Source organism: Phyllobates terribilis, unplaced genomic scaffold, assembly GCF_046119375.1.
Source record: "Phyllobates terribilis strain yellow unplaced genomic scaffold, ASM4611937v1 Scaffold_89__1_contigs__length_6337102, whole genome shotgun sequence".
In the NCBI taxonomy this organism is placed as follows: Eukaryota; Metazoa; Chordata; class Amphibia; order Anura; family Dendrobatidae; genus Phyllobates; species Phyllobates terribilis.
The window spans coordinates 750,456-822,544 of record NW_027362849.1 but is presented as its reverse complement, the minus strand read 5'-3'; positions in this window follow the sequence as shown (position 1 = coordinate 822,544).

Sequence of the window (72,089 nt, the reverse complement as noted above, 5' to 3'; positions counted from 1 at the left end):
CCTCCACCTCTCTTCCAAGGGGCATTTAAACCGTCTTATTAAGCTACTGCGACCTGCACATCTCTTCCAAGGGGCATTTAAACCGTCTTATTATGCTACTGCGACCTGCATGTCTCTTCCAAGGGTCATTTAAACTGTCTTGTTAAGCTACAGCGACCTCCACCTCTCTTCCAAGGGGAATTTAAACCGTGTTGTTAAGCTACTGCGACCTGCAAGTCTCTTCCAAGGGGCATTTAAACCGTCTTGTTAAGCTACTGCGACCTGCAAGCCTATTCCAAGGGGCATTTAAACCCTCTTGTTAAGCTGCTGCGACCTGCACGTCTCTTCCAATGGGGATTTAAACCGTCTTGTTAAGCTACTGCGACCTGCATGTCTCTTCCAAGGGGCATTTAAACCGTCTTGTTAAGCTACTGCGACCTGCTCGTCTATTCCAAGGGGCATTTAAACCGTCTTGTTAAGCTACTGCGACCTGCAAGCCTATTCCAAGGGGCATTTAAACCCTCTTGTTAAGCTGCTGCGACCTGCACGTCTCTTCCAATGGGGATTTAAACCGTCTTGTTAAGTTACTGCGACCTGCATGTCTCTTCCAAGGGGCATTTAAACCGTCTTGTTAAGCTACTGCGACCTGCTCGTCTATTCCAAGGGGCATTTAAACCGTCTTGTTAAGCTACTGCGACCTGCACGTCTCTTCCAAGGGGCATTTAAACTGTCTTGTTAAGCTAATGCGACCTCCACCGCTCTTCCAAGGGGCATTTAAACCATCTTGTTAAGCTACTGCGACATGCACCGCTCTTCCAAGGGGTATTTAAACCGTCTTGTTAAGCCTCTGCGACCTGCACGTCTCTTCCAAGTGGCATTTAAACCGTCTTTTTAAGCTGCTGCGTCCTGCATGTCTCTTCCAAGGGGCATTTAAACCATCTTGATAAGCTAGTGCGACCTCCACCGCTCTTCCAAGGGGCATTTAAACCATCTTGTTAAGCTACTGCGACCTACACATCTCTTCCAAGGGGCTTTTAAACCGTCTTGTTAAGCTACTGTAACTTACACGTCTCTTATAAGGGGCATTTAAACCGTCTTGTTAAGCTACTGCGACATGCAAGCCTATTCCAAGGGGGCATTTAAACCGTCTTGTTAAGCTACTGCGACCTGCACGTCTCTTCCAAGGGGCATTTAAACCGTCTTGTTAAGCTACTGCGACCTGCACGTCCCATCCAAGGGGAATTAAATCGTCTTGGTAAGCTACTGCGACCTGCAAGCCTATTCCACGGGGCATTTAAACGTCTCATTCAGCTACTGCAACCTGCACATCTCTTCCATGGGGCATTTAAACTGTCTTCTTAAGCTACTGCGACCTCCACCGCTCTTCCAAGGGGCATTTAAACCATCTTGTTAAGCTACTGCGACCTGCACGTCTCTTCCAAGGGGCATTTAAAATGTCTTTTGTTTAGCTTCTGCCACCTGCACGTCTCTTCTAAGGGGCATTTAAACAGTCTTGTTAAGCTACTGCGACTTGCACATCTCTACCAAGGGGCATTTAGACCGTCTTCTTAAGCTACTGTAAATTCCAGCCCTTTTCCAAGGGGCATTTAAACCATCTTGTTAAGCTACTGCGACCTGCATGTCACTTCCAAGGGCATTTAAACAGTCTTGTTAAGCTACTGGTACCTCCACGTCTCTTCCAAGGGGCATTTAAACCGTCTTGTTAAGCTGCTGCGACCTGCATGTCTCTTCCAAGGGGCATTTAAACCGTCTTGTTAAGCTTCTGTGACCTGCACGTCTCTTCTAAGGGGCATATAAACAGTCTTGTTAAGCTACTGCGACTTGCACTTCTCCTCCAAGGGGCATTTAAACCATCTTCTTAATCTACTGTAACCTCCACGACTTTTCCAAGGGGCATTTATACCGTCTTCTTAAGCTTCTGCGACCTGCATGTCTCTTCCAAGGGGCATTTAAACCGTCTTCTTAAGCTACTGCGACCTCCACGTCTCTTCCAAGGGGCATTTAAACCGTCTTGTTAAGCTCCTGCGACCTGCATGTCTCTTCCAATGGGCATTTAAACAGTCTTGTTAAGCTACTGCGACCTGCACGTCTCTTTCAAGGGGCATTTAAACCGTCTTGTTAAGCTACTGCGACCTCCACCGCTCTTCCAAGGGGCATTTAAACCGTCTTGTTAAGCTACTGCGACTTGCACGTCTCTTCCAAGTGGCATTTAAACCGTCTTGTTAAGCTGCTGCGACCTGCATGTATCTTCCAAGGGGCATTTAAACTGTCTTGTTAAGCTACTGCGACCTCCACCTCTCTTCCAAGGGGCATTTAAACCGTCTTATTAAGCTACTGAGACCTGCACATCTCTTCCAAAGGGCATTTAAACCGTCCTATTAAGCTACTGCGACCTCCACCACTCTTCCAAGGGGCATTTAAAACGTCTTGTTAAGCTACTGCGACCTGCAAGCCTTTTCCAAGGGGCATTTAAACCGTCTTGGTAAGCTACTGCGACCTGCACGTCTCTTTCAAGGGGCATTTAAACCGTCTTGTTAAGCTACTGCGACCTCCACCGCTCTTCCAAGGGGCATTTAAACCCTCTTGTTAAGCTGCTGCGACCTGCACGTCTCTTCTAAGGGGCATATAAACAGTCTTGTTAAGCTACTGCGACTTGCACGTCTCCTCCAAGGGGCATATAAACCGTCTTCTTAATCTACTGTAACCTCCACGACTTTTCCAAGGGGCATTTAAACCGTCTTCTTAAGCATCTGCGACCTGCATGTCTCTTCCAAGGGGCATTTAAACCGTCTTGTTAAGCTACTGCGACCTCCACGTCTCTTCCAAGGGGCATTTAAACCGTCTTGTTAAGCTCCTGCGACCTGCATGTCTTTTCCAATGGGCATTTAAACAGTCTTGTTAAGCTACTGCGACCTGCACATCTCTTCCAAAGGGCATTTAAACCGTCTTATTAAGCTACTGCGACCTCCACCACTCTTCCAAGGGGCATTTAAACCGTCTTGTTAAGCTACTGCGACCTGCAAGCCTTTTCCAAGGGGCATTTAAACCGTCTTGGTAAGCTACTGCGACCTGCAAGCCTATTCCAAGGGGCATTTAAACCCTCTTGTTAAGCTGCTGCGACCTGCACGTCTCTTCCAAGGGGGATTTAAACCATCTTTTTAAGCTACTGCGAACGGCATGTCTCTACCAAGGGACATTTAAAACGTCTTTTAAGCTACTGCGACCTGCACTTCTCTTCCAAGGGTTATTTAAACAGTCTTGTTAAGGTGCTGCGACCTGCATGTCTCTTCCAAGGGGCATTTAAACTGTCTTGTTAAGCTACTGCGAACTCCACCGCTCTTCCAAGGGGCATTTAAACTGTCTTGTTAAGCTATACTGCGAGCTACACGTCTCTTCCAAGGGACATTTAAACCGTCTTGTTAAGCTACTGCGACCTGCAAGCCTCTTCCAAGGGGCATATAAACTGTCTTGTTAAGCTACTGCGACCTGCACGTCTCTTCCAAGGGGCATTTAAATCGTCTTGGTAAGCTACTGCGACCTGCAAGCCTCTTCCAAGGGGCATTTAAACCCTCTTGTTAAGCTACTGCGACCTGCACGTCTCTTCCAAGGGGCATTTAAACTGTCTTCTTTAGCTACTGCGACCTCCACCGCTCTTCCAAGGGGCATTTAAACCATCTTGTTAAGCTACTGCGACATGCACGTCTCTTCCAAGGGGCATTTAAACTGTCTTGTTGAGCTTCTGCGACCTGCACGTCTCTTCCAAGGGGCATTTAAACTGTCTTGTTTAGCTTCTGTGACCTGCACGTCTCTTCTAAGGGGCATTTAAACAGTCTTGTTAAGCTACTGCGACTTGCACGTCTCTTCCAAGGGGCATTTAAACCGTCTTCTTAAGCTACTGTAACCTCCACCACTTTTCCAAGGGGCATTTAAACCGTCTTCTTAAGCTACTGCGACCTGCACGTCTCTTTCAAGGGGAATTTAAAACGCTTTGTTAAGCTACTGCGACCTGCATGTCTCTTCCAAGGGGCATTTAAACCGTCTTGTTAAGCTACTGCGACCTCCACGTCTGTTCCAAGGGTTATTTAAACCGTCTTGTTAAGCTGCAGCGACCTGCATGTCTCTTCTAAGGGGCATTTAAACCGTCTTGTTAAGCTACTGCGACCTCCACCACACTTCCAATGGCCATTTAAACCGTCTTGTTAAGCTTCTGCGACCTGCACGTCTCTTCTAAGGGGCATTTAAACAGTCTTGTTAAGCTACTGCGACCTCCTCCACTCTTCCAAGGGACATTTAAACCGTCTTGTTAAGCTGCTGTGACCTGCACGTCTCTTCCAAGGGGCATTTAAACCGTCTTGTTAAGCGTCTGCGACTTGCACGTCTCTTCCAAGGGGCATTTAAACTGTCTTGTTAAGATACTGCGACCTCCTCCACTCTTCCAAGGGACATTTAAACCGTCTTGTTAAGCTACTGCGACCTGCACGTCTCTTCCAAGTGGCATTTAAACCGTCTTGTTAAGCGTCTGCGACTTGCACGTCTCTTCCAAGGGGCATTTAAACTGTCTTGTTAAGCTACTGCGACCTCCACCTCCCTTCCAATGGGCATTTAAACCATCTTGTTAAGCTACTGCGACCTGCACGTCTCTTCCAAGGGGCAATTAAACCGTCTTGGTAAGCTACTGCGACCTGCAAGCCTATTCCAAGGGGCATTTAAAACCTCTTGTTAAACTGCTGCGACCTGCACGTCTCTTCCAAGGGGGATTTAAACCGTCTTGTTAAGCTACTGCGACCTGCACGTCTCTTTCAAAGGGCATTTAAACCGTATTGTTAAGCTACTGCGACCTGCTCTTCTATTCCAAGGGGCATTTAAACCATCTTGTTAAGCTACTGCGACCTGCACGTCTCTTCCAAGGCGCGTTTAAACCTTCTTTTTAAGCTACTGCGACTTGCATGTCTCTTCCAAGGGGCATTTAAACTGTCTTGTTAAGCTACTGCGACATGCATGTCTCTTCCAAGGGGCATTTAAACCATCTTGTTAAGCCACTGCTACCTGCACGTCTCTTCCAAGGGGCATTTAAACCATCTTGTTAAGCTGCTGCGACCTGCATGTCTCTTCCAAGGGCCATTTAAACCGTCTTGTTAAGCTACTGCGACATCCACCGCACTTCCAAGGGGCATTTAAACGGTCTTGTTAAGCTACTGCGGCCTGCACGTCTCTTTCAAGGGGCATTTAAGCTGTCTTCTTAAGCTACTGCGACCTCCACCGCTCTTCCAAGGGGCATTTAAACCGTCTTTTTAAGCTACTGCGACTTGCACGTCTCTTCCAAGGGGCATTTAAACCGTTTTGTTAAGCTACTGTAACCTCCACCACTTTTACAAGGGGCATTTAAACAGTCTTGTTAAGCTACTGCTACCTGCACGTCTCTTCCAAGGGGCATTTAAACCATCTTGTTAAGCTACTGCGACATGCACGTCTCTTCCAAGGGGCATTTAAACTGTCTTGTTGAGCTTCTGCGACCTGCACGTCTCTTCCAAGGGGCATTTAAACTGTCTTGTTTAGCTTCTGTGACCTGCACGTCTCTTCTAAGGGGCATTTAAACAGTCTTGTTAAGCTACTGCGACTTGCACGTCTCTTCCAAGGGGCATTTAAACCGTCTTCTTAAGCTACTGTAACCTCCACCACTTTTCCAAGGGGCATTTAAACCGTCTTCTTAAGCTACTGCGACCTGCACGTCTCTTTCAAGGGGAATTTAAAACGCTTTGTTAAGCTACTGCGACCTGCATGTCTCTTCCAAGGGGCATTTAAACCGTCTTGTTAAGCTACTGCGACCTCCACGTCTGTTCCAAGGGTTATTTAAACCGTCTTGTTAAGCTGCTGCGACCTGCATGTCTCTTCTAAGGGGCATTTAAACCGTCTTGTTAAGCTACTGCGACCTCCACCACACTTCCAATGGCCATTTAAACCGTCTTGTTAAGCTTCTGCGACCTGCACGTCTCTTCTAAGGGGCATTTAAACAGTCTTGTTAAGCTACTGCGACCTCCTCCACTCTTCCAAGGGACATTTAAACCGTCTTGTTAAGCTGCTGTGACCTGCACGTCTCTTCCAAGGGGCATTTAAACCGTCTTGTTAAGCGTCTGCGACTTGCACGTCTCTTCCAAGGGGCATTTAAACTGTCTTGTTAAGATACTGCGACCTCCTCCACTCTTCCAAGGGACATTTAAACCGTCTTGTTAAGCTACTGCGACCTGCACGTCTCTTCCAAGTGGCATTTAAACCGTCTTGTTAAGCGTCTGCGACTTGCACGTCTCTTCCAAGGGGCATTTAAACTGTCTTGTTAAGCTACTGCGACCTCCACCTCCCTTCCAATGGGCATTTAAACCATCTTGTTAAGCTACTGCGACCTGCACGTCTCTTCCAAGGGGCAATTAAACCGTCTTGGTAAGCTACTGCGACCTGCAAGCCTATTCCAAGGGGCATTTAAAACCTCTTGTTAAGCTGCTGCGACCTGCACGTCTCTTCCAAGGGGGATTTAAACCGTCTTGTTAAGCTACTGCGACCTGCACGTCTCTTTCAAAGGGCATTTAAACCGTATTGTTAAGCTACTGCGACCTGCTCTTCTATTCCAAGGGGCATTTAAACCATCTTGTTAAGCTACTGCGACCTGCACGTCTCTTCCAAGGCGCGTTTAAACCTTCTTTTTAAGCTACTGCGACTTGCATGTCTCTTCCAAGGGGCATTTAAACTGTCTTGTTAAGCTACTGCGACATGCATGTCTCTTCCAAGGGGCATTTAAACCATCTTGTTAAGCCACTGCTACCTGCACGTCTCTTCCAAGGGGCATTTAAACCATCTTGTTAAGCTGCTGCGACCTGCATGTCTCTTCCAAGGGCCATTTAAACCGTCTTGTTAAGCTACTGCGACATCCACCGCACTTCCAAGGGGCATTTAAACGGTCTTGTTAAGCTACTGCGGCCTGCACGTCTCTTTCAAGGGGCCTTTAAGCTGTCTTCTTAAGCTACTGCGACCTCCACCGCTCTTCCAAGGGGCATTTAAACCATCTTGTTAAGCTACTGAGACCTGCACATCTCTTCCAAGGCGCATTTAAACCGTCTTTTTAAGCTACTGCGACTTGCACGTCTCTTCCAAGGGGCATTTAAACTGTCTTGTTAAGCCACTGCTACCTGCACGTCTCTTCCAAGGGGCATTTAAACCATCTTGTTAAGCTGCTGCGACCTGCATGTCTCTTCCAAGGGCCATTTAAACCGTCTTGTTAAGCTACTGCGACATCCACCGCACTTCCAAGGGGCATTTAAACGGTCTTGTTAAGCTACTGCGGCCTGCACGTCTCTTTCAAGGGGCCTTTAAGCTGTCTTCTTAAGCTACTGCGACCTCCACCGCTCTTCCAAGGGGCATTTAAACCATCTTGTTAAGCTACTGAGACCTGCACATCTCTTCCAAGGCGCATTTAAACCGTCTTTTTAAGCTACTGCGACTTGCACGTCTCTTCCAAGGGGCATTTAAACCGTTTTGTTAAGCTACTGTAACCTCCACCACTTTTACAAGGGGCATTTAAACAGTCTTGTTAAGCTACTGCTACCTGCACGTCTCTTCCAAGGGGCATTTAAACCATCTTGTTAAGCTACTGCGACCTGCATGTCTCTTCCAAGGGGCATTTAAACCGTCTTGTTAAGCCACTGCGACCTGCACGTCTCTTCCAAAGGGCATTTAAACTGTCTTTTTAAGCTGCTGCGAACTGCATGTCTCTTCCAACGGGCATTTAAACCATCTTGTTAAGCTACTGCGACCTCCATCGCTCTTCCAAGGGGCATTTAAACCAACTTGTTAAGCTACTGCGACCAGCACGTCTCTTCCAAGGGGCATTTAAACCGTCTTGGTAAGCTACTGCGACCTGCAAGCCTCTTCCAAGGGGCATTTAAACCGTCTTTTTAAGCTGCTGCGAACTGCTTGTCTCTTCCAAGGGGCATTTAAACCATCTTTTTAAGCTACTGCGACCTCCACCGCTCTTCCAAGGGGCATTTAAACCATCTTGTTAAGCTACTGCGACCTGCACGTCTCTTCCAAGGGGCATTTAAGCTGTCTTGTTAAGCTACTGCGACCTCCAACGCTCTTCCAAGGGGCATTTAAACCATCTTGTTAATCTACTGCGACTTGCACGTCTCTTCCATGGGGGATTTAAACTGTCTTGTTAAGCTACTGCGACCTGCACGTCTCTTCCAAGGGGCATTTAAACCGTCTTGTTAAGCTACTGTGACCTGCTCGTCTTTCCCAAGGTGCATTTAAACTATCTTGTTAAGCTTCTGCGACTTGCACGTCTCTTCCATGGCACATTTAAACCGTTTTTTAAGCTACTGCGACTGGCACGGCTCTTCCAAGGGGCATTTAAACCATCTTGTTAAGCTACTGCGACCTGCACATCTCTTCCAAGGGGCATTTAAACCGTCTTGTTAAGCTACTGTAACTTGCACTTCTCTTCCAAGGGGCATTTAAACTGTCTTGTTAAGCCTCTGCGACCTGCACGTCTTTTACTAGGGGCATTTAAACACTCTTGTTAAGCTGCTTCGACCTGCATGTTTCTTCCAAGTGGCATTTAAACTGTCTTGTTAAGCTACTGCGACCTCCACCGTTCTTCCAAGGGGCAGTTAAACTGTCTTGTTAAGCTACTGCGACCTGCACGTCTCTTCCAAGGGTCATTTAAATCGTCTTGGTAAGCTACTGCGACCTGCACGTCTCTTCCAAGGGGCATTTAAACCCTCTTGTTAAGCTACTGCGACCTGCATGTCTCTTCCAAGGGGCATTTAAACTGTCTTCTTTAGCTACTGCGACCTCCACCGCTCTTCCAAGGGGCATTTAAACCATCTTTTTAAGCTACTGCGACCTGCACGTCTCTTCCAAGGGGCATTTAAACTGTCTTGTTTAGCTTCTGCGACCTGCATGTCTCTTCCAAGGGGCATTTAAACCGTCTTGTTAAGCTACTGCGACCTCCACGTCTCTTCCAAGGGGCATTTAAACCGTCTTGTTAAGCTGATGTGACCTGCATGTCTCTTCCAAGGGGCATTTCAACCGTCTTGTTAAGCTACTGCGACCTCCACCGCACTTCCATGGGGCATTTAAACAGTCTTGTTAAGCTACTGCGACTTGCACATCTCTTCCATGGGGCATTTAAACCGTCTTCTTAAGCTACTGTAACCTCCACCACTTTTCCAAGGGGCATTTAAACCATCTTGTTAAGCTACTGCGACCTGCATGTCTCTTTCCAGGGGGCATTTAAACCGTCTTATTAAGCTACTGCGACCTCCACGTCTCTTCCAAGGGGCATTTAAACCGTCTTGTTAAGCTGCTGTGACCTGCATGTCTATTACAAGGGGCATTTAAACCGTCTTGTTAAACTACTGCGACCTCCACCGCACTTCCAAGGGGCATTTAAACCGTCTTGTTAAGCTACTGCGACCTGCACGTCTTTTTCAAGAGGCATTTAAACTGTCTTGTTAAGCTACTGCGACCTTCACGTCTCTTCCAAGGGGCATTTAAACCGTCTTGTTAAGCTGCTGTGACCTGCATGTCTATTAAAAGGGGCATTTAAACCGTCTTGTTAAGCTACTGCGACCTGCACGTCTCTTTCAAGAGGCATTTAAACTGTCTTTTTAAGCTACTGCGACCTGCACGTCTCTTCCAAGTGGCATTTAAAGCGTTTTGTTAAGCTACTGCGACCTGCACGTCTCTTTCAAGGGGCATTTAAACTGTCTTGTTAAGCTACTGCGACCTCCACCGCTCTTCCAAGGGTCATTTAAACCGTCTTGTTAAGCTACTGCGACCTCCACGTCTCTTCCAAGGGGCATTTAAACCGTCTTGTTAAGCGGCTGTGACCTGCATGTCTATTCCAAGGGGCATTTAAACCGTCTTGTTAAGCTACTGCGACCTGCACGTCTCTTCCAAGGGGCATGTAAATTGTCTTGTTAAGCTACTGCGTCCTCCACCTCTCTTCCAAGGGGCATTTAAACCGTCTTATTAAGCTACTGCGACCTGCACATCTCTTCCAAGGGGCATTTAAACCGTCTTATTATGCTACTGCGACCTGCATGTCTCTTCCAAGGGTCATTTAAACTGTCTTGTTAAGCTACTGCGACCTCCACCTCTCTTCCAAGGGGAATTTAAACCGTGTTGTTAAGCTACTGCGACCTGCAAGTCTCTTCCAAGGGGCATTTAAACCGTCTTGTTAAGCTACTGCGACCTGCAAGCCTATTCCAAGGGGCATTTAAACCCTCTTGTTAAGCTGCTGCGACCTGCACGTCTCTTCCAATGGGGATTTAAACCGTCTTGTTAAGCTACTGCGACCTGTACGTCTCTTCCAAGGGGCATTTAAACCGTCTTGTTAAGCTACTGCGACCTGCTCGTCTATTCCAAGCGGCATTTAAACCGTCTTGATAAGCTACTGCGACCTGCACGTCTCTTCCAAGGGGCATTTAAACTGTCTTGTTAAGCTAATGCGACCTCCACCGTTCTTCCAAGGGGCATTTAAACCATCTTGTTAAGCTACTGCGACATGCACCGCTCTTCCAAGGGGCATTTAAACCGTCTTGTTAAGCCTCTGCGACCTGCACGTCTCTTCCAAGTGGCATTTAAACCGTCTTTTTAAGCTGCTGCGTCCTGCATGTCTCTTCCAAGGGGCATTTAAACCATCTTTATAAGCTACGGCGACCTCCACCGCTCTTCCAAGGGGCATTTAAACCATCTTGTTAAGCTCCTGCGACCTACACATCTCTTCCAAGGGGCTTTTAAACCGTCATGTTAAGCTACTGTAACTTGCACGTCTCTTATAAGGGGCATTTAATCCGTCTTGTTAAGCTACTGCGACATGCAAGCCTATTCCAAGGGGGCATTTAAACCGTCTTGTTAAGCTACTGCGACCTGCACGTCTCTTCCAAGGGGCATTTAAACCGTCTTGTTAAGCTACTGCGACCTGCACGTCCCATCCAAGGGGAATTAAATTGTCTTGGTAAGCTACTGCGACCTGCAAGCCTATTCCACGGGGCATTTAAACGTCTTATTCAGCTACTGCAACCTGCACATCTCTTCCATGGGGCATTTAAACTGTCTTCTTAAGCTACTGCGACCTCCACCGCTCTTCCAAGGGGCATTTAAACCATCTTGTTAAGCTACAGCGACCTGCACGTCTCTTCCAAGGGGCATTTAAAATGTCTTTTGTTTAGCTTCTGCCACCTGCACGTCTCTTCTAAGGGGCATTTAAACAGTCTTGTTAAGCTACTGCGACTTGCACATCTCTACCAAGGGGCATTTAAACCGTCTTCTTAAGCTACTGTAAATTCCAGCACTTTTCCAAGGGGCATTTAAACCATCTTGTTAAGCTACTGCGACCTGCATGTCTCTTCCAAAGGCATTTAAACAGTCTTGTTAAGCTACTGCGACCTCCACGTCTCTTCCAAGGGGCATTTAAACCGTCTTGTTAAGCTGCTGCGACCTGCATGTCTCTTCCAAGGGGTATTTAAACCGTCTTGTTAAGCTTCTGTGACCTGCACGTCTCTTCTAAGGGGCATTTAAACAGTCTTGTTAAGCTACTGCGACTTGCACGTCTCCTCCAAGGGGCATTTAAACCGTCTTCTTAATCTACTGTAACCTCCACGACTTTTCCAAGGGGCATTTAAACCGTCTTCTTAAGCTTCTGCGACCTGCATGTCTCTTCCAAGGGGCATTTAAACCGTCTTGTTAAGCTACTGCGACCTCCTCCACTCTTCCAAGGGACATTTAAACCGTCTTGTTAAGCTGCTGTGACCTGCACGTCTCTTCCAAGGGGCATTTAAACCGTCTTGTTAAGCGTCTGCGACTTGCACGTCTCTTCCAAGGGGCATTTAAACTGTCTTGTTAAGCTACTGCGACCTCCTCCACTCTTCCAAGGGACATTTAAACCGTCTTGTTAAGCTACTGCGACCTGCACGTCTCTTCCAAGTGGCATTTAAACCGTCTTTTTAAGCGTCTGCGACTTGCACGTCTCTTCCAAGGGGCATTTAAACTGTCTTGTTAAGCTACTGCGACCTCCACCTCTCTTCCAATGGGCATTTAAACCGTCTTGTTAAGCTACTGCGACCTGCACCTCTCTTCCAAGGGGCAATTAAACCGTCTTGGTAAGCTACTGCGACCTGCAAGCCTATTACAAGGGGCATTTAAACCCTCTTGTTAAGCTGCTGCGACCTGCACGTCTCTTCCAAGGGGGATTTAAACCGTCTTGTTAAGCTACTGCGACCTGCACGTCTCTTTCAAAGGGCATTTAAACCGTCTTGTTAAGCTACTGCGACCTGCTCTTCTATTCCAAGGGGCATTTAAACCATCTTGTTAAGCTACTGCGACCTGCACGTCTCTTCCAAGGCGCATTTAAACCTTCTTTTTAAGCTACTGCGACTTGCATGTCTCTTCCAAGGGGCATTTAAACTGTCTTGTTAAGCTACTGCGACATGCATGTCTCTTCCAAGGGGCATTTAAACCATCTTGTTAAGCCACTGCTACCTGCACGTCTCTTCCAAGGGGCATTTAAACCATCTTGTTAAGCTGCTGCGACCTGCATGTCTCTTCCAAGGGGCATTTAAACCGTCTTGTTAAGCTACTGCGACATCCACCGCACTTCCAAGGGGCATTTAAACGGTCTTGTTAAGCTACTGCGGCCTGCATGTCTCTTTCAAGGGGCATTTAAGCTGTCTTCTTAAGCTACTGCGACCTCCACCGCTCTTCCAAGGGGCATTTAAACCGTCTTGTTAAGCTACTGAGACCTGCACGTCTCTTCCAAGGCGCATTTAAACCGTCTTTTTAAGCTACTGCGACTTGCACGTCTCTTCCAAGGGGCATTTAAACCGTTTTGTTAAGCTACTGTAACCTCCACCACTTTTACAAGGGGCATTTAAACAGTCTTGTTAAGCTACTGCTACCTGCACGTCTCTTCCAAGGGGCATTTAAACCATCTTGTTAAGCTACTGCGACCTGCATGTCTCTTCCAAGGGGCATTTAAACCGTCTTGTTAAGCCACTGCGACCTGCACGTCTCTTCCAAGGGGCATTTAAACCGTCTTTTTAAGCTGCTGCGAACTGCATGTCTCTTCCAAGGGGCATTTAAACCATCTTGTTAAGCTACTGCGACCTCCATCGCTCTTCCAAGGGGCATTTAAACCAACTTGTTACGCTACTGCGACCTGCACGTCTCTTCCAAGGGGAATTTAAACCGTCTTGGTAAGCTACTGCGACCTGCAAGCCTCTTCCAAGGGGCATTTAAACCGTCTTTTTAAGCTGCTGCGAACTGCTTGTCTCTTCCAAGGGGCATTTAAACCATCTTTTTAAGCTACTGCGACCTCCACCGCTCTTCCAAGGGGCATTTAAACCATCTTGTTAAGCTACTGCGACCTGCACGTCTCTTCCAAGGGGCATTTAAACTGTCTTGTTAAGCTACTGCGACCTCCAACGCTCTTCCAAGGGGCATTTAAACCATCTTGTTAAGCTTCTGCGACTTGCACGTCTCTTCCATGGGGGATTTAAACTGTCTTGTTAAGCTACTGCGACCTGCACGTCTCTTCCAAGGGGCATTTAAACCGTCTTGTTAAGCTACTGCGACCTGCTCGTCTTTCCCAAGGTGCATTTAAACTATCTTGTTAAGCTTCTGCGACTTGCACGTCTCTTCCATGGCGCATTTAAACCGTTTTTTAAGCTACTGCGACTGGCACGTCTCTTCCAAGGGACATTGAAACCGTCTTGTTAAACTACTGCGACCTGCATGTCTCTACCAAGGGACATTTAAACCGTCTTGTTAAGCTATTGCGACCTGCATGTCTCTTCCAAGGGGCATTTAAACAATCTTGTTAAGATGCTGTGACCTGCATGTCTCTTCCAAGGGGCATTTAAACTGTCTTATTAAGCTACTGCGACCTCCAACGCTCTTCCAAGGGGCATTTCATCTGTCTTGTAAAGCTACTGCGACCTCCACCGCACTTCGAAGGGGCATTTAAACCGTCTTGTTAAGCTACTGCGACCTGCACATCTCTTTCAAGGGGCATTTAAACCGTCTTGTTAAGCTACTGCGACCTCCACCGCTCTTCCAAGGGGCATTTAAACCATCTTGTTAAGCTACTGCGACCTGCACGTCTCTTCCAAGTGGCATTTAAACCATCTTGTTAAGCTACTGCGACCTGCATGTCTCTTCCAAGGGGCATTGAAACTGTCTTGTTAAGCTACTGCGACCTCCACAACTCTTCCAAGGGGCATTTAAACCGTCTTGTTAAGCTACTGCGACCTGCAAGCCTCTTCGAAGGGGCATTTAAACCGTCTTGGTAAGCTACTGCGACCTGCAAGCCTATTCCAAGGGGCATTTAAACCCTCTTGTTAAGCTGCTGCGACCTGCACGTCTCTTCCAAGGGGGATTTAAGCCATCTTGTTAAGCTACTGCGACCTGCATGTCTCTACAAAGGGACATTTAAAACGTCTTTTAAGCTACTGCGACCTGCACGTGTCTTCCAAGGGATATTTAAACAGTCTTGTTAAGGTGCTGCGACCTGCATGTGTCTTCCAAGGGGCATTTAAACTGTCTTGTTAAGCTACTGCGACCTCCACCTCTCTTCCAAGGGGCATTTAAACTGTCTTGTTAAGCTACTGCGAGCTGCACGTCTCTTCCAAGGGACATTTAAATCATCTTGGTAAGCTACTGCGACCTGCAAGCCTCTTCCAAGGGGCATTTAAACCGTCTTGTTAATCTACTGCGACCTGCAAGCCTCTTCCAAGGGGCATTTAAACTGTCTTGTTAAGCTATTGCGACCTGCACGTCTCTTCCAAGGGGCATTTAAGTCGTCTTGGTAAGCTACTGCGACCTGCAAGCCTCTTCCAAGGGGCATTTAAACCCTCTTGTTAAGCTACTGCGACCTGCACGTCTCTTCCAATGGGCATTTAAACAGTCCTTTTAAGCTACTGCGACCTCCACCGCTCTTCCAAGGGGCATTTAAACCATCTTGTTAAGCTACTGCGTCCTGCACGTGTCTTCCAAGGGGCATTTAAACCGTCTTGGTAAGCTACTGCGACCTGCAAGCCTCTTCCAAGGGGCATTTAAACCGTCTTTATAAGCTGCTGCGAACTGCATGTCTCTTCCAAGGGGCATTTAAACCATCTTGTTAAGCTACTGCGACCTCCACCGCTCTTCCAAGGGGCATTTAAACCATCTTGTTAAGCTACTGCGACCTGCACGTCTCTTCCAAGGGGCATTTAAACCGTCTTGTTTAGCTACTGCGACCTGCACTTCTCTTCCAAGGGGCATTTAAACTGTCTTGTTAAGCTACTGCGACCTGCACGTCTCTTCCAAGGGGCATTTAAACCGTCTTGTTAAGCTACTGCGACCTGCACGTCTCTTCCAAGGAGCATTTAAACTGTCTTGTTAAGCTACTGCGACTTGCACGTCTCTTCCAAGGCGCATTTAAACCGTCTTTTTAAGCTTCTGCGACTTGCACGTCTCTTCCAAGGGTCATTTAAACCGTTTTGTTAAGCTACTGCGACCTGCACGTCTCTTCCATGGGGCATTTAAACCGTCTTGTTAAGCTACTGCGACCTGCATGTCTCTAGCAAGGGACATTTAAACCGTCTTGTTAAGCGACTGCGACCTGCACGTCTCTTCCAAGGGGCATTTAAACAATCTTGTTAAGCTACTGCGACCTCCACCGCTCTTACAATGGGCATTTCAACTGTCTTGTTAAGCTACTGCGACCTGCATGTCTCTTCCAAGGGGCATTTAAACCATCTTGTTAAGCTACTGCAACCTGCATGTCTCTTCCAAGAGGCATTTAAACCATCTTGTTAAGCTACTGCGGCCTGCACGTCTTTTCCAAGGGGCATTTACACCGTCTTGTTAAGCTACTGCGACCTGCACGTCTTTTCCAAGGGGCATTTACACCGTCTTGTTAAGCTACTGCGACTTGCACGTCTCTTCTAAGGCGCATTTAAACCGTTTTTTAAGCTACTGCGACTGGCACGTCTCTTCCAAGGGACATTTAAACCGTCTTGTTAAGCTACTGCGACCTGCATGTCTCTACCAAGGGACATTTAAACCGTCTTGTTAAGCTATTGCGACCTGCACGTCTCTTCCAAGTGGCATTTAAACAATCTTGTTAAGATGCTGTGACCTGCATTTCTCTTCCAAGGGGCATTTAAACTGTCTTATTAAGCTACTGCGACCTCCAACGCTCTTCCAAGGGGCATTTCATCTGTCTTGTAAAGCTACTGCGACCTCCACCGCACTTCCAAAGGGCATTTAAATCATCTTGTTAAGCTACTGCGACCTGCACGTCTCTTCCAAGTGGCATTTAAACCGTCTTGTTAAGCTACTGCGACCTGCACGTCTCTTCCAAGGGGCATTTAAACTGTCTTGCTAAGCTACTGCGACCTCCACCTCTCTTCCAAGGGGCATTTAAATCGTCTTATTAAGCTACTGCGACCTGCACATCTCTTCCAAGGGGCATTTAAACCGTCTTATTAAGCTACTGCGAACTGCATGTCTTTTCCAAGGGGCATTGAAACTGTCTTGTTAAGATACTGCGACCTCCACCACTCTTCCAAGGGGCATTTAAACCGTCTTGTTAAGCTACTGCGACCTGCAAGCCTATTCCAAGGGGCATTTAAACTCTCTTGTTAAGCTGCTGCGACCTGCACGTTTCTTCCAAGGGGGATTTAAGCCATCTTGTTAAGCTACTGCGACTTGCATGTCTCTACCAAGGGACATTTAAACCGTCTTCTTAAGCTACCGCGACCTGCATGTCTCTTCCAAGGGGCATTTAAACCATCTTTTTAAGCCACTGCTACCTGCACGTCTCTTCCAAGGGGCATTTAAACCATCTTGTTAAGCTGCTGCGACCTGCATGTCTCTTCCAAGGGGCATTTAAACCGTTTTGTTAAGCTACTGCGACATCCACCGCACTTCCAAGGGGCAATTAAACGGTCTTGTTAAGCTACTGCGACCTGCACGTCTCTTTTAAGGGGCATTTAAACTGTCTTCTTAAGCTACTGCGACCTCCACCGCTCTTCCAAGGGGCATTTAAACAGTCTTGTTAAGCTACTGAGACCTGCACGTCTCTTCCAAGGCGCATTTAAACCATCTTTTTAAGCTACTACGACTTGCACGTCTCTTCCAAGGGGCATTTAAACCGTCTTGTTAAGCTACTGTAACCTCCACCACTTTTACAACGGGCATTTAATCAGTCTTGTTAAGCTACTGCGACCTGCATGTCTCTTCGAAGGGGCATTTAAACCGTCTTGTTAAGCCACTGCGACCTGCACGTCTCTTCCAAGAGGCATTTAAACCATCTTTTTAAGCTCCTGCGAACTGCATGTCTCTTCCAAGGTGCATTTAAACCATCTTGTTAAGCTACTGCGACCTCCACCGCTCTTCCAAGGGGCATTTAAACCATCTTGTTAAGCTACTGCGACCTGCACGTCTCTTCCAAGGGGATTTTAAACCGTCTTGGTAAGCTACTGCGACCTGCAAGCCTCTTCCAAGGGGCATTTAAACCGTCTTTTTAAGCTGCTGCGAACTGCATGTCTCTTCCAAGGGGCATTTAAACCATCTTTTTAAGCTACTGCGACCTCCACCGCTCTTCCAAGGGGCATTTAAACCATCTTGTTAAGCTACTGCGACCTGCACGTCTCTTCCAAGGGGCATTTAAACCATCTTGTTAAGCTACTGCGACCTGCACGTCTCTTCCAAGGGGCATTTAAACTGTCTTGTTAAGCTACTGCGACCTCCACCGCTCTTCCAAGGGGCATTTAAACCATCTTGTTAAGCTACTGCGACTTGCACGTCTCTTCCATGGGGGATTTAAACTGTCTTGTTAAGCTACTGCGACCTGCATGTCTCTTCCAAGGGGCATTTAAACCGTCTTGTTAAGCTACTGCGACCTGCTCGTCTTTCCCAAGCGGCATTTAAACTGTCTTGTTAAGCTACTGCGACTTGCACGTCTCTTCCAAGGCGCAATTAAACCGTTTTTTAAGCTACTGCGACTGGCACGTCTTTTCCAAGGGGCATTTAAACAATCTTGTTAAGATGCTGTGACCTGCATGTCTCTTCCAAGGTGCATTTAAACTGTCTTATTAAGCTACTGCGACCTCCAACGCTCTTCCAAGGGGCATTTCATCTGTCTTGTAAAGCTACTGCGACGTCCACCGCACTTCGAAGGGGCATTTAAACCGTATTGTTAAGCTACTGCGACCTGCACGTCTCTTTCAAGGGGCATTTAAACCGTCTTGTTAAGCTACTGCGACCTTCATGTCTCTTCCAAGGGGCATTTAAACCATCTTGTTAAGCTACTGCAACCTCCACCGCACCTCGAAGGGGCATTTAAACCGTCTTGTTAAGCTACTGCGACTTGCACGTCTCTTTCAAGGGGCATTTAAACCGTCTTTTTAAGCTACTGCGACCTCCACCGCTCTTCCAAGGGGCATTTAAACCGTCTTGTTAAGCTACTGCGACTTGCACGTCTCTTCCAAGTGGCATTTAAACCGTCTTGTTAAGCTACTGCGACCTGCACGTCTCTATCAAGGGGCATTTAAACTGTCTTGTTAAGCTACTGCGACCTCCACCTCTCTTCCAAGGGGCATTTAAACCGTCTTATTAAGCTACTGCGACTTGCACATCTCTTCCAAGGGGCATTTAAACCGTCTTATTAAGCTACTGCGAACTGCATGTCTCTTCCAAGGGGCATTTAAACTGTCTTGTTAAGCTACTGCGACCTCCACCACTCTTCCAAGGGGCATTTAAACCGTCTTGTTAAGCTACTGCGACCTGCAAGCCTTTTCCAAGGGGCATTTAAACCGTCTTGGTAAGCTACTGCGACCTGCAAGCCTATTCCAAGGGGCATTTAAACCCTCTTGTTAAGCTTCTGCGACCTGCACGTCTTTTCCAAGGGGGATTTAAACCATTTTTTTAAGCTACTGCGACCTGCATGTCTCTACCAAGGGACATTTAAAACGTCTTTTAAGCTACTGCCACCTGCACGTCTCTTCCAAGGGGGATTTAAACCATCTTGTTAAGGTTCTGCAACCTGCATGTCTCTTCCAAGGGGCATTTAAACTGTCTTGTTAAGCTACTGCGAACTCCACCGCTCTTCCAATGGGCATTTAAACTGTCTTGTTAAGATACTGCGACCTGCTAACCTCTTCCAAGGGGCATTTAAACCCTCTTGTTAATCTACTGCGACCTGCACGTCTCTTCCAAGGGGCATTTAAACTGTCTTCTTAAGCTACTGCGACCTCCACCCCTCTTCCAAGGGGCATTTAAACCATCTTGTTAAGCTACTGTGACATGCACGTCTCTTCCAAGGTGCATTTAAACTGTCTTGTTTAGCTTCTGCGACCTGCACGTCTCTTCTAAGGGGCATTTAAACAGTCTTGTTAAGCTACTGCGACTTGCACGTCTCTTCCAAGGGGCATTTAAACCGTCTTCTTAAGTTACTGTAACCTCCAACACTTTTCCAAGGGGCATTTAAACCGTCTTCTTAAGCTACTGCGACCTGCACGTCTCTTTCAAGGGGAATTTAAAACGCTTTGTTAAGCTACTGCGACCTGCATGTCTCTTCCAATGGGCATTTAAACCATCTTGTTAAGCTACTGCGACCTCCACGTCTGTTCCAAGGGTTATTTAAACCGTCTTGATAAGCTGCTGCGACCTGCATTTCTCTTCCAAGGGGCATTTAAACCGTGTTGTTAAGCTACTGCGACCTCCACCACACTTCCAATGGGCATTTAAACCGTCTTGTTAAGCTTCTGCGACCTGCACGTCTCTTCTAAGGGGCATTTAAACAGTCTTGTTAAGCTATTGCGCCTTGCACGTCTCTTCCAAGGGGCATTTAAACTGTCTTGTTAAGCTACTGCGACCTCCTCCGCTCTTCTAAGGGACATTTAAACGCCTTGTTAAGCTACTGTGACCTGCATGTCTCTTCCAAGTGGCATTTAAACCGTCTTGTTAAGCGTCTGCGACTTGCATGTCTCTTCCAAGGGGCATTTAAACTGTCTTGTTAAGCTACTGCGACCTCCACCTCTCTTCCAAGGGGCATTTAAACCGTCTTATTAAGGTACTGCGACCTGCACGTCTCTTCCAATGGGCATTTAAACCGTCTTGTTAAGCTAATGCGACCTCCACCGCTCTTCCAAGGGGCATTTAAACCAACTTGTTAAGCTACTGTGACCTGCACATCTCTTCCAAGGGGGATTTAAACCATCTTGTTAAGGTTCTGCGACCTGCATGTCTCTTCCAAGGGGCATTTAAACTGTCTTGTTAAGCTACTGCGAACTCCACCGCTCTTCCAAGGGGCATTTAAACTGTCTTGTTAAGCTACTGCGACCTGCTATCCTCTTCCAAGGGGCATTTAAACCCTCTTGTTAATCTACTGCGACCTGCACGTCTCTTCCAAAGGGCATTTAAACTGTCTTCTTAAGCTACTGCGACCTCCACCCCTCTTCCAAGGGGCATTTAAACCATCTTGTTAAGCTACTGCGACATGCACGTCTCTTCCAAGGTGCATTTAAACTGTCTTGTTTATCTTCTGCGACCTGCACGTCTCTTCTAAGGGGCATTTAAAAAGTCTTCTTAAGCTACTGCGACCTGCACGTCTCTTTCAAGGGGAATTTAAAACACTTTGTTAAGCTACTGCGACCTGCATGTCTCTTCCAATGGGCATTTAAACCATCTTGTTAAGCTACTGCGACCTCCACGTCTGTTCCAAGGGTTATTTAAACCGTCTTGATAAGCTGCTGCGACCTGCATGTCTCTTCCAAGGGGCATTTGAACCGTGTTGTTAAGCTACTGCGACCTCCACCACACTCCAAATGTGCATTTAAACCGTCTTGTTAAGCTTCTGCGACCTGCACGTCTCTTCTAAGGGGCATTTAAACAGTCTTGTTAAGCTATTGCGCCTTGCACGTATCTTCCAAGGGGCATTTAAACTGTCTTGTTAAGCTACTGCGACCTCCTCCGCTCTTCTAAGGGACATTTAAACCGGCTTGTTAAGCTACTGTGACCTGCATGTCTCTTCCAAGTGGCATTTAAACCGTCTTGTTAAGCGTCTGTGACTTGCACGTCTCTTCCAAGGGGCATTTAAACTGTCATGTTAAGCTACTGCGACCTCCACCTCTCTTCCAAGGGGCATTTAAACCGTCTTATTAAGCTACTGCGACCTGCTCGTCTCTTCCAATGGGCATTTAAACCGTCTTGTTAAGCTAATGTGACCTCCACCGCTCTTCCAAGGGGCATTTAAACCATCTTGTTAAGCTACTGCGACCTGCACATCTCTTCCAAGGGGGATTTAAACCATCTTGTTAAGGTTCTGCGACCTGCATGTCTCTTCCAAGGGGCATTTAAACTGTCTTGTTAAGCTACTGCGAACTCCACCGCTCTTCCAAGGGGCATTTAAACTGTCTTGTTAAGCTACTGCGACCTGCTAACCTCTTCCAAGGGGCATTTAAACCCTCTTGTTAATCTACTGCCACCTGCACGTCTCTTCCAAGGGGCATTTAAACTCTCTTCTTAAGCTACTGCGACCTCCAACCCTCTTCCAAGGGGCATTTAAACCATCTTGTTAAGCTACTGCGACATGCACGTCTCTTCCAAGGTGCATTTAAACTGTCTTGTTTAGCTTCTGCGACCTGCACGTCTCTTCTAAGGGGCATTTAAACAGTCTTGTTAAGCTACTGCGACTTGCACGTCTCTTCCAAGGGGCATTTAAACCGTCTTCTTAAGCTACTGTAACCTCCACCACTTTTCCAAGGGGCATTTAAACTGTCTTCTTAACCTACTGCGACCTGCACGTCTCTTTCAAGGGGAATTTAAAACGCTTTGTTAAGCTACTGCGACCTGCATGTATCTTCCAATGGGCATTTAAACCATCTTGTTAAGCTACTGCGACCTCCACGTCTGTTCCAAGGGTTATTTAAACCGTCTTGATAAGCTGCTGCGACCTGCATGTCTCTTCCAAGGGGCATTTAAACAGTGTTGTTAAGCGTCTGCGACTTGCACGTCTCTTCCAAGGGGCATTTAAACTGTCTTGTTAAGCTACTGCGACCTCCACCTCTCTTCCAAGGGGCATTTAAACCTTCTTATTAAGCTACTGCGACCTGCACGTCTCTTCCAATGGTCATTTAAACCGTCTTGTTAAGTTAATGTGACCTCCACCGCTCTTCCAAGGGGCGTTTAAACCATCTTGTTAAGCTACTGCGACCTGCACATCTCTTCCAAGGGGCATTTAAACCGTCTTGTTAAGCTGCTGCGGCCTGCATGTCTCTTCCAAGGGGCATTTAAACCGTCTTGTTAAGCTACTGCGACCTCCACCACACTTCCAATGGGAATTTAAACCGTCTTGTTAAGCTTCTGCGACCTGCACGTCTCTTCTAAGAGGCATTTAAACAGTCTTGTTAAGCTACTGCGCCTTGCACGTCTCTACCAAGGGGCATTTAAACTGTCTTGTTAAGCTACTGCGACCTCCTCCGCTCTTCTAAGGAACATTTAAACCGCCTTGTTAAGCTACTGTGACCTGCATGTCTCTTCCAAGTGGCATTTAAACCGACTTGTTAAGCTTCTGCCACTTGCACGTCTCTTCCAAGGGGCATTTAAACTGTGTTGTTAAGCTACTGCGACCTCCACCTCTCTTCCAAGGGGCATTTAAACCGTCTTATTAAGCTACTGCGACCTGCACGTCTCTTTCAATGGGCATTTAAACCGTCTTGTTAAGCTAATGCGACCTCCACCGCTCTTCCAAGGGGCATTTAAACCATCTTGTTAAGCTACTGCGACCTGCACATCTCTTCCAAGGGGCATTTAAACCGTCTTGTTAAGCTGCTGCGACCTGCATGTCTCTTCCAAGGGGCATTTAAACCGTCTTGTTAAGCTACTGCGACCTCCACCACACTTCCAATGGGCATTTAAACTGTCTTGTTAAGCTTCTGCGACCTGCACGTCTCTTCTAAGGGGCATTTAAACAGTCTTGTTAAGCTACTGCGCCTTGCACGTCTCTTCCAAGGGGCATTTAAACCGTCTTGTTAAGCTACTGCGACCTGCACGTCTCTTTCAAGGGGCATTTAAACCGTCTTGTTAAGCTACTGCGACCTGCACATCTCTTCCAAGGGGCATTTAAACCATCTTGTTAAGCTACTGCGACCTCCACCACACTTCCAATGGGCATTTAAACCGTCTTGTTAAGCTTCTGCGACCTGCACGTCTCTTCTAAGGGGCATTTAAACAGTCTTGTTAAGCTACTGCGCCTTGCACGTCTCTTCCAAGGGGCATTTAAACCGTCTTGTTAAGCTACTGCGACCTGCACGTCTCTTTCAAGGGGCATTTAAACAGTCTTGTTAAGCTACTGCGACCTGCACATCTCTTCCAAGGGGCATTTAAACCATCTTGTTAAGCTACTGCGACCTGCACCACTCTTCCAATGGGCATTTAAACCGTCTTTTTAAGCTACTGCGACCTGCACATCTCTTCCAAGGGGCATTTAAACCATCTTGTTAAGCTCCTGCGACCTGCACCACTCTTCCAATGGGCATTTAAACCGTCTTTTTAAGCTACTGCGACCTGCAAGTCTCTTCCAAGGGGCAATTAAACCGTCTTGGTAAGCTACTGCGACCTGCAAGCCTATTCCAAGGGGCATTTAAACCCTCTTGTTAAGCTGCTGCGACCTGCACGTCTCTTCCAAGGGGGATTTAAACCGTCTTGTTAAAGTACTGCGACCTGCACGTCTCTTCCAAGGGGCATTTATACCGTCTTGTTAAGCTACTGTGACCTGCTCTTCTATTCCAAGGGGCATATAACCGTCTTGTTAAGCTACTGCGACCTGCACGTCTCTTCCAAGGTGCATTTAAACCGTCTTTTTAAGCTACTGCGACTTGCATGTCTCTTCCAAGGGGCATTTAAACTGTCTTGTTAAGCTACTGTAACCTCCACCACTTGTCCAACTGGCATTTAAACTGTCTTGTTAAGCTACTGCGACCTGCATGTCTCTTCCAAGGGGCATTTAAACCATCTTGTTAAGCCACTGCTACCTGCACGTCTCTTCCAAGGGGCATTTAAACCATCTTGTTAAGCTGCTGCGAACTGCATGTCTCTTCCAAGGGGCATTTAAACCCTTTTGTTAAGCTACTGCGACATCCACCGCACTTCCAAGGGGCAATTAAACGGTCTAGTTAAGCTACTGCGACCTGCACGTCTCTTTCAAGGGGCATTTAAACTGTCTTCTTAAGCTACTGCGACCTCCACCGCTCTTCCAAGGGGCATTTAAACAGTCTTGTTAAGCTACTGAGACCTGCACGTCTATTCCAAGGCGCATTTAAACCATCTTTTTAAGCTACTACAACTTGCACGTCTCTTCCAAGGGACATTTAAACCGCCTTGTTAAGCTACTGTGACCTGCATGTCTCTTCCAAGTGGCATTTAAACCGTCTTGTTAAGCGTCTGCGACTTGAACGTCTCTTCCAAGGGGCATTTAAACTGTCTTGTTAAGCTACTGCGACCTCCACCTCTCTTCCAAGGGGCATTTAAACCGTCTTATTAAGCTACTGCGACCTGCACGTCTCTTCCAATGGGCATTTAAACTGTCTTGTTAAGCTAATGCGACCTCCACCGCTCTTCCAAGGGGCATTTAAACCATCTTGTTAAGCTACTGCGACCTGCACATCTCTTCCAAGGGGCATTTAAACCGTCTTGTTAAGCTGCTGCGACCTGCATGTCTCTTCCAAGGGGCATTTAAACAGTCTTGTTAAGCTACTGCGACCTCCACCACACTTCCAATGGGCATTTAAACCGTCTTGTTAAGCTTCTGCGACCTGCACGTCTCTTCTAAGGGGCATTTAAACAGTCTTGTTAAGCTACTGCGCCTTGCACGTCTCTTCCAAGGGGCATTTAAACCGTCTTGTTAAGCTACTGCGACCTGCACGTCTCTTTCAAGGGGCATTTAAACCGTCTTGTTAAGCTACTGCGACCTGCACATCTCTTCCAAGGGGCATTTAAACCATCTTGTTAAGCTACTGCGACCTGCACCACTCTTCCAATGGGCATTTAAACAGTCTTTTTAAGCTACTGCGACCTGCACATCTCTTCCAAGGGGCATTTAAACCATCTTGTTAAGCTCCTGCGACCTGCACCACTCTTCCAATGGGCATTTAAACCGTCTTTTTAAGCTACTGCGACCTGCAAGTCTCTTCCAAGGGGCAATTAAACCGTCTTGGTAAGCTACTGCGACCTGCAAGCCTATTCCAAGGGGCATTTAAACCCTCTTGTTAAGCTGCTGCGACCTGCACGTCTCTTCCAAGGGGGATTTAAACCGTCTTGTTAAAGTACTGCGACCTGCACGTCTCTTCCAAGGGGCATTTATACCGTCTTGTTAAGCTACTGTGACCTGCTCTTCTATTCCAAGGGGCATTTAAACCGTCTTGTTAAGCTACTGCGACCTGCACGTCTCTTCCAAGGTGCATTTAAACCGTCTTTTTAAGCTACTGCGACTTGCATGTCTCTTCCAAGGGGCATTTAAACTGTCTTGTTAAGCTACTGTAACCTCCACCACTTGTCCAAGGGGCATTTAAACTGTCTTGTTAAGCTACTGCGACCTGCATGTCTCTTCCAAGGGGCATTTAAACCATCTTGTTAAGCCACTGCTACCTGCACGTCTCTTCCAAGGGGCATTTAAACCATCTTGTTAAGCTGCTGCGTACTGCATGTCTCTTCCAAGGGGCATTTAAACCCTTTTGTTAAGCTACTGCGACATCCACCGCACTTCCAAGGGGCAATTAAACGGTCTAGTTAAGCTACTGCGACCTGCACGTCTCTTTCAAGGGGCATTTAAACTGTCTTCTTAAGCTACTGCGACCTCCACCGCTCTTCCAAGGGGCATTTAAACAGTCTTGTTAAGCTACTGAGACCTGCACGTCTATTCCAAGGCGCATTTAAACCATCTTTTTAAGCTACTACAACTTGCACGTCTCTTCCAAGGGACATTTAAACCGCCTTGTTAAGCTACTGTGACCTGCATGTCTCTTCCAAGTGGCATTTAAACCGTCTTGTTAAGCGTCTGCGACTTGCACGTCTCTTCCAAGGGGCATTTAAACTGTCTTGTTAAGCTACTGCGACCTCCACCTCTCTTCCAAGGGGCATTTAAACCGTCTTATTAAGCTTCTGCGACCTGCACGTCTCTTCCAATGGGCATTTAAACTGTCTTGTTAAGCTAATGCGACCTCCACCGCTCTTCCAAGGGGCATTTAAACCATCTTGTTAAGCTACTGCGACCTGCACATCTCTTCCAAGGGGCATTTAAACCGTCTTGTTAAGCTGCTGCGACCTGCATGTCTCTTCCAAGGGGCATTTAAACCGTCTTGTTAAGCTACTGCGACCTCCACCACACTTCCAATGGGCATTTAAACCGTCTCGTTAAGCTTCTGCGACCTGCACGTCTCTTCTAAGGGGCATTTAAACAGTCTTGTTAAGCTACTGCGCCTTGCACGTCTCTTCCAAGGGGCATTTAAACCGTCTTGTTAAGCTACTGCGACCTGCACGTCTCATTCAAGGGGCATTTAAACCGTCTTGTTAAGCTACTGCGACCTGCATGTCTCTTCCAAGGGGCATTTAAACCGTCTTGTTAAGCTACTGCGACCTGCACCACTCTTCCAATGGGCATTTAAACCGTCTTTTTAAGCTACTGCGACCTGCACATCTCTTCCAAGGGGCATTTAAACCATCTTGTTAAGCTCCTGCGACCTGCACCACTCTTCCAATGGGCATTTAAACCGTCTTTTTAAGCTACTGCGACCTGCAAGTCTCTTCCAAGGGGCAATTAAACCGTCTTGGTAAGCTACTGCGACCTGCAAGCCTATTCCAAGGGGCATTTAAACCCTCTTGTTAAGCTGCTGCGACCTGCACGTCTCTTCCAAGGGGGATTTAAACCGTCTTGTTAAGCTACTGCGACCTGCACGTCTCTTCCAAGGGGCATTTATACCGTCTTGTTAAGCTACTGCGACCTGCTCTTCTATTCCAAGGGGCATTTAAACCGTCTTGTTAAGCTACTGCGACCTGTACGTCTCTTCCAAGGCGCATTTAAACCGTCTTTTTAAGCTACTGCGACTTGCATGTCTCTTCCAAGGGGCATTTAAACTGTCTTGTTAAGCTACTGTAACCTCCACCACTTGTCCAAGGGGCATTTAAACTGTCTTGTTAAGCTACTGCGACCTGCATGTCTCTTCCAAGGGGCATTTAAACCACCTTGTTAAGCCACTGCTACCTGCACGTCTCTTCCAAGGGGCATTTAAACCATCTTGTTAAGCTGCTGTGAACTGCATGTCTCTTCCAAGGGGCATTTAAACCGTTTTGTTAAGCTACTGCGACATCCACCGCACTTACAAGGGGCAATTAAACGGTCTTGTTAAGCTACTGCGACCTGCACGTCTCTTCCAAGGGGCATTTAAACTATCTTGTTAAGCTACTGCGACCTGCATGTCTCTTCCAAGGGGCATTTAAACCGTCTTGTTAAGCCACTGCGACCTGCACGTCTCTTCCAAGGGGCATTTAAACCATCTTTTTAAGCTGCTGCGAACTGCATGTCTCTTCCAAGGGGCATTTAAACCATCTTGTTAAGCTACTGCGACCTCCTCCGCTCTTCCAAGGGGCATTTAAAACATCTTGTTAAGCTACTGCGACCTGCACGTCTCTTCCAAGGGGCATTTAAACCGTCTTGGTAAGCTACTGCGACCTGCAAGCCTCTTCCAAGGGGCATTTAAACCGTCTTTTTAAGCTGCTGCGAACTGCATGTCTCTTCCAAGGGGCATTTAAACCATCTTTTTAAGCTACTGCGACCTCCACCGCTCTTCCAAGGTGCATTTAAACCATCTTGTTAAGCTACTGCGACCTGCACGTCTCTTCCAAGGGGCATTTAAACCATCTTGTTAAGCTACTGCGACCTGCACGTCTCTTCCAAGGGGCATTTAAACTGTCTTGTTAAGCTACTGCGACCTGCACGTCTCTTCCATGGGGCATTTAAACCGTCTTGTTAAGCTACTGCGACCTGCATGTCTCTACCAAGGGACATTTAAACAGTCTTGTTAAGCTATTGCGACCTGCACGTCTCTTCCAAGGGGCATTTAAACAATCTTGTTAAGATGCTGTGATCTGCATGTCTCTTCCAAGGGGCATTTAAACTGTCTTATTAAGCTACTGCGACCTCCAACGCTCTTCCAAGGGGCATTTCATCTGTCTTGTAAAGCTACTGCGACCTCCACCGCACTTCGATGGGGCATTTACACCGTCTTGTTAAGCTACTGCGACCTGCACGTCTCTTCCAAGGGGGATTTAAACCGTCTTGTTAAGCTACTGCGACCTGCACCACTCTTCCAATGGGCATTTAAACCGTCTTTTTAAGCTACTGCGACCTGCACATCTCTTCCAAGGGGCATTTAAACCATCTTCTTAAGCTCCTGCGACCTGCACCACTCTTCCAATGGGCATTTAAACCGTCTTGTTAAGCCACTGCGACCTGCACGTCTCTTCCAAGGGGCATTTAAACCATCTTTTTAAGCTGCTGCGAACTGCATGTCTCTTCCAAGGGGCATTTAAACCATCTTGTTAAGCTACTGCGACCTCCTCCGCTCTTCCAAGGGGCATTTAAACCATCTTGTTAAGCTACTGCGACCTGCACGTCTCTTCCAAGGGGCATTTAAACCGTCTTGGTAAGCTACTGCGACCTGCAAGCCTCTTCCAAGGGACATTTAAACCGTCTTTTTAAGCTGCTGCGAACTGCATGTCTCTTCCAAGGGGCATTTAAACCATCTTTTTAAGCTACTGCGACCTCCACCGCTCTTCCAAGGTGCATTTAAACCATCTTGTTAAGCTACTGCGACCTGCACGTCTCTTCCAAGGGGCATTTAAACCATCTTGTTAAGCTACTGCGACCTGCACGTCTCTTCCAAGGGGCATTTAAACTGTCTTGTTAAGCTACTGCGACCTGCACGTCTCTTCCATGGGGCATTTAAACCGTCTTGTTAAGCTACTGCGACCTGCATGTCTCTACCAAGGGACATTTAAACAGTCTTGTTAAGCTATTGCGACCTGCACGTCTCTTCCAAGGGGCATTTAAACAATCTTGTTAAGATGCTGTGATCTGCATGTCTCTTCCAAGGGGCATTTAAACTGTCTCATTAAGCTACTGCGACCTCCAACGCTCTTCCAAGGGGCATTTCATCTGTCTTGTAAAGCTACTGCGACCTCCACCGCACTTCGATGGGGCATTTACACCGTCTTGTTAAGCTACTGCGACCTGCACGTCTCTTCCAAGGGGGATTTAAACCGTCTTGTTAAGCTACTGCGACCTGCACCACTCTTCCAATGGGCATTTAAACCGTCTTTTTAAGCTACTGCGACCTGCACATCTCTTCCAAGGGGCATTTAAACCATCTTCTTAAGCTCCTGCGACCTGCACCACTCTTCCAATGGGCATTTAAACCGTCTTTTTAAGCTACTGCGACCTGCAAGTCTCTTCCAAGGGGCAATTAAACCGTCTTGGTAAGCTACTGCGACCTGCAAGCCTATTCCAAGGGGCATTTAAACCCTCTTGTTAAGCTGCTGCGACCTGCACGTCTCTTCCAAGGGGGATTTAAACCGTCTTGTTAAAGTACTGCGACCTGCACGTCTCTTCCAAGGGGCATTTATACCGTCTTGTTAAGCTACTGTGACCTGCTCTTCTATTCCAAGGGGCATTTAAACCGTCTTGTTAAGCTACTGCGACCTGCACGTCTCTTCCAAGGTGCATTTAAACCGTCTTTTTAAGCTACTGCGACTTGCATGTCTCTTCCAAGGGGCATTTAAACTGTCTTGTTAAGCTACTGTAACCTCCACCACTTGTCCAAGGGGCATTTAAACTGTCTTGTTAAGCTACTGCGACCTGCATGTCTCTTCCAAGGGGCATTTAAACCATCTTGTTAAGCCACTGCTACCTGCACGTCTCTTCCAAGGGGCATTTAAACCATCTTGTTAAGCTGCTGCGTACTGCATGTCTCTTCCAAGGGGCATTTAAACCCTTTTGTTAAGCTACTGCGACATCCACCGCACTTCCAAGGGGCAATTAAACGGTCTAGTTAAGCTACTGCGACCTGCACGTCTCTTTCAAGGGGCATTTAAACTGTCTTCTTAAGCTACTGCGACCTCCACCGCTCTTCCAAGGGGCATTTAAACAGTCTTGTTAAGCTACTGAGACCTGCACGTCTATTCCAAGGCGCATTTAAACCATCTTTTTAAGCTACTACAACTTGCACGTCTCTTCCAAGGGACATTTAAACCGCCTTGTTAAGCTACTGTGACCTGCATGTCTCTTCCAAGTGGCATTTAAACCGTCTTGTTAAGCGTCTGCGACTTGCACGTCTCTTCCAAGGGGCATTTAAACTGTCTTGTTAAGCTACTGCGACCTCCACCTCTCTTCCAAGGGGCATTTAAACCGTCTTATTAAGCTACTGCGACCTGCACGTCTCTTCCAATGGGCATTTAAACTGTCTTGTTAAGCTAATGCGACCTCCACCGCTCTTCCAAGGGGCATTTAAACCATCTTGTTAAGCTACTGCGACCTGCACATCTCTTCCAAGGGGCATTTAAACCGTCTTGTTAAGCTGCTGCGACCTGCATGTCTCTTCCAAGGGGCATTTAAACCGTCTTGTTAAGCTACTGCGACCTCCACCACACTTCCAATGGGCATTTAAACCGTCTCGTTAAGCTTCTGCGACCTGCACGTCTCTTCTAAGGGGCATTTAAACAGTCTTGTTAAGCTACTGCGCCTTGCACGTCTCTTCCAAGGGGCATTTAAACCGTCTTGTTAAGCTACTGCGACCTGCACGTCTCATTCAAGGGGCATTTAAACCGTCTTGTTAAGCTACTGCGACCTGCATGTCTCTTCCAAGGGGCATTTAAACCGTCTTGTTAAGCTACTGCGACCTGCACCACTCTTCCAATGGGCATTTAAACCGTCTTTTTAAGCTACTGCGACCTGCACATCTCTTCCAAGGGGCATTTAAACCATCTTGTTAAGCTCCTGCGACCTGCACCACTCTTCCAATGGGCATTTAAACCGTCTTTTTAAGCTACTGCGACCTGCAAGTCTCTTCCAAGGGGCAATTAAACCGTCTTGGTAAGCTACTGCGACCTGCAAGCCTATTCCAAGGGGCATTTAAACCCTCTTGTTAAGCTGCTGCGACCTGCACGTCTCTTCCAAGGGGGATTTAAACCGTCTTGTTAAGCTACTGCGACCTGCACGTCTCTTCCAAGGGGCATTTATACCGTCTTGTTAAGCTACTGCGACCTGCTCTTCTATTCCAAGGGGCATTTAAACCGTCTTGTTAAGCTACTGCGACCTGTACGTCTCTTCCAAGGCGCATTTAAACCGTCTTTTTAAGCTACTGCGACTTGCATGTCTCTTCCAAGGGGCATTTAAACTGTCTTGTTAAGCTACTGTAACCTCCACCACTTGTCCAAGGGGCATTTAAACTGTCTTGTTAAGCTACTGCGACCTGCATGTCTCTTCCAAGGGGCATTTAAACCACCTTGTTAAGCCACTGCTACCTGCACGTCTCTTCCAAGGGGCATTTAAACCATCTTGTTAAGCTGCTGTGAACTGCATGTCTCTTCCAAGGGGCATTTAAACCGTTTTGTTAAGCTACTGCGACATCCACCGCACTTACAAGGGGCAATTAAACGGTCTTGTTAAGCTACTGCGACCTGCACGTCTCTTCCAAGGGGCATTTAAACTATCTTGTTAAGCTACTGCGACCTGCATGTCTCTTCCAAGGGGCATTTAAACCGTCTTGTTAAGCCACTGCGACCTGCACGTCTCTTCCAAGGGGCATTTAAACCATCTTTTTAAGCTGCTGCGAACTGCATGTCTCTTCCAAGGGGCATTTAAACCATCTTGTTAAGCTACTGCGACCTCCTCCGCTCTTCCAAGGGGCATTTAAAACATCTTGTTAAGCTACTGCGACCTGCACGTCTCTTCCAAGGGGCATTTAAACCGTCTTGGTAAGCTACTGCGACCTGCAAGCCTCTTCCAAGGGGCATTTAAACCGTCTTTTTAAGCTGCTGCGAACTGCATGTCTCTTCCAAGGGGCATTTAAACCATCTTTTTAAGCTACTGCGACCTCCACCGCTCTTCCAAGGTGCATTTAAACCATCTTGTTAAGCTACTGCGACCTGCACGTCTCTTCCAAGGGGCATTTAAACCATCTTGTTAAGCTACTGCGACCTGCACGTCTCTTCCAAGGGGCATTTAAACTGTCTTGTTAAGCTACTGCGACCTGCACGTCTCTTCCATGGGGCATTTAAACCGTCTTGTTAAGCTACTGCGACCTGCATGTCTCTACCAAGGGACATTTAAACAGTCTTGTTAAGCTATTGCGACCTGCACGTCTCTTCCAAGGGGCATTTAAACAATCTTGTTAAGATGCTGTGATCTGCATGTCTCTTCCAAGGGGCATTTAAACTGTCTTATTAAGCTACTGCGACCTCCAACGCTCTTCCAAGGGGCATTTCATCTGTCTTGTAAAGCTACTGCGACCTCCACCGCACTTCGATGGGGCATTTACACCGTCTTGTTAAGCTACTGCGACCTGCACGTCTCTTCCAAGGGGGATTTAAACCGTCTTGTTAAGCTACTGCGACCTGCACCACTCTTCCAATGGGCATTTAAACCGTCTTTTTAAGCTACTGCGACCTGCACATCTCTTCCAAGGGGCATTTAAACCATCTTCTTAAGCTCCTGCGACCTGCACCACTCTTCCAATGGGCATTTAAACCGTCTTGTTAAGCCACTGCGACCTGCACGTCTCTTCCAAGGGGCATTTAAACCATCTTTTTAAGCTGCTGCGAACTGCATGTCTCTTCCAAGGGGCATTTAAACCATCTTGTTAAGCTACTGCGACCTCCTCCGCTCTTCCAAGGGGCATTTAAACCATCTTGTTAAGCTACTGCGACCTGCACGTCTCTTCCAAGGGGCATTTAAACCGTCTTGGTAAGCTACTGCGACCTGCAAGCCTCTTCCAAGGGACATTTAAACCGTCTTTTTAAGCTGCTGCGAACTGCATGTCTCTTCCAAGGGGCATTTAAACCATCTTTTTAAGCTACTGCGACCTCCACCGCTCTTCCAAGGTGCATTTAAACCATCTTGTTAAGCTACTGCGACCTGCACGTCTCTTCCAAGGGGCATTTAAACCATCTTGTTAAGCTACTGCGACCTGCACGTCTCTTCCAAGGGGCATTTAAACTGTCTTGTTAAGCTACTGCGACCTGCACGTCTCTTCCATGGGGCATTTAAACCGTCTTGTTAAGCTACTGCGACCTGCATGTCTCTACCAAGGGACATTTAAACAGTCTTGTTAAGCTATTGCGACCTGCACGTCTCTTCCAAGGGGCATTTAAACAATCTTGTTAAGATGCTGTGATCTGCATGTCTCTTCCAAGGGGCATTTAAACTGTCTCATTAAGCTACTGCGACCTCCAACGCTCTTCCAAGGGGCATTTCATCTGTCTTGTAAAGCTACTGCGACCTCCACCGCACTTCGATGGGGCATTTACACCGTCTTGTTAAGCTACTGCGACCTGCACGTCTCTTCCAAGGGGGATTTAAACCGTCTTGTTAAGCTACTGCGACCTGCACCACTCTTCCAATGGGCATTTAAACCGTCTTTTTAAGCTACTGCGACCTGCACATCTCTTCCAAGGGGCATTTAAACCATCTTCTTAAGCTCCTGCGACCTGCACCACTCTTCCAATGGGCATTTAAACCGTCTTTTTAAGCTACTGCGACCTGCAAGTCTCTTCCAAGGGGCAATTAAACCGTCTTGGTAAGCTACTGCGACCTGCAAGCCTATTCCAAGGGGCATTTAAACCCTCTTGTTAAACTGCTGCGACCTGCACGTCTCTTCCAAGGGGGATTTAAACCGTCTTGTTAAAGTACTGCGACCTGCACGTCTCTTCCAAGGGGCATTTATACCGTCTTGTTAAGCTACTGTGACCTGCTCTTCTATTCCAAGGGGCATTTAAACCGTCTTGTTAAGCTACTGCGACCTGCACGTCTCTTATAAGGCGCATTTAAACCGTCTTTTTAAGCTACTGCGACTTGCATGTCTCTTCCAAGGGGCATTTAAACTGTCTTGTTAAGCTACTGTAACCTCCACCACTTGTCCAAGGGGCATTTAAACTGTCTTGTTAAGCTACTGCGACCTGCATGTCTCTTCCAAGGGGCATTTAAACCATCTTGTTAAGCCACTGCTACCTGCACGTCTCTTCCAAGGGGCATTTAAACCATCTTGTTAAGCTACTGCGACATCCACCGCACTTCCAAGGGGCAATTAAACGGTCTTGTTAAGCTACTGCGACCTGCACGTCTCTTTCAAGGGGCATTTAAACTGCCTTCTTAAGCTACTGCGACCTCCACCGCTCTTCCAAGGGGCATTTAAACAGTCTTGTTAAGCTACTGAGACATGCACGTCTATTCCAAGGCGCATTTAAACCATCTTTTTAAGCTACTACAACTTGCACGTCTCTTCCAAGGGACATTTAAACCGCCTTGTTAAGCTACTGTGACCTGCATGTCTCTTCCAAGTGGCATTTAAACCGTCTTGTTAAGCGTCTGCGACTTGCAAGTCTCTTCCAAGGGGCATTTAAACTGTCTTGTTAAGCTACTGCGACCTCCACCTCTCTTCCAAGGGGCATTTAAACCGTCTTATTAAGCTACTGCGACCTGCACGTCTCTTCCAATGGGCATTTAAACCGTCTTGTTAAGCTAATGCGACCTCCACCGCTCTTCCAAGGGGCATTTAAACCATCTTGTTAAGCTACTGCGACCTGCATATCTCTTCCAAGGGGCATTTAAACCGTCTTGTTAAGCTGCTGCGACCTGCATGTCTCTTCCAAGGGGCATTTAAACCGTCTTGTTAAGCTACTGCGACCTCCACCACACTTCCAATGGGCATTTAAACCGTATCGTTAAGCTTCTGCGACCTGCACGTCTCTTCTAAGGGGCATTTAAACAGTCTTGTTAAGCTACTGCGCCTTGCAAGTCTCTTCCAAGGGGCATTTAAACCGTCTTGTTAAGCTACTGCGACCTGCACGTCTCTTTCAAGGGGCAATTAAACCGTCTTGTTAAGCTACTGCGACCTGCATGTCTCTTCCAAGGGGCATTTAAACCGTCTTGTTAAGCTACTGCGACCTGCACCACTCTTCCAATGGGCATTTAAACCGTCTTTTTAAGCTACTGCGACCTGCACATCTCTTCCAAGGGGCATTTAAACCATCTTGTTAAGCTCCTGCGACCTGCACCACTCTTCCAATGGGCATTTAAACCGTCTTTTTAAGCTACTGCGACCTGCAAGTCTCTTCCAAGGGGCAATTAAACCGTCTTGGTAAGCTACTGCGACCTGCAAGCCTATTCCAAGGGGCATTTAAACCCTCTTGTTAAGCTGCTGCGACCTGCACGTCTCTTCCAAGGGGGATTTAAACCGTCTTGTTAAGCTACTGCGACCTGCACGTCTCTTCCAAGGGGCATTTATACCGTCTTGTTAAGCTACTGCGACCTGCACTTCTATTCCAAGGGGCATTTAAACCGTCTTGTTAAGCTACTGCGACCTGCACGTCTCTTCCAAGGCGCATTTAAACCGTCTTTTTAATCTACTGCGACTTGCATGTCTCTTCCAAGGGGCATTTAAACTGTCTTGTTAAGCTACTGTAACCTCCACCACTTGTCCAAGGGGCATTTAAACTGTCTTGTTAAGCTACTGCGACCTGCATGTCTCTTCCAAGGGGCATTTAAACCATCTTGTTAAGCCACTGCTACCTGCACGTCTCTTCCAAGGGGCATTTAAACCATCTTGTTAAGCTGCTGCGAACTGCATGTCTCTTCCAAGGGGCATTTAAACCGTTTTGTTAAGCTACTGCGACATCCACCGCACTTCCAAGGGGCAATTAAACGGTCTTGTTAAGCTACTGCGACCTGCACGTCTCTTTCAAGGGGCATTTAAACTGTCTTCTTAAGCTACTGCGACCTCCACCGCTCTTCCAAGGGGCATTTAAACAGTCTTGTTAAGCTACTGAGACCTGCACGTCTATTCCAAGGCGCATTTAAACTATCTTTTTAAGCTACTACGACTTGCACGTCTCTTCCAAGGGGCATTTAAACCGTCTTGTTAAGCTACTGTAACCTCCACCACATTTACAAGGGGCATTTAAACAGTCTTGTTAAGCTACTGCTACCTGCACGTCTCTTCCAAGGGGCATTTAAATCATCTTGTTAAGCTACTGCGACCTGCATGTCTCTTCCAAGGGGCATTTAAACCGTCTTGTTAAGCCACTGCGACCTGCACGTCTCTTCCAAGGGGCATTTAAACCATCTTTTTAAGCTGCTGCGACCTCCACCGCTCTTCCAAGGTGCATTTAAACCATCTTGTTAAGCTACTGCGACCTGCACGTCTCTTCCAAGGGGCATTTAAACCATCTTGTTAAGCTACTGCGACCTGCACGTCTCTTCCAAGGGGCATTTAAACTGTCTTGTTAAGCTACTGCGACCTCCACCGCTCTTCCAAGGAGCATTTAAACCATCTTGTTAAGCTACTGCGACTTGCACGTCTCTTCCATGGGGGATTTAAACTGTCTTGTTAAGCTACTGCGACCTGCACGTCTCTTCCAAGGGGCATTTAAACCGTCTTGTTAAGCTACTGCGACCTGTACGTCTCTTCCATGGGGCATTTAAACCGTCTTGTTAAGCTACTGCGACCTGCATGTCTCTACCAAGGGACATTTAAACAGTCTTGTTAAGCTATTGCGACCTGCACGTCTCTTCCAAGGGGCATTTAAACAATCTTGTTAAGATGCTGTGATCTGCATGTCTCTTCCAAGGTGCATTTAAACTGTCTTATTAAGCTACTGCGACCTGCACCACTCTTCCAATGGGCATTTAAACCGTCTTTTTAAGCTACTGCGACCTGCACATCTCTTCCAAGGGGCATTTAAACCATCTTGTTAAGCTCCTGCGACCTGCACCACTCTTCCAATGGGCATTTAAACCGTCTTTTTAAGCTACTGCGACCTGCAAGTCTCTTCCAAGGGGCAATTAAACCGTCTTGGTAAGCTACTGCGACCTGCAAGCCTATTCCAAGGGGCATTTAAACCCTCTTGTTAAGCTGCTGCGACCTGCACGTCTCTTCCAAGGGGGATTTAAACCGTCTTGTTAAGCTACTGCGACCTGCACGTCTCTTCCAAGGGGCATTTATACCGTCTTGTTAAGCTACTGCGACCTGCACTTCTATTCCAAGGGGCATTTAAACCGTCTTGTTAAGCTACTGCGACCTGCACGTCTCTTCCAAGGCGCATTTAAACCGTCTTTTTAATCTACTGCGACTTGCATGTCTCTTCCAAGGGGCATTTAAACTGTCTTGTTAAGCTACTGTAACCTCCACCACTTGTCCAAGGGGCATTTAAACTGTCTTGTTAAGCTACTGCGACCTGCATGTCTCTTCCAAGGGGCATTTAAACCATCTTGTTAAGCCACTGCTACCTGCACGTCTCTTCCAAGGGGCATTTAAACCATCTTGTTAAGCTGCTGCGAACTGCATGTCTCTTCCAAGGGGCATTTAAACCGTTTTGTTAAGCTACTGCGACATCCACCGCACTTCCAAGGGGCAATTAAACGGTCTTGTTAAGCTACTGCGACCTGCACGTCTCTTTCAAGGGGCATTTAAACTGTCTTCTTAAGCTACTGCGACCTCCACCGCTCTTCCAAGGGGCATTTAAACAGTCTTGTTAAGCTACTGAGACCTGCACGTCTATTCCAAGGCGCATTTAAACTATCTTTTTAAGCTACTACGACTTGCACGTCTCTTCCAAGGGGCATTTAAACCGTCTTGTTAAGCTACTGTAACCTCCACCACTTTTACAAGGGGCATTTAAACAGTCTTGTTAAGCTACTGCTACCTGCACGTCTCTTCCAAGGGGCATTTAAACCATCTTGTTAAGCTACTGCGACCTGCATGTCTCTTCCAAGGGGCATTTAAACCGTCTTGTTAAGCCACTGCGACCTGCACGTCTCTTCCAAGGGGCATTTAAACCATCTTTTTAAGCTGCTGCGACCTCCACCGCTCTTCCAAGGTGCATTTAAACCATCTTGTTAAGCTACTGCGACCTGCACGTCTCTTCCAAGGGGCATTTAAACCATCTTGTTAAGCTACTGCGACCTGCACGTCTCTTCCAAGGGGCATTTAAACTGTCTTGTTAAGCTACTGCGACCTCCACCGCTCTTCCAAGGAGCATTTAAACCATCTTGTTAAGCTACTGCGACTTGCACGTCTCTTCCATGGGGGATTTAAACTGTCTTGTTAAGCTACTGCGACCTGCACGTCTCTTCCAAGGGGCATTTAAACCGTCTTGTTAAGCTACTGCGACCTGTACGTCTCTTCCATGGGGCATTTAAACCGTCTTGTTAAGCTACTGCGACCTGCATGTCTCTACCAAGGGACATTTAAACAGTCTTGTTAAGCTATTGCGACCTGCACGTCTCTTCCAAGGGGCATTTAAACAATCTTGTTAAGATGCTGTGATCTGCATGTCTCTTCCAAGGTGCATTTAAACTGTCTTATTAAGCTACTGCGACCTCCAACGCTCTTCCAAGGGGCATTTCATCTGTCTTGTAAAGCTACTGCGACCTCCACCGCACTACGACGGGGCATTTAAACCGTCTTGTTAAGCTACTGCGACCTGCACGTCTCTTTCAAGGGGCATTTAAACCGTCTTGTTAAGCTACTGCGACCTCCACCGCTCTTCCAAGAGGCATTTAAACCGTCTTGTTAAGCTACTGCGACCTGCACGTCTCTTCCAAGTGGCATTTAAACCGTCTTGTTAAGCTACTGCGACCTGCACGTCTCTTCTAGAGATGAGCGTTGTTCTACTCGAACTGTTCGCCAATCTCAAATTCGAGCTGTTTTGGGCGGTGTTCGAGCCGTTCGGCGAACACGAACAATTTGAGAAAAATTCGGCTGTTCGAGGTTATGTTCGATAACTGTTCGTGCACCAAAATCATAACTGGATTTTTTCTCAGTAATGATGAAAATTAATGTTAATTCGCAGTTTGAGTGTACAGCGGGGTGGGGGGAGGGGCAGGGGATGGATCTCTGCAGGAACAATGAAGATCTCCATTTTTTTTTCTCTTTCCCGCATTTGCAGTGGGGAGGTGCAATCTGTCAGCCTATCAGCAGCGCACACACGGAGCGAAGTGCTTTTTTTCACACAAGCAAGGGCATGTGTCATTGGCAGTGTATGTCACATGTCCTTGCCCTATAAGACCAAGCCATTTTCCCCGTCGCCCCCATTTTCTCACTGCTGCAGCTGCGTGTTAGACGGCACCGCTGTTGCTGTGTGCGCTATACCTTGTTAATTTCAAGCCAATTTTTGCACAAATATACAGATAGCTTGGGAGTAGGGAATAGTTGTGATTGCAGTCCTTTTAAGGACTAGGTTACAGCATTTCCTACGACTTTTATCAGGGAGGTCTGTGCTCTTAAATAGATAGGTTGTGGGAGTAAAGACTAATTGTAATTGGAGTCCTTTTCAGGACTAGGTTACATGAGTTCCTATCAGTTTTTGCCAGGCAGGTCTGTGCCAGTGCTGTGCAAGTTTTTTTCACAGCATTTGGCTGAATCTAGCAAAGCTAATCCTTTTTGGCCTATTGCAGAGTGTGTTAGTCAGTGGAGTAGCCTATCTGTGTTGCAAGATATACCACCTGTGTATAGAATACCAATTTTTTTACTGCACCTAGTGAAGTAAAATCTTTTGGGCATAGCATCATTCTATTAGTCCATCTATACTGACCTCCATCAGGTTGCAAACTGAATATAATTTTTTTCTGCATCTAGCTCTGAAAAAATATTTGGGCTTCTAGCGGTGTGTGGGACTTGGTCTATTAGTCCATCTATACTGACCTCCATCAGGTTGCAAATTAAAAATAATTTTTTTCTGCATCTAGCTCTGAAAAAATATTTGGGCTTCTAGCGGTGTGTGGGACTTGGTCTATTAGTCCATCTATACTGACCTCCATCAGGTTGCAAATTAAAAATAATTTTTTTCTGCATCTAGCTCTGAAAAAATATTTGGGCTTCTAGCGGTGTGTGGGACTTGGACTATTAGTCCATCTATACTGACCTCCATCAGGTTGCAAATTAAAAATATTTTTTTTCTGCATCTAGCTCTGAAAAAATATTTGGGCTTCTAGCAGTGTGTGGGACTTGGTCTATTAGTCCATCTATACTGACCTCCATCAGGTTGCAAATTAAAAATAATTTTTTTCTTCATTTAGCTCTGAAAAAATATTTGGGCTTCTAGCAGTGTGTGGGACTTGTTCTATTAGTCCTTCTATACTGACCTCCATCAGGTTGCAAATTAAAAATAATTTTTTTCTGCATCTAGCTCTGAAAAAATATTTGGGCTTCTAGCGGTGTGTGGGACTTGGTCTATTAGTCCATCTATACTGACCTCCATCAGGTTGCAAATTAAAAATAATTTTTTTCTGCATCTAGATCTGAAAAAATATTTGGGCTTCTAGCGGTGTGTGGGACTTGGTCTATTAGTCCATCTATACTGACCTCCATCAGGTTGCAAATTAAAAATAATTTTTTTCTGCATCTAGCTCTGAAAAAATATTTGGGCTTCTAGCGGTGTGTGGGACTTGGTCTATTAGTCCATCTATACTGACCTCCATCAGGTTGCAAATTAAAAATATTTTTTTTCTGCATCTAGCTCTGAAAAAATATTTGGGCTTCTAGCAGTGTGTGGGACTTGGTCTATTAGTCCATCTATACTGACCTCCATCAGGTTGCAAATTGAATCAAAAAATTTTCTGCATCTAGCTCTGAAAAAATATTTGGGCTTCTAGCGGTGTGTGGGACTTGGTCTATTAGTAAATCTATACTGACCTCCATCAGGTTGCAAATTAAAAATAATTTTTTTCTGCATCTAGCTCTGAAAAAATATTTGGGCTTCTAGCAGTGTGTGGGACTTGGTCTATTAGTCCATCTATACTGACCTCCATCAGGTTGCAAATTGAATCAAAAATTTTCTGCATCTAGCTCTGAAAAAATATTTGGGCTTCTAGCGGTGTGTGGGACTTGGTCTATTAGTCCATCTATACTGACCTCCATCAGGTTGCAAATTAAAAATAATTTTTTTCTGCATCTAGCTCTGAAAAAATATTTGGGCTTCTAGCGGTGTGTGGGACTTGGTCTATTAGTCCATCTATACTGACCTCCATCAGGTTGCAAATTGAATCAAAAAATTTTCTGCATCTAGCTCTGAAAAAATATTTGGGCTTCTAGCGGTGTGTGGGACTTGGTCTATTAGTCCATCTATACTGACCTCCATCAGGTTGCAAATTAAAAAGAATTTTTTTCTGCATCTAGCTCTGAAAAAATATTTGGGCTTCTAGCGGTGTGTGGGACTTGGTCTATTAGTCCATCTATACTGACCTCCATCAGGTTGCAAATTAAAAATATTTTTTTTCTGCATCTAGCTCTGAAAAAATATTTGGGCTTCTAGCAGTGTGTGGGACTTGGTCTATTAGTCCATCTATACTGACCTCCATCAGGTTGCAAATTGAATCAAAAAATTTTCTGCATCTAGCTCTGAAAAAATATTTGGGCTTCTAGCGGTGTGTGGGACTTGGTCTATTAGTCCATCTATACTGACCTCCATCAGGTTGCAAATTAAAAATAATTTTTTTCTGCATCTAGCTCTGAAAAAATATTTGGGCTTCTAGCAGTGTGTGGGACTTGGTCTATTAGTCCATCTATACTGACCTCCATCAGGTTGCAAATTGAATCAAAAAATTTTCTGCATCTAGCTCTGAAAAAATATTTGGGCTTCTAGCGGTGTGTGGGACTTGGTCTATTAGTCCATCTATACTGACCTCCATCAGGTTGCAAATTAAAAATAATTTTTTTCTGCATCTAGCTCTGAAAAAATATTTGGGCTTCTTGCGGTGTGTGGGACTTGGTCTATTAGTCCATCTATACTGACCTCCATCAGGTTGCAAATTGAATCAAAAAATTTTCTGCATCTAGCTCTGAAAAAATATTTGGGCTTCTAGCGGTGTGTGGGACTTGGTCTATTAGTCCATCTATACTGACCTCCATCAGGTTGCAAATTAAAAATAATTTTTTTCTGCATCTAACCCAGCCAATAGTTTTGGCCTAATACCACAGTTTGGCCACTCAGCTCTGCTCGGTTACCATCCATTGTTTTTTTGTGCAAACAACTCCAGAGTTGTGAATTAGTTAACCACCAAAATGAGTGGAAAAAGGCCTGCTGCTGGTGGAAAGGGGAATAGGCGTGTTGGGAAGGGAAAAAAAGGTTGTGTCCGTGGGGTAGGTGCAGAAGAAAGACCATCTTCCAGCCAAACTAAAATGTCTACTTCTTTTAGCGGACAATGTGATAAGATCCCTTTCTTACGGCCACGCCAATCGCTACAAATTCCAGATGAGGCACAAAAACAGTAGGTGCTTCAACGGATATCAAGTGCTCCTTTAAGTGGGCTCTCCTCCACATCAACTTCAACATCACAAATACTCCAGTCCTCAAAGGTGTCACCCAAATCGCACTTGCTTCCTCACAGCTCCCAAATCTCCAGCTGCCCGTCTGAGTATGAGGTAGAACAGATGGTTGAGTCTGCAGAGCTGTTTACTCATACTATAGCCTGGGAATCAGAGGTCGACTCCAGCGCTTCTGTGAATCCAGACGAGGAAATGATCTGCACTGATGCCCAGAATCTTTATGAGTCGGATCCAGGACCAGACGCAGAAGGTTCTGACCATAATGTAGACCCTCATTCCCAAACTGTAACTCCTGTTGGTGTAGACAATGAGGAAGACGATGATAAGACTCAAATACCTGATTGGAGCGACAACTTTAGTTTTTTGTCAGGGCAGGAACAGGTTGGCTCTGAGGACGACGGGTGTGATAACGCACAGGGTGATGATGATGAGGTCGGAGATCCCACTTACTGTCAACCCACAGTCAGCCAAGAGATGAGGTCAGCAGAGGAGGTGGAGGAAGATGCTAGTGACGACGAGGTCAGGTTGCGCCTTCCTGGACAGAGACGTAGTACTGGAAGCACGTCAACAACTGCATCCTCAAACTCAACTCTGCCTCTCACCACAAGTCGTGGTGGCTCTTCAGGTCGCATGGGTGCTAAGCCTTGCATAGCCTGGGCATTTTTTCAGATTGATAAAGATGACCCAACTCGTGTTATCTGTAATATTTGTCAGCAAAAGCTAAGTAGAGGCCAAAAAATACATAGTTTGAGTACTTCATGCATGAACCGGCACATGGACATGAAGCATAAGTTGCAGTGGGAAGCTCAGTGTGCTACAATGCGGCCTAGCCGGCCGGGCCAACCACCGTCTGCCATATCTTGTGCATCCGCGGCCTCTTCATCCTCTGTGACTGGGGGGACAGCAGTCACACCTGTTTTGGGGCGCAGACCTGCCACCTCTTTACCCGCAACAGCCAGCGTGATTGGCAGGTCATCATTTTCTTTGGAGGTGGGAACACCAGCTGGTGTTGAGCGCTGTCCGACATCGATAGCACCACCTTTGGATCAAGGCAACCTAACATGTCCGCCTGCATCTTCCTCACAGACCGGCAGTTTGCCGGGGACACCCTTATCAACCCCGTCTAAGCACAAGAGCCAGCCCTCGGTCCCTCAGATGTGGACAAGTAAAAGACCATTTCCTCCTAGCTATGAGAAAGCTAAGAGGTTGAATTTCACCATCTGCAAGCTCTTGGCTACAGAAATGCTGCCTTTCCGCCTGGTGGACACAGAGGATTTTCGAGACCTTATGTCCGTCGCAGTGCCCCAGTACCAGATGCCCAGTCGGCACTACTTCTCAAAGAAAGGTGTGCCTGCGCTCCACCAGCATGTCGCACACAACATCACCGCTTCTTTGAGAAACTCTGTGTGTGACAGGGTGCATTTCACCACAGACACTTGGACGAGTAGGCATGGACAGGGGCGTTACATGTCGCTGACTGGGCACTGGGTAACTATGGTGACAGCAGGACAAGGGGCTGCTGTCCAAGTCTTGCCGTCCCCACGAGTTGTGCGTCAATCCTCTTTATGTCAAAGTTCCTCCACTGCTTCTGCCTCCTCAACCTCCTCTCGGTCTTCCACCTGCACCCAAAGCCTGTCTGGTCATGCCACAAGCTTTCTAACTGCGCAGAAGGGATCCTGCACACCTCCTTACTATGCTGGCAGTAGGGCTCAACGTCATCAGGCGGTTTTTACATTGAAATGTCTGGGAAATGTGAGTCACACAGCTGAGGAGTTGTGGTCAGCTCTGGAGAACCAATTTCATGAATGGTTGTCTCCACTGGACCTGAAACCAGGGAAGGCCGTGTGCGACAATGCTGCAAACCTGGGTGCGGCCCTTCGCCGGGGCAATGTCACACACGTGCCTTGTATGGCTCACGTGTTGAACCTGGTTGTCCAGCAATTTTTAGCCCACTATCCCAGACTAGATGGCCTTCTGCAGAGGGCACGGTCGCTGTGTGCTCACTTCCGCCGTTCGCATCCCGCAGCTCAGCGACTTACATCTCTACAGAAGTCGTTGGGCCTGCCACTTCACCGGCTAAAATGCGATGTGCCTACCCGGTGGAATTCAACTCTGCACATGTTGCAGCGACTGTGGCAGCACCGACAAGCCCTGGTGCAATACGTTCTGACGTATAGCCTGGGCCAACGAGATCCAGAGGTGGGGCAAATCACGCTGGAGGAGTGGTCTCAGATCAGGGACCTATGCACCCTTCTGCACAGTTTTGAAATGGCGACGAAGATGTTTAGTGCTGACGATGCCATTATCAGCATGACTATTCCGGTGATTTACATGCTGGAGCACATGTTAAACAGAATTCGGAGTCAGGTGGTGGCACAAGAGGAGGTGGAGGAAGTAGAGGAGGAGGAGTTGTATGCGGAAGGGCTAACATCTGCAAGGTCCAGACGGTCGGCAGCACCAAGGCGGCAGGCATGTGAGGGTGGGGGAGATGGTTATACCAGGGCGCATGGTAGCAGCCAAACTAGTGAGGAAGGTGCAGGAGCCCAGGAAGAAGTGGAGGACGAACTGATGGAAGACTCATCAGATGAGGGAGACCTTGATCACATTTCTGTTGTGCGAGGTTGGGGGGAGAGGACAGAGGAAGGAAGCATGATTGTTACCTCGCCACCAACACAACAGGGACTTGGTGCTCCTGGATGCGCAACACACATGAGTGCCTTCTTGCTGCACTACCTGCAACATGACCCTCGAATTGTGAGAATTAGAAATAATCCTGACTACTGGGTTGCCACACTGTTAGATCCCCGGTACAAAAGTAAATTTGCAGAAATTATTCCTGCCATAGAAAGGGATGCACGCATGCAGGAGTATCAGCAGAGACTGTTGCAGAATCTTACATGTGCTTTTCCACAAAATACCAGTGGTGCACGTAGTGAATCTCACAGTTCCAACTTGCCAACCGTGGGACCGTCAAGTGTTCAGCACTCAAACCGTAACAGAACCACAGTATCTGGTGGTAACATCAATTTTGCGGAATCATTTCACCACATTTTTAGCCCATCCTTTGCAAGGCCACAGGAGACAAGAAGTCTGACACATAGTCAACGCCTAGAGACGATGGTACAGGAGTATCTCCAAGTAAACATTGAAGCCACGACTGTGTCACTGGACCCTTGCTCTTTTTGGGCTTCCAATCTGGATAAATGGCCGGAGCTAGCCACTTACACCTTGGAGATCTTGTCATGCCCCGCAGCCAGCGTTCTGTCTGAACGTGTGTTCAGCGCTGCTGGTGGTGTGCTGACAGATAAGCGCACGCGGCTCTCCACTGATAATGTAGACAGACTCACGTTCATAAAGATGAACAAATCATGGATCCGAAACGACTTTTCTACCCCTGTGTCATCCTGGGGAGAGTAAAAGCTTGATGATTGTTTAAAATCACCCTACCAACCGTTTTAAGCTTTCAAATTACTAATCATGTTTATCTGTATCTTGACTGGAAAATAATTTGGGCTTTGTAGCAGTGTGCAGCACTGATCCTATTAGGCCATCTATAATAAGCTCCACCAGATTTAAAATTAAAAATAATTTTTAGCTGCATCTAGCCCGGAAAATAATTTTGGGGCTCTGAGATGCGCAAGACACATAAGTGCCTTCTTGCTGCACTACCTGCAGCATGACCCTCATATTGTCAGAATTCGAAGTAATCATGACTACTGGGTTGCCACACTCTTAGATCCCCCAAACTTTTCGATCAACCTTTTCATTTTAATAAAGACCAAAAAAATGGTCATTTTTGAAATTATAAGCATTAGCAGGTTGTTAGAAACTGAAATCAAACAGTTTTCAACTCAAAACTTTATTCTAGGTGATGTTACATTTTCACATAGGACCCCTTGTTCGAAAGGAGCTTCTGAACTCTCTCGTCCATTGAATTTGTCAGGTTTTGGATGGTTTCTGCTTCAATTGTTTTGCATGAGGACAGAATACCCTCCCAGAGCTGTTGCTTAGATGTGAACTGCCTCCCGCCATCATAGACACTCCTTTTAATGATGCTCCAAAGGTTCTGAATGGGGTAGAGGTCAGGGGAGCATGGGGGTCACACCATAAGTTTGTCCCCTTTTATGCCCATATCAGCCAGAGATGCAGATGTTTTATGTGCAGCATGAGATGGTGCATTATCATGCAGAAAAATGATCTTGCTGTGAAATACACGGTTCTTCTTCTTGAACCATGGCAGGAAGTGCTGTTTGAGAAAATCCACATACATTATGGAGTTCATCTTTAGCGCATTCAGGGATCCTAAAGGTGCCGACAATCTCTCTCCCCATGATTCCAGCCCAAAACATTACTCCACCTCCTCCTTGTTGGCGCTGTAGCCGTGTTTGCGTGGGGTGTCCATCAACCAGCCATCCTCCACTCCATCCATCTGGACCATCGAGCGCTGCACGGCACTCATCCGTGAACAAAACTGTTTTGAAATCAGTTTTCATGTAATGTTTGGCCCACTGGAGCCGTTTCTGCTTGTGTGAAGTGGATAGAGGAGGTCGACAGGATGGCGTATGCACAGCTGCAAACCTCTGAAGGACCCTGCATCTTGTTGTTCGGGGGACATTGGAGGCACAAGCAGCTTCAAAAACTTGTCTGCTGCTATGACAAGGCTTTTTTGCCGCTGCTCTTTCAACCTGACGTAATTGCCTGTAGGAAAGAGTCCTCAATTTGCCCTTATCAGCACGCACACATGTGTACTGTGAATCAGCTACATACTTCTTGATTGCCAAGACACTTCATCCTGATCATCGCACTATGTTGATTGTAGTCATGCGTTGACCTAAACACTCCACAATTTGTTGCTTCTCAGCAGCCGACACATCCTGTTTCTTTCCCATTTTGGCAGAAAATGTAGGCTGCTGAATAATGTGAGAGAGCCTTCTTAAGTAGTCTTGCCTTTCATTGGACACACCTGCCAAACTAATTAGCACTGGTGTCTGCAATTGCTTACAGTGATATAAAGAGCCCTGACACACATCACCATCAATGAGTTTAACTGACAAACAAACAAATTCTTCCCTTATCACTCCTAAACACTTTTTGCATAATAATTTGGAACACAGTGTACATGTGCTTTTCCACAAAACACCAGTGGTTCACGTAGTGAATCTTACAGTTCTAACTTGCCAACCGTGGTCTGTATGGAGTTGTTCAATAAAGGGCCCAAAATTAAGATAACATAGATGGGAGAGGTCTCTATGAATAGGAATTCCTAAGTATTTGATACCCTGTGAGGGCCAGGCAAAGGGAAGGTTGGACTGGATGGAATCCTATATGGATTTGGGGAGGGAGACATCGAGGGCCTCAGACTTCGCTGCATTGATTTTAAAATTTGACCATGTAACAAAGTGATCTATTTCAGCCATAACAGCATGGATGGATATATGTGATTGAGTGATATATACTAGGACATCATCAGCAAATAGAGAGCACTTGTACTCGGTGCCTCCCACCTCAATCCACCTAATATTGGGGTTATGGCGAATTGATGAGAGCAGGTGCTCCGTCACTAGGATGTATAAGAGAGGGGACAGAGAACATCCCTGCCTTGTCCCATTGGTGATTGTGAAAGGTGATGAAAATGTTCTACCGCGCCCCCTGGGCCTTGGGACACCCGGAGCCGGACCCTTTTTGGTGGATGCTGGTGGTTGTAGTCTCCGTGGCGGCAACCCGGTTCCGTGGCTCAGGGCGGTCAAACCAGTGGCGGAACTATTTATGTGGTTTTGATGTTTAAATGTCCGACTACGCCACCCGTGGATTGCGGTCAGAGTGAACCGCCGCTCCAGGGCAGACCGCTGAGGCTGGTGTTGTGGGTGCAGCAGAGCGTAGCATAACTCCCCACGGGAGGAGTATAGCCTCAGGGCAGTGTATGCGGAGGATGGGGGTGATGGTGCAGGGCAGCAGCAGTAATGACACGGAGTCAGTGATGCAGTCCAGGGCCTTTACTCACAGTTCTTATTATCCAGATCACGTCTGCAGGTAACGGCTGCCCACGTAGTACTGTGCTCACCAGGTGAGGGGCTCAGACAACTCCCAGATAACTTTGGAGCGCTTCACAGGACCCCCTTTGTGTGTCCTTTGTCTGGCCTTTCTTACCAACCCTTCTGTCCGGCTGCCTCGGGCCTCCTCTTGGTAAACTTGGCGCCAGTTTCCCTGACCCTATGTGGTGCCTTCCTAGCGGGTGTAGCGAGGGGCTGCGCCACATAAAATGTCACAGCCTCCTGTTTCTAGCTGAGGGTCATTTCCTGCCTTCACTAGTTTCGGGGACCGGTCTCCCCCTTTGGCCTGACCCCTCCACGCAGGTGGATTCTGGCGTGCGGTGGCGACTCGCCCGTCCGCACCCCTGAGATCCCTTCGTTCCACGTTCCTGGAGCCTTCTCCGCTCATCTTCCTTCCTTCTCCCTCTTCCAGGCCTGGGCCTCTGTTACTAGGCCCGCCTCCGGAGCAGAGCTCATTCGGAGCCCCTGCTCCCTGCCACTTCTGCTCAGACTTCTCTGCACTGAACTAAGATGGTGCCCACCTTTTATACTCCCTTCTCAATGCACCCAGGAACTGCTTCCTCCCTGCTCCTGCACTACAGGGTTCCCCTTCCTCAGTGTTCCCTCCCCCCACTCCAGCCAGGGACAGGGACTGTCGTGCCCATCTCAGGGGCATATTGGTCGCCCTGCCCCACGGCAATGTGGTGTAATGCATGCAGGTGTCGGGTCCTGATCCACACTGCATCCTTACCTGAGAGTGAGATATCACACCTCTGGGTGAGGTGCAATACCTCTGTAGCAACCAAGCCCTCAGGGTGCTACAGTTCCATTTATCTTCAGCCTAGGTGACGTATTGCGATACAGGGCCGTGATTTTGGCTATAAAAGGGTCCCCTAGACCCCTACCCCAAGCTTTTTAAGAGAATCATATATGGCGTGCCAGGAGACTCTATGGAATGCTTTCTCAGCATCCAACGAGAGTATCTAATTACAAATTTTTAACTGCATCTAGCCCAGGAAATACTTTGTGCCTAGTAGCAGGGTCTGCTAGTCAGCGGATTATCCCGGCTGTTAAGCAAGCTACACCACCTGTAGTTTGGACACTTCATTTTTTCAAAGGAAATGCTTCGGGACCACGGGATACTCAGTGAAGAGCATCAGGAGGCACCCCAAGGCATAGGGGCTGGGACTGGCAGTAGGATGCCTTGCGGTGGACAGCCGAGCTCGATCCTTATAAAAGCTTTTTAACTGCAGCAGCTTTAGTGGACGCTACTGGAGCTGGAATTACGCGGCTGCTGGCATGAGACTTGCCCTCCAATAGATCCTTGTAAATGGATTTAAAGTGTATTCATTCAAATTAGAGAGACAATTTAAATTAAAAAGCTTAGAGCTGCCTCCACCACAGGGGGGCTCGCTCGACCCACCAGCGGACAGGCACCAGTATTGGGAGAGGGGGGCTGGCCATCAGGGTTCACCGCGGCTCTGGCACAAACCCGGCGACACGGAGGTGGCACGGGCAGGAGCGGACTGGCCGTGTCGGCTTCTCACTTTTTGGATTTTAGAAGGGCATGACATGCCTATATCTGTGTCTCCCAGTCCTTTTACTCCTCCACCTCTTTTATTTTCGCATGACTATATGTACTTGTCACTTTTCCATGTGTTAGTTATGTCTTCTGAGCAGTTTGTCAGCTTTTGGACACCTTTGAAGGTGTTTTCTATGTGTTTCTATGTGTTTTTGTTTGTCTGCCATTGATTTTAACGGTGTTCGAAGGTGTTCGACGAACAGTTCGACGAACAGTTCGGCGAACACACGGGTGTTCGACGAACCAAACCGAACTCGAACACTACGGGGGTGGCTCAAAACTAGTCTCTTCCAAGGGGCATTTAAACCGTCTTGTTAAGCTACTGCGACCTCCACCGCTCTTCCAAGGGGCATTTAAACCGTCTTGTTAAGCTACTGCGACCTGCACGTCTCTTCCAAGGGTCATTTAAACCATCTTGTTAAGCTGCTGTGACCTGCATGTCTCTTCCAAGGGGCATTTAAACCGTTTTGCTAAGCTACTGCGACATCCACCGCACTTCCAAGGGGCAATTAAACGGTCTTGTTAAGCTACTGCGACCTGCACGTCTCTTTCAAAGGGCATTTAAACTGTCTTCTTAAGCTACTGCGACCTCCACCGCTCTTCCAAGGGGCATTTAAACAGTCTTGTTAAGCTACTGAGACCTGCACGTCTCTTCCAAGGCGCATTTAAACCATCTTTTTAAGCTACTACGACTTGCACGTCTCTTCCAAGTGGCATTTAAACCGTCTTGTTAAGCTACTGTAACCTCCACCACTTTTACAAGGGGCATTTAAACAGTCTTGTTAAGCTACTGCTACCTGCACGTCTCTTCCAAGGGGCATTTAAACCATCTTGTTAAGCTACTGAGACCTGCATGTCTCTTCCAAGGGGCATTTAAACCGTCTTGTTAAGCCACTGCGACCTGCACGTCTCTTCCAAGGGGCATTTAAACCATCTTTTTAAGCTGCTGCGAACTGCATGTCTCTTCCAAGGGCCATTTAAACCATCTTGTTAAGCTACTGCGACCTCCACCGCTCTTCCAAGGGGCATTTAAACCATCTTGTTAAGCTACTGCGACCTGCACGTCTCTTCCAAGGGGCATTTAAACCGTCTTGGTAAGCTACTGCGACCTGCAAGCCTCTTCCAAGGGGCATTTAAACCGTCTTTTTAAGCTGCTGCGAACTGCATGTCTCTTCCAAGGGGCATTTAAACCATCTTTTTAAGCTACTGCGACCTCCACCGCTCTTACAAGGGGCATTTAAACCATCTTGTTAAGCTACTGCGACCTGCACGTCTCTTCCAAGGGGCATTTAAACCATCTTGTTAAGCTACTGCGAACTGCACGTCTCTTCCAAGGGGCATTTAAACCGTCTTGTTAAGCTACTGCGACCTGCTCGTCTTTCCCAAGGGGCATTTAAACTGTCTTGTTAAGCTACTGCGACTTGCACGTCTCTTCCAAGGCGCATTTAAACCGTTTTTTAAGCTACTGCGACTGGCACGTCTCTTCCAAGGGACATTTAAACCGTCTTGTTAAGCTACTGCGACCTGCACGTCTCTTCCATGGGGCATTTAAACCGTCTTGTTAAGCTACTGCGAACTGCATGTCTCTACCAAGGGACATTTAAACCGTCTTGTGAAGCTATTGCGACCTGCACGTCTCTTCCAAGGGGCATTTAAACAATCTTGTTAAGATGCTGTGACCTGCATGTCTCTTCCAAGGGGCATTTAAACTGTCTTATTAAGCTACTGCGACCTCCAACGCTCTTCCAAGGGGCATTTCATCTGTCTTGTAAAGCTACTGCGACCTCCACCGCACTTCGAAGGGGCATTTAAACCATCTTGTTAAGCTACTGCGACCTGCACGTCTCTTTCAAGGGGCATTTAAACCGTCTTGTTAAGCTACTGCGACCTCCACCGCTCTTCCAAGGGGCATTTAAACCGTCTTGTTAAGCTACTGCGACCTGCACGTCTCTTCCAAGGGGCATTTAAACCGTCTTGTTAAGCTACTACGACCTGCACGTCTCTTCCAAGGGGCATTTAAACTGTCTTGTTAAGCTACTGCGACCTCCACCTCTCTTCCAAGGGGCATTTAAACCGTCTTATTAAGCTACTGCGACCTGCACATCTATTCCAAGGGGCATTTAAACCATCTTATTAAGCTACTGCGAACTGCATGTCTCTTCCAAGGGGCATTGAAACTGTCTTGTTAAGCTACTGCGACCTCCACCACTCTTCCAAGGGGCATTTAAACCGTCTTATTAAGCTACTGCGACCTGCAATCCTCTTTCAAGGGGCATTTAAACCATCTTGGTAAGATACTGTGGCCTGCAAGCCTATTCCAAGGGGCATTTAAACCCTCTTGTTAAGCTGCGGCGACCTGCACGTCTCTTCCAAGGGGGATTTAAGCTTCTTGTTAAGCTACTGCGACCTGCATGTCTCTACCAAGGGACATTTAAAAAGTCTTTTAAGCTACTGCGACCTGCACGTCTCTTCCAAGGAATATTTAAACAGTCTTGTTAAGGTGCTGCGACCTGCTTGTCTCTTCCAAGGGGGATTTAAACCATATTGTTAAGCTACTGCGACCTCCACCGCTCTTCCAAGGGGCATTTAAACTGTCTTGTTAAGCTACTGCGAGCTGCACGTCTCTTCCAAGGGACATTTAAATCGTCTTGGTAAGCTACTGCGACCTGCAAGCCTCTTCCAAGGGGCATTTAAACTGTCCTGTTAAGCTACTGCGACCTGCACGTCTCTGCCAAGGGGCATTTAAATCGTCTTGGTAAGCTACTGCGACCTGCAAGCCTCATCGAAGGGGCATTTAAACCCTCTTGTTAAGCTACTGCGACTTGCAAGCCTCTTCCAAGGGGCATTTAAACCGTCTTTATCACCTGCTGCGAACTGCATGTCTCTTCCAAGGGTCATTTAAACCGTCTTGTTAAGCTTCTGCAACCTCCACCGCTCTTCCAATGGACATTTAAACCGTCTTGTTAAGCTACTGCGACCTGCACGGCTCTTCCAAGGGGCATTTAAACCGTATTGGTAAGCTACTGCGACCTGCAAGCCTATTCCAAGGGGCATTTAAACCCTCTTGTTAAGCTACTGCGACCTGCACGTCTCTTCCTAGGGGGATTTAAACCGACTTGTTAAGCTACTGCGACCTGCACGTCTCTTCCAAGGGGCATTTAAACAGTCTTGTTAAGCTACTGGGACCTGCTAGTCTATTCAAAGGGGCATTTAAACCGTCTTGTTGAGTTTCTGCAACCAGCACGTCTCTTCCAAGGGGCATTTAAACAGTCTTGTTAAGTTTCTGCGACCTGCACGTCTCTTCCAAGGGGCATTTAAACTGTCTTTTTAAGATACTGTAACCTCCAACACTTTTCCAAGGGGCATTTAAACCGTCTTGGTAAGCTAACGCGTCCTGCAAGCCTATTCCAAGGGGCATTTAAACACTCTTGCTAACTACTGCGACCTGCACGTCTCTTCCAAGAGGGATTTAAACCGTCTTGTTAAGCTACTGCGACCTGCACGTCTCTTCTGAGGGGCATTTATATCGTCTTGGTAAGCTACTGCGACCTGCAAGCCTATTCCAAGGGACATTTAAACTGTCTTGTTAAGCTACTGTGACCTGCACGTCTCTTCCAAGGGGCATTTAAACCCTCTTGTTAAGCTACTGCAACCTGCACATCTCTTCCAAGGGGCATTTAAGCTGTCTTCTTAAGCTACTGCGACCTCCACCGCTCTTCCAAGGGGCATTTAAACCATCTTGTTAAGCTACTGCGACCTGCACGTCTCTTCCAAGGGGCATTTAAACTGTCTTGTTTAGCTTCTACCACCTGCACGTCTCTTCTAAGGGGCATTTCAACAGTCTTGTTAAGCTACTGCGACTTGCACGTCTCCTCCAAGGGGCATTTAAACCGTCTTCTTAATCTACTGTAACCTCCACCACTTTTCCAAGGGGCATTTAAACCGTCTTCTTAAGCTACTGCGACCTGCACGTCTCTTTCAAGGGGAATTTAAAAACGCTTTGTTAAGCTACTGCGACCTGCATGTCTCTTCCAAGGGGCATTTAAACCATCTTGTTAAGCCACTGCTACCAGCACGTCTCTTCCAAGGGGCATTTAAACCATCTTGTTAAGCTGCTGCGAACTGCATGTCTCTTCCAAGGGGCATTTAAACCGTCATGTTAAGCTACTGCGACATCCACCGCACTTCCAAGGGGCATTTAAACTGTCTTGTTAAGCTACTGCGACCTCCACCTCTCTTCCAAGGGTCATTTAAACCGTCTTATTAAGCTACTGCGACCTGCACATCTCTTCCAAGGGGCATTTAAACCGTCTTATTAAGCTACTGCGAACTGCATGTCTCTTTCAAGGGGCATTGAAACTGTCTTGTTAAGCTACTGTGACCTCCACCACTCTTCCAAGGGGCATTTAAACCGTCTTGTTAAGCTACTGCGACCTGCAAGCCTCTTCCAAGGGGCATTTAAACCATCTTGGTAAGCTACTGCGACCTGCAAGCCTATTCCAAGGGGCATTTAAACCCTCTTGTTAAGCTGCGGCGACCTGCACGTCTCTTCCAAGGGGGATTTAAGCTTCTTTTTAAGCTACTGCGACCTGCATGTCTCTACCAAGGGACATTTAAAACGTCTTTTAAGCTACTGCGACCTGCACGTCTCTTCCAAGGGATATTTAAACAGTCTTGTTAAGGTGCTGCGACCTGCATGTCTCTTCCAAGGGGCATTTAAACTGTCTTGTTAAGCTACTGCGACCTCCACCGCTCTTCCAAGGGGCATTTAAACTGTCTTGTTAAGCTACTGCGAGCTGCACGTCTCTACCAAGGGACATTTAAATCGTCTTAGTATGCTACTGCGACCTGCAAGCCTCTTCCAAGGGGCATTTAAACTGTCTTGTTAAGCTACTGCGACCTGCACGTCTCTGCCAAGGGGCATTTAAATCGTCTTGGTAAGCTACTGCGACCTGCAAGCCTCTTCGAAGGGGCATTTAAACCCTCTTGTTAAGCTACTGCTACCTGCAAGCCTCTTCCAAGGGGCATTTAAACCGTCTTTATAAGCTGCTGCGAACTGCATCTGTCTTCCAAGGGGCATTTAAACCGTCTTGTTAAGCTTCTGCGACCTCCACCGCTCTTCCAATGGACATTTAAACCGTCTTGTTAAGCTACTGCGACCTGCACGGCTCTTCCAAGGGGCATTTAAACCGTATTGGTAAGCTACTGCGACCTGCAAGCCTATTCCAAGGGGCATTTAAACCCTCTTGTTAAGCTACTGCGACCTGCACGTCTCTTCCTAGGGGGATTTAAACCGACTTGTTAAGCTACTGCGACCTGCACGTCTCTTCCAAGGGGTATTTAAACAGTCTTGTTAAGCTACTGCGACCTGCTAGTCTATTCAAAGCGGCATTTAAACCGTCTTGTTAAGCTTCTGCGACCTGCACGTCTCTTCCAAGGGGCATTTAAACAGTCTTGTTACGCTTCTGCGACCTGCACGTCTCTTCCAAGGGGCATTTAAACTGTCTTTTTAAGATACTGTAACCACCACTTTTCCAAGGGGCATTTAAACTGTCTTGTTAAGCTACTGCGACCTGCACGTCTCTTCCAAGGGGCATTTAAACACTCTTGTTAACTACTGCGACATGCACGTCTCTTCCAAGGGGGATTTAAACCGTCTTGTTAAGCTACTGCGACCTGCACGTCTCTTCCGAGGGGCATTTAAACCGTCTTGTTAAGCTACTGCGACCTGCTCGTCTCTTCCAAGGGGCATTTAAACCGTCTTGTTAAGCTACTGCGACCTGCACGTCTCTTCCAAGGGGCATTTAAACCGTCTTGTTAAGCTACTGCGACCTGCATGTTTCTTCCAAGTGGCATTTAAACTGTCTTGTTAAGCTACTGCGACCTCCACCGCTCTTCCAAGGGAAATTTAAACTGTCTTGTTAAGTTACTGCGACCTGCACGTCTCTTCCAAGGGGCATTTAAATCGTCTTGGTAAGCTACTGCGACCTGCAAGCCTATTCTAAGGGGCATTTAAACCGTCTTATTAAGCTACCGTGACCTGCACGTCTCTTCCAAGGGGCATTTAAACCCTCTTTTTAAGCTACTGCAACCTGCACATCTCTTCCAAGGGGCATTTAAGCTGTCTTCTTAAGCTACTGCGACCTCCACCGCTCTTCCAAGGGGCATTTAAACCATCTTCTTAAGCTACTGCGACTTGCACGTCTCTTCCAAGGGGCATTTAAACTGTCTTGTTTAGCTTCTGCCACCTGCACGTCTCTTCTAAGGGGCATTTCAACAGTCTTGTTAAGCTACTGCGACTTGCACGTCTCCTCCAAGGGGCATTTAAACCGTCTTCTTAATCTACTGTAACCTCCACCACTTTTCTAAGGGGCATTTAAACCGTCTTCTTAAGCTACTGCGACCTGCACGTCTCTTTCAAGGGGAATTTAAAACGCTTTGTTAAGCTACTGAAACCTGCATGTCTCTTCCAAGGGGCATTGAAACCGTCTTGTTAAGCTACTGCGACCTCCACGTCTGTTCCAAGGGTTATTTAAACCGTCTTGTTAAGCTGCTGCGACCTGCATGTCTCTTCCAAGGGGCATTTAAACCGTCTTGTTAAGCTACTGCGACCTCCACCACACTTCCAATGGGCATTTAAACCGTCTTGTTAAGCTTCTGCGACCTGCACGTCTCTTCCAAGGGTCATTTAAACCGTCTTTTTAAGCTACTGCGACTTGCATGTCTGTTCCAAGGGGCATTTAAACTGTCTTGTTAAGCTACTGTAACCTCCACCACTTTTCCAAGGGGCATTTAAACTGTCTTGTTAAGCTACTGCGACCTGCATGTCTCTTCCAAGGGGCATTTAAACCATCTTGTTAAGCAACTGCTACCTGCGCGTCTCTTCCAAGGGGCATTTAAACCATCTTGTTAAGCTGCTGCGACCTGCATGTCTCCTCCAAGGGGCATTTAAACCGTCTTGTTAAGCTACTGCGACATCCACCGCACTTCCAAGGGGCATTTAAACGGTCTTGTTAAGATACTGCGCCCTGCACGTCTCTTCCAAGTGGCATTTAAACCGTCTTGTTCAGCTACTGCGACCTGCACGTCTCTTCCAAGGGGCATTTAAACTGTCTTGTTAAGCTACTGCGACCTCCACCTCTCTTCCAAGGGGCATTTAAATTGTCTTGGTAAGATACTGCGACCTGCACTTGTCTTCCAAGGTGCATTTAAACCGTCTTGTTAAGCTACTGCGATCTGCACGTCTGTTCCAAGTGGCATTTAAACTGTCTTGTTAAGCTACTGCAACCTCCACCTCTCTTCCATGGGGCATTTCAACAGTCTTTTTAAGCTACTGCGACCTGCATGTCTCTTCCAAGGGGCATTTAAACCGTCTTGTTAAGCTACTGCGACCTGCATGTCTCTTCCAAGGGGCATTTGAACCGTCTTTTTAAGCTGCTGCGACCTGCATGTCTCTTCCAAGGGGCATTTAAACCGTCTTGTTAAACAACTGCGACCTGCACGTCTCTTCCAAGGGGCATTTAAACCGTCTTGTTAAGCTACTGCGACCTGCAAGCCTCTTCCAAGGGGCATTTAAACTGTCTTGTTAAGCTACTGCGACCTGCACGTCTCTTCCAAGGGGCATTTAAACTGTCTTGTTAAGCTACTGCGACCTGCACGTCTCTTCCAAGGGGCATTTAAACCGTCTTGTTAAGCTACTGCGACCTGCATGTCTCTTCCAAGGGGCATTTAAACCGTCTTGTTAAGCTACTGAGACCTGCACGTCTCTTCCAAGGGGCATTTAAACCGTCTTGTTATGCTACTGTAATCTCCACCACTTTTCCAAGGGGCATTTAAACCGTCTTGTTAAGCTACTGCGACCTGCACGTTTCTTCCAAGGGGTCGTTTAAATCATCTTGTTAAGCTACTGTAATCTCCACCACTTTTCCAAGGGGCATTTCAACCGTCTTGTTAAGCTACTGCGACCTGCACGTCTCCTCCAAGGGGCATTTAAACCGTCTTGTTAAGCTACTGTGACCTGCATGTCTCCACCAAGGGGCATTTAAACTGTCTTGTTAAGCTACTGTGACCTGCACGTCTCTTCCAAGGGGCATTTAAACAGTCTTGATAAGCTGCTGCGACCTGCATGTCTCTTCCAAGGGGCATTTAAATAGTCTTGTTAAGCTACTGCGACCTGCACGTCTCTTCCAACGGCCATTTAAACCGTCTTGGTAAGCTACTGCGACCTGCAAGCCTCTTCCAAGGGGGATTTAAACCGTCTTGGTAAGCTACTGCGACCTGCAATCCTTTTCTAAGGGGCATTTAAACCATCTTGATAAGCTACTGCGAACTGCACGTCTCTTGCAAGGGGCATTTATACCGTCTTTTTAAGCTACTGCGACCTGCACGTCTCTTCTAAGGTGCATTTAAACCATCTTGTTAAGCTACTGCGACCTGCACGTCTGTTCCAAGGAGCATTTAAACTGTCTTGTTAAGCTACTGCGACCTCCACCTCTCTTCCAAGGGGCATTTAAACCATCTTGTTAAGCTACTGCGACCTGAACGTCTGTTCCAAGGGGCATTTAAACTGTCTTGTTAAGCTACTGCGACCTCCACCTCTCTTCCAAGGGGCATTTAAACCATCTTGTTAAGCTACTGCGACCTGCACGTCTCTTCCAAGGGGCATTTAATCCATCTTGTTAAGCCACTGCGACCTGCATGTCTCTTCCAAGGGGCATTTGAACCGTCTTTTTAAGCTGCTGCGACCTGCATGTCTCTTCCAAGGTGCATTTAAACCGTCTTATTAAGCTACTGCGACCTGCACGTCTGTTCCAAGGGGCATTTAAACTGTCTTGGTAAGCTACTGCGACTTGCAAGCCTATTCCAAGGGGCATTTAAACCGTCTTGTTAAGCAACTGCGACCTGCACGTCTCTTCCAAGGGGCATTTAAACTGTCTTGTTAAGCTACTGCGACCTCCACCTCTCTTCCAAGGGGCATTTAAACCGTCTAATTAAGCTACTGCGACCTGCACATCTCTTCCAAGGGGCATTTAAACCGTCTTATTAAGCTACTGCGAACTGCATGTCTCTTCCAAGGGGCATTGAAACTGTCTTGTTAAGCTACTGCGACCTCCACCACTCTTCCAAGGGGCATTTAAACCGTCTTGTTAAGCTACTGCGACCTGCAATCCTCTTTCAAGGGGCATTTAAACCATCTTGGTAAGATACTGTGACCTGCAAGCCTATTCCAAGGGGCATTTAAACCCTCTTGTTAAGCTGCGGCGACCTGCACGTCTCTTCCAAGGGGGATTTAAGCTTCTTGTTAAGCTACTGCGACCTGCATGTCTCTACCAAGGGACATTTAAAAAGTCTTTTAAGCTACTGCGACCTGCACGTCTCTTCCAAGGAATATTTAAACAGTCTTGTTAAGGTGCTGCGACCTGCTTGTCTCTTCCATGGGGGATTTAAACCATATTGTTAAGCTACTGCGACCTCCACCGCTCTTCCAAGGGGCATTTAAACTGTCTTGTTAAGCAACTGCGAGCTGCACGTCTCTTCCAAGGGACATTTAAATCGTCTTGGTAAGCTACTGCGACCTGCAAGCCTCTTCCAAGGGGCATTTAAACTGTCCTGTTAAGCTACTGGGACCTGCACGTCTCTGCCAAGGGGCATTTAAATCGTCTTGGTAAGCTACTGCGACCTGCAAGCCTCTTCGAAGGGGCATTTAAACCCTCTTGTTAAGCTACTGCGACTTGCAAGCCTCTTCCAAGGGGCATTTAAACCGTCTTTATCACCTGCTGCGAACTGCATGTCTCTTCCAAGGGGCATTTAAACCGTCTTGTTAAGCTTCTGCGACCTCCACCGCTCTTCCAATGGACATTTAAACCGTCTTTTTAAGCTACTGCGACCTGCACGGCTCTTCCAAGGGGCATTTAAACCGTATTGGTAAGCTACTGCGACCTGCAAGCCTATTCCAAGGGGCATTTAAACCCTCTTGTTAAGCTACTGCGACCTGCACGTCTCTTCCTAGGGGGATTTAAACCGACTTGTTAAGCTACTGCGACCTGCACGTCTCTTCCAAGGGGCATTTAAACAGTCTTTTTAAGCTACTGGGACCTGCTAGTCTATTCAAAGGGGCATTTAAACCGTCTTGTTGAGCTTCTGCAACCAGCACGTCTCTTCCAAGGGGCATTTAAACTGTCTTGTTAAGCTTCTGCGACCTGCACGTCTCTTCCAAGGGGCATTTAAACTGTCTTTTTAAGATACTGTAACCTCCAACACTTTTCCAAGGGGCATTTAAACCGTCTTGGTAAGCTAATGCGTCCTGCAAGCCTATTCCAAGGGGCATTTAAACACTCTTGCTAACTACTGCGACCTGCACGTCTCTTCCAAGAGGGATTTAAACCGTCTTGTTAAGCTACTGCGACCTGCACGTCTCTTCTGAGGGGCATTTATATCGTCTTGGTAAGCTACTGCGACCTGCAAGCCTATTCCAAGGGACATTTAAACTGTCTTGTTAAGCTACTGTGACCTGCACGTCTCTTCCAAGGGGCATTTAAACCCTCTTGTTAAGCTACTGCAACCTGCACATCTCTTCCAAGGGGCATTTAAGCTGTCTTCTTAAGCTACTGCGACCTCCACCGCTCTTCCAAGGGGCATTTAAACCATCTTGTTAAGCTACTGCGACCTGCACGTCTCTTCCAAGGGGCATTTAAACTGTCTTGTTTAGCTTCTGCCACCTGCACGTCTCTTCTAAGGGGCATTTCAACAGTCTTGTTAAGCTACTGCGACTTGCACGTCTCCTCCAAGGGGCATTTAAACCGTCTTCTTAATCTACTGTAACCTCCACCACTTTTCCAAGGGGCATTTAAACCGTCTTGTTAAGCTACTGCGACCTGCACGTCTCTTTCAAGGGGAATTTAAAAACGCTTTGTTAAGCTACTGCGACCTGCATGTCTCTTCCAAGGGGCATTTAAACCGTCTTGTTAAGCTACTGCGACCTCCACCACACTTCCAATGGGCATTTAAACCGTCTTGTTAAGCTTCTGCGACCTGCATGTCTCTTCCAAGGGTCATTTAAACCGTCTTTTTAAGCTACTGCGACTTGCATGTCTGTTCCAAGGGGCGTTTAAACTGTCTTGTTAAGCTACTGTAACCTCCGCCACTTTTCCAAGGGGCATTTAAACTGTCTTGTTAAGCTACTGTAACCTCCACCACTTTTCCAAGGGGCATTTAAACTGTCTTGTTAAGCTACTGCGACCTGCATGTCTCTTCCAAGGGGCATTTAAACCGTCTTGTTAAGCTACTGCGACATCCACCGCACTTCCAAGGGGCATTTAAACGGTCTTGTTAAGCTACTGCGACCTGCGCGTCTCTTTCAAGGGGCATTTAAACTGTCTTCTTAAGCTACTGCGACCTCCACCGCTCTTCCAAGGGACATTTAAACCGTCTTGTTAAGATACTGCGCCCTGCACGTCTCTTCCAAGGGGCATTTAAACTGTCTTGTTAAGCTACTGCGACCTCCACCTCTCTTCCAAGGGGCATTTAAATTGTCTTGGTAAGATACTGCGACCTGCACTTGTCTTCCAAGGTGCATTTAAACCGTCTTGTTAAGCTACTGCGACCTGCACGTCTGTTCCAAGGGGCATTTAAACTGTCTTGTTAAGCTACTGCAACCTCCACCTCTCTTCCATGGGGCATTTCAACAGTCTTTTTAAGCTACTGCGACCTGCATGTCTCTTCCAAGGGGCATTTAAACCGTCTTGTTAAGCTACTGCGACCTGCATGTCTCTTCCAAGGGGAATTTGAACCGTCTTTTTAAGCTGCTGCGACCTGCATGTCTCTTCCAAGGGGCATTTAAACCGTCTTTTTAAACAACTGCGACCTGCACGTCTCTTCCAAGGGGCATTTAAACCGTCTTGTTAAGCTACTGCGACCTGCAAGCCTCTTCCAAGGGGCATTTAAACTGTCTTGTTAAGCTACTGCGACCTGCAGGTCTCTTCCAAGGGGCATTTAAACTGTCTTGTTAAGCTACTGCGACCTGCACGTCTCTTCCAAGGGGCATTTAAACCGTCTTGTTAAGCTACTGCGACCTGCATGTCTCTTCCAAGGGGCATTTAAACCGTCTTGTTAAGCTACTGGGACCTGCACGTCTCTTCCAAGGGGCATTTAAACCGTCTTGTTATGCTACTGTAATCTCCACCACTTTTCCAAGGGGCATTTAAACCGTCTTGTTAAGCTACTGCGACCTGCACGTTTCTTCCAAGGGGTCGTTTAAACCATCTTGTTAAGCTACTGTAATCTCCACCACTTTTCCAAGGGGCATTTCAACCGTCTTGTTAAGCTACTGCGACCTGCACGTCTCCTCCAAGGGGCATTTAAACCGTCTTGTTAAGCTACTGCGACCTGCATGTCTCCACCAAGGGGCATTTAAACTGTCTTGTTAAGCTACTGTGACCTGCACGTCTCTTCCAAGGGGCATTTAAACAGTCTTGATAAGCTGCTGCGACCTGCATGTCTCTTCCAAGGGGCATTTAAATAGTCTTGTTAAGCTACTGCGACCTGCACGTCTCTTCCAACGGCCATTTAAACCGTCTTGGTAACCTACTGCGACCTGCAAGCCTCTTCCAACGGGGATTTAAACCGTCTTGGTAAGCTACTGCGACCTGCAATCCTTTTCTAAGGGGCATTTAAACCATCTTGATAAGCTACTGCGAACTGCACGTCTCTTGCAAGGGGCATTTAAACCGTCTTTTTAAGCTACTGCGACCTGCACGTCTCTTCTAAGGTGCATTTAAACCATCTTGTTAAGCTACTGCGACCTGCACGTCTGTTCCAAGGGGCATTTAAACTGTCTTGTTAAGCTACTGCGACCTCCACCTCTCTTCCAAGGGGCATTTAAACCATCTTGTTAAGCTACTGCGACCTGCACGTCTGTTCCAAGGGGCATTTAAACTGTCTTGGTAAGCTACTGCGACTTGCAATCCTATTCCAAGGGGCATTTAAACCGTCTTGTTAAGCAACTGCGACCTGCACGTCTCTTCCAAGGGGCATTTAAACCGTCTTGTAAAGCTACTACGCCCTGCACGTCTCTTCCAAGGGGCATTTAAACAATCTTGTTAAGCCACTGAGACTTGCACGTCTCTTCCAAGGGGCATTTTAACCGTCTTGTTAAGCCACTGAGACTTGCATGTCTCTTCCAAGGGACATTTAAACCATCTTGTTAAGACACTGCGACCTGCACGTCTCTTCCACGGGGCACTTAAACCGTCTTGATAAGCCACTGCGAAATGCACGTCTTTCACAAGGGGCATTTAAACCATCTTGTTAAGCTACTGCGACCACCACCGCTCTTCCAAAGGGCATTTAAGCAATCTTGTTAAGCTACTGTGACCTGCAAGCCTATTCCAAGGGGCATTTAAACCCTCTTGTTAAGCTACTGCGACCTGCACGTCTCTTCCAAGGGGGATTTAAACCATCTTGTTAAGCTACTGCGACCTGCACGTCTCTTCCAAGGGGCATTTAAACCGTCTTGTTAAGCTACTGCGACCTGCACTTCGCTTCCAAGGGGCATTTAATTTGTCTTGTTAAGCTACTGCGACCTCCACCGCTCTTCCAAGTGGCACTTAATCCGTCTTGTTAAGCTACTGCGACCTGCACGTGTCTTCCAAGGGGCATTTAAACCGTCTTGTTAAGCTACTGCGACATGCACGTCTCTTCCAAGGGACATTTAAACCGTCCTATAAAGCTACTGCGACCTGCACATCTCTTCCAAGGGGGATTTAAACCGTTTTGTTAAGCTACTGTGACCTGCACGTCTCTTACAAGGGGCATTTAAACCGTCTTGTTAAGCTACTGCGACATGCACGTCTCTTCCAAGGGACATTTAAACCGTCCTATAAAGCTACTGCGACCTGCACATCTCTTCCAAGGGGGATTTAAACCGTCTTGTTAAGCTACTGCGACCTGCACGTCTCTTCCAAGGGGGATTTAAACCGTCTTGTTAAGCTACTGTGACCTGCACGTCTCTTACAAGGGGCATTTAAACCGTCTTGTTAAGCTACTGCGACCTGCAAGCCTATTCCACGGGGCATTTAAACCCTCTTGTTAAGCTACTGCGACCTGCACTTCGCTTCCAAGGGGCATTTAAACTGTCTTGTTAAGCTACTGCGACCTCCACCGCTCTTCCAAGTGGCACTTAATCCATCTTGTTAAGCTACTGCGACCTGCACGTCTCTTCCAAGGGGCCTTTAAACCGTCTTGTTAATCTACTGCGACATGCACGTCTCTTCCAAGGGACATTTAAACCGTCTTATTAAGCTACTGCGACCTAAATGTCTCTTCCAAAGGGCATTTAAACCGTCTTTTTAAGCCACTGCGACCTGCACGTCTCTACCAAGGGGCATTTAAACCGTCTTGTTAAACTGCTGCGAACTGCATGTCTCTTCCAATTGGCATTTAAACCATATTGTTAAGCTACTGCGACCTCCACCGCTCTTCCAAGGGGCATTTAAACTGTCTTGTTAAGCTACTGCAACTTGCTCGTCTCTTCCAAGGGGCATTTAAACCGTCTTGGTAAGCTACTGCGACCTGCAAGCCTATTCCAAGGGGCATTTAAACCGTCTTATTAAGCTACTGTGACCTGCACGTCTCTTCCAAGGGAAATTTAAACTGTCTTGTTAAGCTACTGCGACCTCCACCGCTCTTCCAAATGGCATTTAAACCGTCTTGTTAAGCTACTGCGACCAGCACGTCTCTTCCAAGGGGCGTTTAAACAATCTTGTTAAGCTGCTGCGACCTGCATGTCTCTTCCAAGGGGCATTTAAACCGTCTTGTTAAGCTACTGCGACCTCCACCGCTCTTCCAAGGGGGCATTTAAACCGTCTTGTTAAGTTACTGCGACCTGCACGTCTCTTCCAAGGGTCATTTAAACCGTCTTGGTAAGCTACTGCGACCTGCACGTCTCTTCCAAGGGCCATTTAAACCGTCTTGGTAAGCTACTGCGACCTGCAAGCCTCTTCCAAGGGGAATTTATACCGTCTTGTTAAGCTACTGCGACAAGCACTTCTTTTCCAAGGGGCATATAAAACATCTTGTTAAGCTACTGCGACCTGCAAGTTTTTTCCAAGGGGCATTTAAACCGTCTTGTTAAGCTACTGCGACCTCCACCGATCTTCCAAGTGGCATTTAAACCATCTTGCTAAGCTACTGCGACCTGCACGTCTCTTCCAAGAGGCATTTAAACCGTCTTGTTAAGCTACTGCGACCTGAACGTCTCTTGCAAGGGGCATTTAATCTGTCTTGTTAAGCTTCTGCGACCTGCACGTCTCTTTCAAGGGGCATTTAAACTGTCTTGTTAAGCTACTGCGACCTGCACGTCTCTTCCAAGGGGCATTTAAACCGTCTTGTTAAGCTACTGCGACCTGCACGTCTCTTCCAAGGGGCATTTAAACCGTCTTTTTAAGCTACTGTAACCTCCACCACTTTTCCAAGTGGCATTTAAACCGTCTTGCTAAGCTACTCTGACCTGCACGTCTCTTCCAAGGGGCATTTAAACCGTCTTGTTAAGCTACTGCGACATGCACGTCTCTTCCAAGGGGCATTTAAACAGTCTTGTTAAGCTGCTGCTACCTGAATGTGTCTTCCAAGGGGCATTTAAACTGTCTTGTTAAGCTACTGAGACCTTCACCGCTCTTCCAAGGGGCATTTAAACTGTCTTGTTAAGCTACTGTGACCTGCACGTCTCTTCCAAGGGGCATTTAAACCGTCTTGTTAAGCTACTGCGACCTGCACGTCTCTTACAAGGCGCATTTAAACCGACTTTTTAAGCTACTGCGACTTGCACGTCTCTTCCAAGGGACATTTAAACCGTCTTGTTAAGCTACTGCGACCTACACGTCTCCTCCTTGGGGCATTTAAACCGTCTTGTTAAGCTACTGCGACCTGCATGTCTCTACCAAGGGACATTTAAACCGTCTTGTTAAGCTACTGCGACCTGCACGTCTCTTCCAAGGGGCATTTAAACTGTCTTGTTAAGCTACTGCGACATCCACCGCTCTTTCAAGGGGCATTTAAACTATCTTGATAAGCTACTGTGACCTGCACGTCTCTTCCAAGGGCCATTTAAACCGTCTTGGTAAGCTACTGCGAACTGCACGTCTCTTCCAAGGGCCATTTAAATCGTCTTGTTAAGCTACTGCGACTTGCACGTCTCTTCCAAGGGGCATTTAAACCTTCTTGTTAAGCTACTGTAACCTCCAGCACTTTTCCAAGGGGCATTTAAACCGTCTTGTTAAGCTACTGCGACCTGCACGTCTCTTCAATGGGGCATTTGAACCGTCTTGTTAAGCTACTGCGACCTGCATGTCTCTACCAAGGGGCATTTAAACCGTCTTGTTAAGCTACTGCGACCTGCACGTCTCTTCCAAGGGACATTTAAACCGTCTTGGTAAGCTACTGCGAACTGCACGTCTCTTCCAAGGGGCATTTAAATCGTCTTGCTAAGCTACTGCGACTTGCACGTCTCTTCCAAGGGGCATTTAAACCTTCTTGTTAAGCTACTGTAACCTCCAGCACTTTTCCAAGGGGCATTTAAACCGTCTTGTTAAGCTACTGCGACCTGCACGTCTCTTCAATGGGGCATTTGAACCGTCTTGTTAAGCTACTGCGACCTGCACGTCTCTTCCAAGCGGCATTTAAACAGTCTTGTTTAGCTAATGCGAACTGCACGTCTCTGCCAAGGGGCATTTAAACTGTCTTGTTAAGCTACTGCGACCTACACCGCTCTTCCAAGGGGCATTTAAACCGTCTTGTTAAGCTATTGCGACCTGCACGTCTCTTCCAAGGGGCATTTAAACCTTCTTGTTAAGCTACTGCGACCAGCACGTCTCTTCCAAGGGGCAATTAAACCGTCTTGGTAAGCTTCTACGACCTGCAAGCCTCTTCCAAGGGGTATTTACACCCTCTTGTTAAGCTACTGCGACCTACACGTCTCTTCCAAGGGGCATTTAAACCATCTTGGTAAGCTACTGTGACCTGCTCGTCTCTTCCAAGGGGCATTTAAACCGTCTTGTTAAGCTACTGCGACCTGCACGTCTCTTCAAAGGGGCATTTAAACCGTCTTGGTAAGCTACTGCTAACTGCAAGACTCTTCCAAGGGTCATTTAAACACTCTTGTTAAGCTACTGCGAACTGCACGTCTCTTCCAAGGGGGATTTAAACTGTCTTGTTAAGCCTCTGCGACTTGCACGTCTCTTCCAAGGGGCATTCAAACAATCTTGGTAAGCTACTGCGACCTGCACGTCTCTTCCAAGGCGCATTTAAACCGTCTTTTTAAGCTACTGAGACTTGCACGTCTCTTCCAAGGGACATTTAAACGGTCTTGTTAAGCTACTGTGACCTGCACGTCTCCTCCATGGGGCATTTAAACCGTCTTGTTAAGCTGCTGCGACCTGCATGTTTCTACCAAGGGACATTTAAACCATCTTGTTAAGCTACTGCGACCTGCACGTCTCTTCCAAGGGGCATTTAAACTGTCTTGCTCAGCTACTGCGACCTGCATGTCTCTTCCAAGGGGCATTTAAACTGTCTTGTTAAGCTACTGCGACATCCACCTCTCTTTCAAGGGGCATTTAAACTGTCTTGGTAAGCTACTGCGACTTGCAAGCCTCTTCCAAGGGGCATTTAAACCGTCTTGTTAAGCTACTGTGACCTCCACCGCTCTTCCAAGGGGCACTTAAACTGTCTTGTTAAGCTACTGCGACCTGAAAGCCTCTTCCAAGGGGCATTTAAACAGTCTTGTTAAGCTGCTGCGACCTGCATGTCTCTTCCAAGGGGCATTTAAGCTGTCTTGTTAAGCTACTGCGACCTCCACCGCTCTTCCAAGGGGCATTTAAACTGTCTTATTAAGCTACTGCGACCTGCTTGTCTCTTCCAAGGGGCATTTAAACCATCTTGTTAAGATACTGCGACCTGCATGTCTCTTCCAAGGGGCATTTAAACCGTCTTTTTAAGCTACTGTAACCTCCACCACTTTTCCAAGTGGCATTTAAACCGTCTTGCTAAGCTACTCCGACCTGCACGTCTCTTCCAAGGCGCATTTAAACCGTCTTTTTAATCTACTGCGACTTGCACGTCTCTTCCAAGGGGCATTTAAACCGTCTTGTTAAGCTACTGCGACATGCACTTCTCTTCCAAGGGGCATTTAAACAGTCTTGTTAAGCTGCTGCTACCTGAATGTGTCTTCCAATGGGCATTTAAACTGTCTTGTTAAGCTACTGAGACCTTCACCGCTCTTCCAAGGGGCATTTAAACTGTCTTGTTAAGCTACTGTGACCTGCACGTCTCTTCCAAGGGGCATTTAAACCATCTTGTTAAGCTACTGAGACCTGCTCGTCTCTTCCAAGGGGCATTTAAACCGTCTTGTTAAGCTACTGCGACCTGCACGTCTCTTACAAGGCGCATTTAAACCGACTTTTTAAGCTACTGCGACTTGCACGTCTCTTCCAAGGGACATTTAAACCGTCTTGTTAAGCTACTGCGACCTGCACGTCTCCTCCTTGGGGCATTTAAACCGTCTTGTTAAGCTACTGCGACCTGCATGTCTCTACCAAGGGACATTTAAACCGTCTTGTTAAGCTACTGCGACCTGCACGTCTCTTCCAAGGGGCATTTAAACTGTCTTGTTAAGCTACTGCGACATCCACCGCTCTTTCAAGGGGCATTTAAACTATCTTGATAAGCTACTGTGACCTGCACGTCTCTTCCACGGTGCATTTAAATCGTCTTGGTAAGCTACTGTGACCTGCACGTCTCTTCCTTGGGGCATTTAAACCGTCTTTTTAAGCTACTGCGAACTGCACGTCTCTTCCATGGGGCATTTAAATCGTTTTGGTAAGCTACTGCGCCCTGCTCGTCTCTTCCAAGGGGCATTTAAACCGTCTTGTTAAGCTACTGCATCCTGCACGTCTCTTCCAAGGGGCATTTAAACCGTCTTGTTAAGCTACTGCGACCTGCATGTCTCTACCAAGGGGCATTTAAACCGTCTTTTTAAGCCACTGCGACCTCCACCGCTCTTCCTAGGGGCATTTAAACGTCTTGTTAAGTTACTGCGACCCACACTTCTCTTCGAAGGGCCATTTAAACCCTCTTGGTAGGCTACTGCGACCAGCAAGTCTTTTCCAAGGGGCATTTATACCGTCTTGTTAAGCTTCTACGACCTGCATGTCTCTTCCAAGGGACATTTAAAACATCTTGTTAAGCTACTGCGAACTGAACGTCTTTTCCAAGGGGCATTTAAACCGTCTTGTTGAGCTACTGCGACCTCCACCGATCATCCAAGGGGCATTTAAACCATCTTGTTAAGCTACTGCGACCTGCACGTCTCTTGCAAGGGGCATTTAAAGCGTCTTGTTAAGCTACTGCGACCTGAACGTCTCTTCCAAGGGGTATTTAAATCGTCTTGTTAAGCTACTGCGACATGCACGTCTCTTCCAAGGGGCATTTAAACCGTCTTATTAAGCTACTGCGACCTGCATGTCTCTTCCAAGGGGCATTTAAACTGTCTTGTTAAGCTACTGCGACCTCCACCTCTAATCCAAGGGGCAATTCAACCGTCTTGTTAAGCTACTGCGACCTGCACGGCTCTTCCAAGGGGCATTTAAACCATCTTGTTAAGCTGCTGCGACCTGCATGTCTCTTTCAAGGGGCATTTAAACCGTCTTGTTAGGCTACTGTGACCTCCACTGCACCTCCAAGGGGCATTTAAACCGTCTAGTTAAGCTACTGCGTCCTGCACGTCTCTTCCAAGGGGCATTTAAACTGTCTTTTTAAGCTACTGAGACCTCCACCTCTCATCCAAGGGGCATTTAAAGCGTATTGTTAAGCTTCTGCGACCTGCTCGTCTCTTCCAAGGGGCATTTAAACAGTCTTGTTAAGCTTCTGTAACCTCCACCACTTTTCCAAGGGGCATCTAAACCGTCTTGTTAAGCTACTGCGACCTGCATGTCTCTTCCAAGGGGCATTTAAACCGTCTTGTTAAGCTACTGCAACCCGCACGTCTCTTCCAAGGGGTAATTAAATCGTCTTGTTAAGCTGCTGCGACCTACATGTCTCCTCCAAGGGGCATTTAGACCGTCTTGTTAAGCTACTGCGACCTCCACCGCACTTCCAAGGGGCATTTAAACCATTTTGTTAAGCTACTGCGACCTGCACGTCTCTTTCAAGGGGCATTTAAACTGTCTTGTTAAGCTACTGCGACCTCAACCGCTCATCCAAGGGGCATTTAAACCGTCTTGTTCAGCTACTGCGACGTGCACGTCTCTTCCAATTGGCATTTAAACTGTCTTGTTAAGCTACTGCGACCTGCAAGTCTCTTCCAAGGGGCATTTAAACTGTCTTGTTAAGCTACTGCAACCTCCACCACAATTCCAAGGGGCATTTAAAGCGTCTAGTTAAGCTTCTGCGACCTGCTGGTCTCTTCCAAGGGGCATTTAAACCGTCTTGTTAAGCTACTGTGACCTGCAAGTCTCTTCCAAGGCGCATTTAAACCGTCTTTTTAAGCTACTGTGACTTGAACGTCTTTTCCAAGGGGCATTTAAACCGTCTTGTTAAGCTACTGTAACCTCCACCACTATTCCAAGGGACATCTCAACAATCTTGTTAAGCTACTGCGACCTGCACGTCTCTTGAAAGGGGCATTTATACCTTCTTGTTAAGCTACTGTGACCTGCACATCTCTTCCAAGGGGCATTTAAACTGTCTCATTAAGCTACTGCGACCTCCACCTCTCTTCCAAGGGGCATTTAAACCGTCTTGTTAAGCTACTGCGACCTGCAAGTCTCTTCCAAGGCGCATTTAAATCGTCTTTTTAAGCTACTGTGACTTGAACTTCTCTTCCAAGGGGCAATTAAACCGTCTTGTTAAGCTACTGTAACCTCCACCACTTTTCCAAGGGGCATCTCAACAGTCTTGTTAAGCTACTGCTACCTGCACGTCTCTTCCAAGGGGCATTTAAACAGTCTTGTTAAGCTACTGCGACCTGCATGTCTCTTCCAATGGGCATTTAAACCGTCTTGTTAAGCTACTGCGACCTTCACCGCTCTTCCAAGGGGCATTTAAACCTTCTTGTTAAGCTACTGCGACCTGCACGTCTCTTCCAAGGGGCATTTAAACCCTCTTGTTAAGCTACTGCGACCTGCATGTCTCTTCCAAGGGGCATTTAAACTGTCTTGTTAAGCTACTGCGACCTCCTCCTCTATTCCAAGGGGCATTTAAAGCGTCTTGTTAAGCTTCTGCGACCTGCACTTCTCTTTCAAGGCGCATTTAAACCTTCTTTTTAAGCTCCTGCGACTTGATCGTCTCTTCCAAGGGGCATTTAAACCATCTTGTTAAGCTACTGTAACCTCCACCACTTTTCCAAGGGGCATTTAAACCGTCTTTTAAGCTACTGCGACTTGCACTTCTCTTCCAAGGGGCTTTTAAACTGTCTTGTTAAGCTACGGCGACCTGCATGCCTCTTCCAAGAGTCATTTAAACCGTTTTGTTAAGCCTCTGCGACCTGCACATCTCTTCCAAGGGGCATTTAAACCGTCTTTTTAAGCTGCTGCGACCTGCATGTCTCTTCCAAGGGGCATTTAAACCATCGTGTTAAGCTACTGCGACCTCCACCGCTCTTCCAAGGGGCATTTAAACCATCTTGTTAAGCTACTGCGACCTGCACGTCTCTTCCAAGGGGGATTTAAACCATCTTGTTAAGCTACTGTGACCTGCACGTCTCTTCCAAGGGCCATGTAAACCGTCTTGTTAAGCTACTGCGACCTGCACGTCTCTTCCAAGGGGCATTTAAACCGTCTTGTTAAGCTACTGCGACCT